Consider the following 71311-nt stretch of genomic DNA (forward strand, 5'->3'; position numbering starts at 1 on the left):
GTCAGGGACGACACCGCGTGCTCAATCATTAAAATTGAGCGTAAGCAATTACGTGGGAAGAGAGGGCGAGCCTCTCCTCCGATGGCTTGTCGAGCTCGACACAGCCATTGCGGCTCGACGTATCGTCGACCCGTTGTCAAAGGTTGCGTTCGCCATGTCATGTCTTGGCGGACGAGCGAGGAGTTGGGCGTACGGACGCCGACTCTCAGATCCTACGTGCTTTAGCACGTACGAGACATTCAAAGAGGAGCTCAAACAAGCGTTTGAGCCCCCGCAAAACGGGTTCCGGTCGAGGGCGGAGTTCCTCGACCTTCAGCAGGGTAAGCATGACGTCCATGCTTACGCACAGCGCGCACGATATTTGGTATCAAATATCGTGACTAACCCGATTGACGAGGCGACCAAGGTCATCACGTTCATGAAGGGACTGAGAGACGGGCCTGTGAAGACCTATCTCTTCCGAGAGTACCCGAGTACTCTCGAAGCTGCGATTACTCTCGCAATGCAAGAAGAGTTTAGCCTGCGGCGGGCTAAACTGCATGTAAACGTACCGAGGTCGCAACCGCGCCCGGTAGTGAGGACGGGAGGTCCGGAACCAATGGACCTCTCGAATGCAACGGCTGCTGGTCACCAGCAGCACGGAAGTAATGTGCGATGCTTCCGTTGCGGAAGGATCGGTCACTTTGCCAGAGAGTGCACGGCTCCCGTGCACTACAATAGTGGCCGTCGTGGCGATGCTGGGCATCGCCGCGAACAAACAAAAACGTGAACATCCAGTAGGCGCGGGGCGCCCTGCAAATGCAGTCGCGCGTGCCGATATCGGGCACGCGACACTGAGGACTGCAGCCCCCAGTGAGACCAGCTCTCACTGCAAGAAACAAGATGACAGGCCAAACCTAGTCATCTTGAAGGTTTACTCGAAGAGAGCGAGTGACTCTCTTCGAGCTTTGGTGGATTCAGGCGCGTCGAACAACTTTGTTCGACTACGGAGCCTGCCGAGTCTTGACTTCGAGGAGGTAAATGTACCTCGAAGTCTTCTGGAGGTACGACTGGCAACAGGTGCCATCGTAAAGACCGAGAAGCGCGTCGTGAACGTGCGCTTCTCGTACAAACAACGGCTGTTTGTCGAACACTTTATCGTCCTGGACCTGGACGATAAGTTCGACGTAGTAATGGGCATGCCGTGCAAGCCACGGCATGATCCGGTGATAGACTGGAAGAAGCGCACGCTCGTGCGCTTCGGTCGTGACTGCGGAACAGAGAGCGATGGCCCTGTTACCGCAGCGCACGCACCAGCAGGTGCGCGTGACTCGCCAGTCGAGACAGCGCTTAATGCCGCTGTGCCGGAATGCCCAAGGGGTGCGCGAGGATGCGCACAAGTGGGATCCGCGTCGGCGGTGCTGCCGACGTCGGAAGATGAGGATGTGTCGGTTCCGGTAACCAATACCCACGTTCAAGCGTGTAGGGACGGTCCCTGACCCGAAGAGGTCAGGTCGACGACGAAGCGTCGGTTCCGGGAGCCGACGCACCCTCGGTGATGAGGGGCTCCGCCAATGATTGGCGTCGAGGTGACAAAGGCGTGTCAACTCCGGGAGTTGACGCTGCAAACAGTACGGACGGTTGCAAACGTACCGCACTGACGCAATTTGTATGCTGTCGTGCAGCCGGGCTTGATATCGCGCGCCCGCAGACAGAGTCTGCCGGCGAAGGAACACATTACCGTGCAGCCGGGCTGCATGAAGAAACATGCGGTCAAGCCGGGCTTGATACCGCGCTCCCGCGGACAGGGTCCGCCGGCGAACAACTGTCCACGGCCGGGCCTGGACCAGAAGAACAACTGTGCGGAGCCGGGCTCCGCACAACAAGAAGACGGCGCAAGTCTCGGTCCGGGACCGAGACGCCACGAGAACAGTCTGCTGAGCAGACTGAGGCGGTGACGCCGGACGTCGAGACGCTAAGCGTCTTGACGCGCACCGATACTGGATTCCAGTATCGTGAAATGGAACTCGCTAATCCTCCGACGACGGCGTCGGAGTTGACTTCGCTTCCAGCCATGAGCTGGAAGCGCTTCACACGCGACTTGCACGATGGACGCATCGAGCAGGTCTGCGTTCTTTCGAACAGCGAAAGAACGGAGAGCGAGAGCGAAGAGCTGAGGCAGCTCTTCATGGGAAGTGCCACTGAGAGTGAAGACACTCTCAGTGCGAAGACGAAGCGAGAGCGCTTCGAGGAATAAGGTTGGGACTCGCTGAAGTCGAGTCCCTATTACGAATTACTGAGGGAGTACAAAGACGTACTCCCGGAAGACATTCTGCGGAGCTTCCGCAGGATAAGGGTATTCAGCACGAGATTGATCTCGGGCACGAAGTATTGTGTCACGCGGCAGTGGCCACTGCCGCGAGAGCAAGTAAAGCAATCGACGACTTCTTTGAAAGTCGTCGCAAAGCAGGACAAGTGCGGGAATCAAAGTCCCCGCACAGTGCTCCGACGTTCTGTGTCAAAACGCCACAGGGCGGATGGCGCATCGTTCATGCCTACAACAAGCTGAACGATGCGACGGTACCGGCACAGACGCCGATACCGCGACAAGATGTTATCATCGATTCGATGGCCGGGAGCACCGTTTACAGTGCTCTCGACTTGCGATATGGGTTTTATCAAATCCTAATGCGTGAGAGCGATATCCCTCTCACGGCAGTGAGCACGCCAAGCGGCATGCTCTGGGAATGGCTAGTAATGCCACAGGGGCTCAGGAATGCCCCTGCGACTTTCAACAGGTGCGTGACGCACTTGTTGCGCTCGGTGCGCGACTTCGCACCGAGCTACTTCGATGATGTATTCATCCACAGCCGGGCTGTGGACGGAAAGACCGACGCAGAGATGCACAGGGTGCATCTCCGGAAGCTACTTGAGCTTATGCGAAAGCATAAGCTCTACGCAAACCTGAAGAAGTGTATCTTCGGGGCGAGCGAGATACCCGTCCTCGGGTGTCTCGTAGGGAAAAATGGTGTTCGCCCTGACCCGGAAAAGGTCAGAGTGATTAATGAATGGCCAACGCCTTCAAGCGTCAAGGAACTGAGGCAGTTCCTTGGCTTGGCCACGTACCTGTGCAAGTACGTGGAGGATTACGCGGGCAAGATCCGCCTGCTGTCACAACTTCTTAAGAAGGAAGCTGTGTGGAATTGGACACCCGATTGCCAAAAGGCATTCGATGCAGTCAAGCGGGGCTTGACTGAGGCGCCGATCTTGGCAGTGGCTGACCAAGATCGCCCATTTCACGTAGTGTGTGACGCATCCGATTTCGCGATCGGATGCGCGTTGATGCAGCACGGTCACGAGGGTCGTGATCGTGTCGTCTACTACCAATCGCGTCAGCTGAAGCCAGCTGAGCGCAACTATCCGGTGCATGACAAGGAACGCCTTGCCATGAAGTATGCACTCGCAAAGTTGCGAGTGTATTTGCTTGGGAGTAGACCATTTGTGGTCTACACCGACCATGCATCACTGCGCACCGCAGTGAAGTCGCCACACATATCACAAAGAATGGCGAGATGGCTCTCATTCTTTGCGGAGTATAACTTCCGGGTCGAATACAAACCCGGAACATTGAATGTAGTGGCCGACGCGTTATCACGCCGACCGGACTACGCAGAAGCTGCTGACGTCAATACCATTGACGCCATGCGATCGAGCAAACCCACATCGTCTCTGCTGGACGATGTGAAGGCCGCGTACGCGCACGACGCGGACGCGAAACTCTTGCTGGCCTATGGCACAGTGCCTTCTGGCGAGTCCCGTCAGAAGTTGCCCAAGCACCTTCGTGCGCGTGCACACCGATATCGGGTGCACGACGGACTGCTTCTTTATAATGCGGTCGACGACAACGCGGACCGCGTTGTCGTGCCAAATGACCATGACCTGCGACTCAGGATCATGTACGAATATCATGATGCTGACTGCGGGACATCTCGGACGTGAGAAGACATACGTCCTTCTCACGCGCGACTTCTACTGGCACCACCAGTACAAGTGGGTGCGCAAGTACGTCTGTGCTTGCGAGGTGTGCCAACGCGTAAAGCCTGTGCCGTTCGCGCGGGCTCCATTGCAATCACTACCGACTCCGTCGGAGTGTTGGAAGTCCATGTCATTGGACTTCATCTTTGGTCTTCCCCCGGACAGCGGAGGGAATACCGGTGTTGTGGTCTTCATCGACCGCTTCAGCAAGATGGTGCATCTTGCTGCGGTGCCGGCAGAAGTGACTGCGACGCAGACGGCCCGTCTGTTCGTCGACATGGTGTTCAAACACCATGGCATGCCGACCGACATTGTGTCGGACCGAGACCCACGCTTCACAGCGAACCTGTGGCAAGAAGTGTTTACACTTCTTGGGAGCCAGCTTTCCATGTCGACTGCGGATCATCCGCAGACTGATGGTCAAACCGAGCGCGTGAATCGCGTGCTCGTCGACATCTTGAAGAGCTACGCTCACTCGTTCCAATACTGGAGCGAGTGCTTATCGATGGCAGAGTTTGTCATCAACAACTCGGTGCATGCCTCGACCGGGCATACACCGTTTTATGTGAATGCCATGCGGCATCCCCGTCTGCCGAGTTTACTCGGAGTGGTGGCTCCCACTTTAAGTGGGGGAGGATCTACGACTGCAACACAGCAGTCGCAAAAAGCCGCTGACACCTGCACAGTGTCAGCCGCGACAACAAGGAACAAGACAACCAGGTCTGCGCCCCGCGCAGACCTTGGCAGGAAGAACCAAGGGTCAGCGCAGGGCGCTGACCCCCAGAACAAGGAAAACGAGTCTGTGCAGAGCACAGACTCCACAAGGAACAAGGACCACGGGTCTGCGCAGGGCGCAGACACCGCGAAGAACCACGCAGAGGCCGGACCTCTAGCGGAGAGCGAGCTGAACGAGTTCAGCCCGGATGCGATTGACTTTATCTATAAAAGACAAGCCGTAATTCGGTTTGTCCAGGACACGATTGCAGCTTCTGTGGACAAACAGAAGCTAAACGCCGATAATATTGGCAGGGGCAACACAAATGAATTCAACGTGGATTCATTGGTTTTGTTATCTACTCAAAACCTGCCTAAACATGCAGTTTCGGATTTCGGAGCAAGCAAGCTTGCTCCGCGCTTCATCGGGCCATTCACGGTGATGGCACGCCACGGTAACGCATACACGCTAGACATACCGTCTAGCATGCGGCTCCACCCGACATTTTATGTCGGGCGGTTAAAGCCATACCTCCAGCACGAGCCAAGTGGCTCGTCTGACCTGAAGAGACAGACTCGGCAGGGGAAACACTCCTCTCCAGCGCGTAGTCGCGCTGGAGCAGTTAATACGGTCGGGCCTACAGCCCGACCGGCACGTTCAAGGCGGTCTGGGAGACCGCCAGAGCCGGGACACGAAGGAACAGAGCGGCAACCGCCGCGCTCTGAAAGTACTCCACGACCGTCACTTGGTCGTGGAGCAACACGAGATGAAGGTCAACACGGCGTTGACCATCGGAGCGTGTTTCCACCACCTCCGCCACCGCTGCGAGACGCACGCGGAGAAATTCGCTGGATCGTCCAGCGAATTGTTGATCATAGGAAAACAATCCGAGGTCCGGATTGTTTTCGCATTCGTTGGAGAGGTTTCCCTCCCCAACACGACACGTGGGAACCACGGAACGTCCTGATGGAAGACGTTCCGGACATGGTGAAGGAGTACGAAACCCAACACGCACTACCAGCAAGAAGGTAGTGCGAGCGCTGTAGTAATCTACAACGCCTGACGACTCGCGTGCTAGATAATTAGCACGGAGATCATTGAAGCTCTCAGGTATACTTATAGTATACCTGTTGTGGTCGCGGTTGCGAATATGCACCGCCGCCTGGACGGACACCAGCCTCCACCGCAACAGCGTGGAGTTGTTAATACTTGCCTCACTTCGAGAAGGACTCGAAGTGCTTTGGCGCTTGCTTACCCGATCACGGTAAGCAACAGAAATTCGCTTAGAGATGTCGACGCATAGACGCGGTCGACATCGAAGAATCGTACACAGACACTGTGTTGTCTGTCCCCGTGGTAGCGGCGCACCTCGCGCTACCGCGCATTGTACACAGCAGTAGAGAGTTTACACTCTGTTGCAATGGTGGTCTTCAGCTTGATCGTGCTCATTGCGGATGAGCACGGAAACCCCCAGCACAAACAATTGACAAGCAGTCAATATTAATTGACGTGTCGAGACCGACACGTCTAAGCTTAACGGGGGGATGGTGTAACGGGGTTACACACACAAGTGACAACAGTCACTTGTGCATGACAACGGTCACAAGTGACAACTGTCACTTGTGCATGACTTTGTCACTTATGGTTTAACAGATAAATATCTGTTAAAGGTTTTAGATACTTCCTCGCATTGGTGTAAAGCACACCAATGGATACATTGAAGTGGGCCACCACAATGAGTGGTCCACACCTACCCAAAAGATCCTATTGGTAGAAAGCAGCATCTTTCTACCAATTAGAGACGTGCATAGTAGCGGGGCTCTGACAGCCAGCCACTGTCAACCCCTTTCATAGATGATAAACAGTTTTTAGCAGATTTAGGAGGAAGATCAATTTAAAAACAATACAGTTCTCATTTTTCCTTAAACTACCTACTTGGTGTTTTATTTGATTTATATTATACTTGTGGACTCAAGTATAATTAATTCAAATTATTAATAAACTCCTACGCTTCATCATACACGTAGCGCGACGTGTAAGCTAAAGTAGTGAGCCAAAGTAGGCCCACTACATCGAGTCCCTATTACGAATTACTAAGGAAGTACAAAGACGTACTCCCGGAAGATATCCCTGCTGAGCTTTCGCAGGACAAGGGCATACAGCACGAGATTGATCTCGTGCCGGGCACGAAGTACTGTGTCACGCGGTAGTGGCCACTGCCGCGAGAGCAGGTAGAAGTAATCGACGACTTCTTTGAAAGTCGTCGCAAAGCAGGACAATGCGGGAATCAAAGTCCCCGCACAGTGCTCCGACGTTCTGTGTCAAAAAGCCACAGGGCGGATGGCGCATCGTTCATGCCTACAACAAGCTGAACGATGCGACGGTACCGGCACAGACGCAGATACCGCGAAAATATGTCATCATCGATTCGATGGCCGGGAGCACCGTTTACAGTGCTCTCGACTCGCGAGACGGATTCTATCAGATCCTAATGCGTGAGAGCGATATCCCTCTCACGGCAGTGAGCACGCCAAGCGGCATGCTCTGGGAATGGCTAGTGATGCGACAGGGGCTCAGGAATGCCCCTGCGACTTTCAACAGGTGCGTGACGCACTTGTTCCGCTCGGTGCGCGACTTCGCACCGAGGTACTCCGATGATGTATTCGTCCACAGCCGGGCTGTGGACGGAAAGACCGACGCAGAGATGCACAGGGTGCATCTCCGGAAGCTACTTGAGCTTATGCGAAAGCATAAGCTCTACGCAAACCTGAAGAAGTGTATCTTCGGGGCGAGCGAGATACCCGTCCTCGGGTGTCTCGTAGGGAAGAATGGTGTTCGCCCCGACCCGGAAAAGGTCAGAGTGATTAATGAATGGCCAACACCTTCAAGTGTCAAGGAACTGAGGCAGTTCCTTGGCCACGTACCCTGTGCAAGTACGTGGAGGATTACGCGGGCAAGATCCGCCTGCTGTCACAACTTCTTAAGAAAGGAAGCTGTGTGGAATTGGACACCCGATTGCCAAAAGGCATTCGATGCAGTCAAGCGGGGCTTGACTGAGGCACCGATCTTGGCAGTGGCTGACCAAGATCGCCCATTTCACGTAGTATGTGACGCATCCGATTTCGCGATCGGATGCGCGTTGATGCAGCACGATCACGAGGGTCGTGATCGTGTCGTCTACTACCAATCGCGTCAGCTGAAGCCAGCTGAGCGCAACTATCCGGTGCATGACAAGGAACTCCTTGCCATGAAGTATGCACTCGCAAAGGTCCGAGTGTATTTGCTTGGGAGTAGACCATTTGTGGTCTACACCGACCATGCATCACTGCGCACCGCAGTGAAGTCGCCACACATATCACAAAGAATGGCGAGATGGCTCTCATTCTTTGCGGAGTATAACTTCCGGGTCGAATACAAACCCGGAAGGTTGAATGTAGTGGCCGACGCGTTATCACGCCGACCGGACTACGCTGAAGCTGCTGACGTCAATACCATTGACGCCATGCGATCGAGCAAACCCACATCGTCTCTGCTGGACGATGTGAAGGCCGCGTACGCGCACGACGCGGACGCGAAACTCTTGCTGGCCTATGGCACAGTGCCTTCTGGCGAGTCCCGTCAGAAGCTGCCTAAGCACCTTCGTGCGCGTGCACACCGATATCGGGTGCACGACGGACTGCTACTCTACAACGCAGTCGACGACAACGCGGATCGCGTTGTCGTGCCAAATGACCATGACCTGCGACTCAGGATCATGTACGAGTATCATGATGCCCCGACTGCGGGACATCTCGGACGTGAGAAGACTTACGTCCTTCTCACGCGCGACTTATACTGGCACCACCAGTATAAGTGGGTGCGCAAGTACATCCGTGCTTGCGAGGTATGCCAACGCGTAAAGCCTGTGCCGTTCGCGCGGGCTCCATTGCAATCACTACCGACTCCGTCGGAGTGTTGGAAGTCCATGTCATTGGACTTCATCTTTGGTCTTCCCCCGGACAGCGGAGGGAATACCGGTGTTGTGGTCTTCATCGACCGCTTCAGCAAGATGGTGCATCTTGCTGCGGTGCCGGCAGAAGTGACTGCGACGCAGACGGCCCGTCTGTTCGTCGACATGGTGTTCAAACACCATGGCATGCCGACCGACATTGTGTCGGACCGAGACCCACGCTTCACAGCGAACCTGTGGCAAGAAGTGTTTACACTTCTTGGGAGCCAGCTTTCCATGTCGACTGCGGATCATCCGCAGACGGACGGTCAAACCGAGCGCGTGAATCGCGTGCTCGTCGATATGTTGAAGAGCTACGCTCACTCGTTCCAATACTGGAGCGAGTGCTTATCGATGGCAGAGTTTGCCATCAATAACTCGGTGCATGCCTCGACAGGGCATACACTGTTTTTTGTGAATGCCATGCGGCATCCACGTCTACCGAGTTTACTCGGAGTGATGGCTCCCACCTTAAGTGGGGGAGGATCTACGACTGCAATACAGCAGCCACAGAAAACCGCTGACACTTGCACAGTGTCAGCTGCAACAATGAACAAACCACATGAGTCTGCGCAGGGAGAAGACTCCCCCAACAACAAGGACAAAGACCACGGGTCTGCGCAGGGCGCAGACACAGCGAAGAACCACGCAGAGGCCGGGCCTCTATCGCAGAACGAGCTGAATGACTTCAGCTCGGATGCAATCAATTTCAGCACCAAAAGACAAGCCGTAATTCGGTTTGTCCAAGATACAATAGCAGCTTCTGTTGACCAACAGAAGCTGAACGCAGACAATGTGGGCAGAGGCAACACAAATGAATTGAAAGTTAGTTCATTGATTTTGTTAGCTACGCAAAACCTGCCTAAACATGCACGTTCGGACTTCGGAGCAAGCAAGCTTGCTCCGCGCTTCATCGGGCCGTTGACTGTTTTGGCACGGCACGGCAACGCTTACACGCTAGACATACCGTCTAGCATGCGCCTCCATCCGACCTTTTACGTCGGACGGCTGAAGCCATACCCGCAGCACGAGCCATCTAGCTCGGCTGACCCGAAGCCTCGGCAGGAGCCAAGGCAGAAGCGGGAGCCTTGGCCTCGGCGACGAGCAACCTCTCCTCCAGCGCGTGGACGCGGTAGAGCAACCCCTTCATCTGGGTCCCCAGCTCGACCTGGATATTCGAGGCGGTCTGCGAGACCGCCGCGACTTGGGCCTTCTGGTTCGTCAGCTCCTGCTTCAGGGCGGCGAACTCAGCGCCCTGCAGACGCTCCACGGCGGTCACCCGGTCGTGGAGAGGCACATACTGATCAGCCCGGGGCTGATCATACCCGGGGCGTGTTCCCACCCCCGCCACCGCCGATCCATGACGCCCGCGGCTCAACCCGCTGGATTGTTGAGCGGATTGTTGACCATAGTATCCCGAAAACGAACCCTCAAGGGGCTCGTTTTCGTATTCGTTGGAGAGGATTTCCTCCCCATCGAGATACATGGGAGCCGCGGAACGTCTTGCTGGAAGACGTTCCGGAAATGGTGAGGGCGTACGAAGAGCAGTACGCGCTGGCGCAGCGGAAGTAGAGCGAGCGCTGCGATCATCGCCAGCGCCCGAACCCTCACGTGCTAAGAACTTAGCACGGAGCTCTTTGAGACTTTCGGGCACACGGAACGACGTGTACCCGTTCAGGTCGCGGTCGCTCAAGCGGACCGCACCTGGGAAGCACTTCGTGCACTGAAAGCCCTCTGGCACAGCGCACGGTACATTAGCCTCCTCCGCAGCAACGTGGAGTTGCTCCAACTTTCCACGCTTCGAGTACATCTCGAATCGATCACGCGCTTGCTTAATCCGATCACGGTAAGCACTCGGCTTCTTGTTGAAGTTCTCAACAAAAGTATTCCAACTTTGGCAAAGTGCCTGCCACTCGGGCCCTTTGCTGCGAGAAGATGTCTTCTTGCTTTGGAACCATCGGAGCTCATGGAAGAGTCCGATGTAATAATCGCGCCTTTGATGCGTTTCCGCATCAAAGTGCAGCACGGCAGCCACGGCGTCATCTTTGATGGCGCTGCATACGTACAGCGGTACCTCATTCGGAGGTACCGAGTTCCCATACCCGTCCGTAATCTCGGACGCGGACGGCATCCACGGATCACGCGCTGAAGGCGCAGCGCGCGGAGAGCCTTGAGCTTTGGAATCACGCGCTGCAGCAGCAGCGCGCGGAGTACTGAGAGCCCCAGCGGAAGCGAGCGGGGTATCACTCTCAGTTCGCGAACGCTTCGAACTCGAAGCGTCCGATTCGTCCCCTTCACGTGGGCGAATGTTCTTAGCATGAGGGTCGAGCGATTCGCTCGACCGACACTGAGTCTCTGCGCTTTGAGGACGAGTCCTCCTCGTCCTCCATGTCTTCATCGTCGAAGTCGTCGTCGTCGAAGTCGACGACGTCGCCGTACTTCGCCGTCTGGCGCTCAAAGTAGTCATCGATGGAGAGATGACTCTCCACCGACCTCGGAGTCTTCTTTTCTTGAAGCGCGCTCATCGTTGAATGAGCGCGGGTTTCTTCTCCAAACGCGGAGAATTGACGAATGGTCAATTCAGAAGATTGACGTGCGGAGACCCCGCGCGCCTAACCTTAAGGGGGGGGATGGTGTAACGGGGTTACACGTACAAGTGGCTGCAAGCCACTTGTGATTTTAACAGATAAGATATCTGTTAAAGGTTTTAGATACTTCCTCACCTTGGTGTAAGTCACACCAATGGATACATTGAAGTGGGCCACCACAATGAGTGGTCCACACCTACCCAAAGATCATATTGGTAGAAAACAGCATCTTTCTACCAATTAGAGACGTGCATATTGGTGGGGCTCTGACAGCCACCCTGTCAACCCCTTACATAGATGATAAACAGTTTTAGCAAATTTAGGAGGAAGATCAATTTACAAACAATACAGTTCTCATTTTACCTAATCTAAGTCACTTGGAGTCTTATCTGATTTAAATTATATTTGTGTATTCAAATATAATTAACTCAAGTAATTACTAAGTACTTACGCTTCCTCATACACGTAGCGCAACGTGTAAGCAAAAGTAGTGAGTCAAGTTAGACCCACTACAAGTTTTCTGCTCGAACCACGAAGATGGCCAAGACCAGGTCGACGAATTCGACTAGAAGTGATGAAGAACAAGACCGTGTTGGCGCCCCGATTTTCACGCCTATCCTACCACCTCGGCTCACGAGCATCTCCCATGCGGCCTTGGTGAAGTCGCGTAGGGAGCGCCGACAGTACGAGGAGACGATCCGGAGCCGCGCCAAGGAAAGCACGGGCGATCTCATCGCGCCGGTCAAGAACACGTTCGACGAGGGGCTACTGCGCATGTGGTGCCTCCTTCGTTGGCACATTTCCATTGACGACGTCACTGATGCCCATATTATGGCTGAGGTTGACAGAATTATCGCCAGTGTGAAAAATGACGATGTCCCGGACATCGACGCGGAAATGCGTGAAAAATTGCGCATGGACATGTCTGAAACTGACGTGAGCGAAAGAGTGATACAATTTTCAAACGGTGTCATGATATCATCGATGAACACGGTTGGAATCAATTTTTCACCGGTTCTGATGGCAGGCAACAACTTTGCCGTATTTTGATCGCGTCGTTAGAGCCCAAGGCTCTACTCGATGAATTGCAGCGTGCGACTCGTTTTCAGGCGCGCAAAGCGAAGGAAGACGAAGTGCTGCTGCATGACCTGGTGCTAGAGAAGGCACTGGATCAGGAGCGTGCATACCAGAGCCAGAAGCGCACAAAGCGCGATAGGAGCGATTGTATCGCTGAGCGTCCAACCCAGCGGGGCCCTAGCAAGCAACCAGTTAAGAAACTAAGGTTCACCAGTGAACCACGTAGCGCGAGCCCACGGCCGCCTACGAAAACCACTGCAGATCGGCCGAAGGTGCCGCCCACTCCATGCCCCCACTGCAGCGATATGCATTGGTTATCGGAATGCCCGAAGGCATCCGATGATCAGAAAGCTGAGATACGTCGCAATCTTCGCGCTCAGCGAGCTAGCGACGGAAATACGCGGACCGTTGCCAGACTCAAGCGTCTGCGTGAATGTTTGCCCTCCGAAGAGAAGTCGATCCTACTAAATGGAGTATTTTTTGTGCCATTCTGTGCTGACACCGGCGCGGATCGGACTGCTGTCGGACGACAGCATGTCGAGCAACTACAACAATTGGACCCATCGGTGACTGTACGGTCTCTTGAGACCCCAATTGTGAACGTAACCGCGGGGGATCATGACGTCACCTGCATGACCTCTGCCCGCCTGTGTTTGCTTCTTAATACGGCAGCCGGGCCTGTCTCGCTCCATGAGCCAGTAGAGTGCCTTATTATCGACGACGACGAACCTGAATTTATTTTAGGGCAAGATGTACTAAAGTCGCTCGGGATCGATATTGATCGGCAACTGGAGCAGTTGGCGGCGCGTGGGGAGGACAAAGACGATGAAGGACTTGAGGTAGAGGATGATCTGCCAAGCCTGCCCTCTTTGGGCGCCGAAAACGACCTCCGCGGGGCTCTCGAGCAGCTCGTGACCATGGCCCTGGATCACGGCTTTCCACGCAGGTTGGAGCCGCAGCTCCGTGCCATAGTGCTGAAGCACGATATCTGGAGGCTCGAGTTGGGCAACGACCCACCTGCAAAGGTGGACCCACTGAAAATTCGACTCAAATATGGTGCGAGCGCCGTCAAAAGTAAACCGCGGCAGTACCCTCCCGCGGTACGCGCGTTTCTACGCGAGTTCAACGACAAACTCGTAGAGCTCGGCTGGGTATATGAAAACTCGAGCAGCCGCTGGGCCAGCCCAGTGCTGCTGGTGCGTAAGCCCGGTGAAAATAGCGATGAGTACCGCCAGACATGCGACTACAGAGTCGTGAATGACCTCATCGAGGCACTCATCAGCACGATGCCACATATGGCTACATTGCTCGAATATACTCGAGGCAAGAAACATTTTGGCTTGTTCGACCTACTAAAAGGGTTTTCGCAACTACCGCTAGACGAACTTAGCCAGGCGTTAATGTCCTACATTACGGGCACCAAAATTTACACTCCACGTCGAGTTCCTCAGGGATGCTGTGATGCCGCCGTGCATTTTCAGCAGACGATGGAGCGATGCTTCGATTCGCTGTTGTAGGACTACATAGTCATTTATGTTGATGATCTACTCCTATTTTCCGATGACATCGACACCTATGTAGCCAAATTGGAGGAATTTTTCGACTTGGTGGCTATGTATGGGCTCAACCTGAGCGCGAAGAAAAGCAGTATCTACCAGCATTCTGTCAAATGGCGCGGGCGCATCATCAACAGTGATGGTGTTTCGCACGACCCCTCTCGCATTGACGTGCTACGGTCAATGCCTTACCCGACCACAGCGGGTCAGTTGCAGCAGTTCCTGTGTGCTGCCAAAAGATGCGGGAATCTATTGTTGACTATGATCGTGCTGTAGAGCCATTGCAACAGCGACTTGATACCGTTTTCAAGAGTGGAAAGCGCTCAAAGCGGGTCGCTGCTGGCATCTCGGTCACACTGACCGATGCAGAGCGGGTTACTTTTGACAAGGTGAAGGATCTATTGGCTACGTCGGCTACTCTAGCACTCCCAGACGACTCGGCCACCACAGTTGTGTGCTCTGATGCGTCTAATAATGGCTGGTCAGTGATTGTGACTCAAGTGTCGGACTACGACGCTAAATACCTGTCACCGCACTGCAGTACAAGTTGCTCACGTGCCTCAGCAGCATTTTTAAAGGTTCTCAGTTGAACTGGACGGTGATTGAAAAGGAGGCATATCCTATTGTAGTGGCCTGTGAAAAACTAGACTACCTACTGATGCGACCTCACCAATTTCGCCTATTCTGCGATCACCGCAACATTATTCATGTGTTCGCTCCGCACGTGAGCATTAAGAAGCACATTAGAGGCAAATTACTGCGGTGGGCGTTGAAACTCATGTCATACCGTTATATTATAGAACATGTCGACGGTGTAGCGAATGTGTGGGCAGACATGTTGTCCAGGTGGGCTGGGCAGCCAACAATAAAGGTCAAGTTGAAGCGATTTACTAAGAAGCGAACCAAGAAGCAGCAAGCAGCCCCTCGAACACACTCATGGTAGGTCCTCCGGCCTCTAGACGACGAAGGATTCGTCTGGCCCTCACTGGACGAGATTCGAACTGCACAGCAGCAGAAGCAGGCTCCTGTAGGGTCCGTCAGAGACAGCGATGGCGTCCTGCGGGTTGACCAGCGGGTGTGGATACCGCGAGCGAGCTGAGACTTGACTCAACGCCTGTGTGTCATTGCACACTGTGAGGCCCAAGGCCACCGAGGAGAAACGGCAATGGTAAATCACCTACGCCGCATCTTCCACTTCCCCAACATCCGGAGTGTGGTGCACGCATTTGTGTCAAGCTGTCTACTCTGTCCACCTGTGAAAGGTCCGCGAACGATCCACCGGCCATGGGGCGAAACGATCGAGTGTAACGAGCGGATTTTCTCTCTATGGGTGAGTCGTTTGGTACCAGCAAGTACTTGCTGGTGCTCAAAGACCACGCCATGCACTTTTGCGAGCTTGTAGTGTGCGACACTGCGGAAGTGCAGTTGCTACCGCAACCATTCTTGACTGGCACAGCCGATTCGGTATCCCACCAGTATGGGTCAGCGATAACGGTAGCAACAAAAATGAAGTTGTGGCTGAGCTTTCCAAGAGACTCAAAAGCCAGCAAACTTTTACATTGGCATACAGCCCTTGGATCAACGGCTCTATAGAGCGCGTCAACCGCGACATCTTACAGGTGATCCGTGCTATGATTCTAGAGTACAAAATCTCTGCTAAGGACTGGGTTTACCTAGTACCTCTAGTGCAATCTAGCATGAACCATACTGCTGTTCCATCGCTCGACAACCGAGCTCCGGTTGAATTGTTCACTGGACTGCCATGTCCATCGCCATTGGCAGAATTCTGCTACGCTAGTGCCAACAAGCGAGTCAAATTGCCGAGCAATTCGGCAGCCATCTCCAAACATTTGGCCGCATTGCGCAACAGCCTGCACAAGCTGCACCAGCCCATAGCTGACCAGCGCCTGAAGCAGCGCCTGCTCAACAAAAAGCGCGAGCGCGGGGAGAATGTAGTTAACTTTGACGTGGGGGACTGTCCTGCGCTCACGCGTTGACGAGAAGAGAGGCAACAAGCTCCTCGTTACGTGGCAAGGACCATACACAGTGGTCCGTGCCGACGCACACTCCTTCCGAGTACGTCCCTTGGTCACTGGGGATGAGCTAGATGTCCACCCATCAAGACTTAAGTTCTATGCGTACAGTAGTCTTCACGTTACCGAGGAAATCCTCGAGTACGTGGCCTCCCAAGGCATCATTTTGGCCATTAGTGAGCTGAAAAAACATCGCTGGAGCACCACGATCAAAGACAATGAGATCCTAGTAAGCTGGAAAGGCTTGGCGTCTGTAGAAGACTCGTGGGAGCCGCTAACATCTCTAGCCAAAGAAGTCAAGGTTTTACTTGATCAATACATTCAAAAGCAAGACGCCAACGTGCGCAAGTACTGGAAGGAGTACCAGTCCAAATTTCAATAAATTTGAATGCATACTTTTGCCAAAATCAAACATTTTCTTCAATCCCTTCGTGGAGTATGCTACCATGTAGCTATGCAATTTGTAAGTATTTTGCACCACTTCCGACCCCAAACGGTCCAATATTAACCCCGAAACAATTCGGTAAGTTCAACTTCAACACGTTGCACCTGTAACACTTGTTACATAGCATCGGCATGGGTACAACGGCCCGTTACACCTGGTACATAACCCGGTGTAATTGTCTAGTCGAAACCACGTTATCGCCTCTAGCTAGACCATGCTTGGGGGGGGGCAGTGTAGTGGAGTAAATCTCCAGCCTGTCCAAGCTAGCAGCTTCAACACCAACTGGTCGCAGTCAATAACGGCAAACGTGATGACTGCGACAACAAATTGTGTGCATAACGAAAAACAAGCGGAACATAACGTAAAGCTGATGACCAGCCAGAAATCCAGTGCGCCATAACGACAAACTTGATGACTAGCTAACGACACCCTAGATTACAATAGTTGCGGCTTCATTGGTTAGCAGGAGCCGCAGCACTAGGAGTACCTCGTGTCCTATTCACGTTGCTATTTACCTTTGGCAATACACTACGGCTAAACTTCCGGGAGCTTCGCCGACTCCCCCAGCGTGTCTTCGATTTCCCTGCAGACACTACCAGTACATACTTTGTTAAAGATGCTTTTGAATAGCTTTGCAAGATGAGGGTGCTATAATACCCGTGACCAAATGAATTGTTTGACGAGACGACGTTTTGATCCCACGAAACAATTAGTTGTTATCACTGTTTAATGACCCGTTTCATCTCGCCTAATCCTAACAATTAAACCGTTTGGTGACGTGTTGGAAGGCACGCAGTGGCGGATTCCGTAAAACCCTGGTGACTGGGCAGTGCTTTTTCGGAGACAGCCGATATAAGGACCTTACGGTGGTATCTCCAGGTGGTCGTATTGGGGGACGAATCACAGGGAGCATTTACTTTCTGAGGACGACGGTATCACCGACAACGTTTTAACGATGAAGAGCATATATGGGCTAGTGTCCGTGAGAGTAGCTAGGCTCACTAGCCTTCTTTGGATGGTACCGTTCGGCATACACACCAGCCACTTTCTTGAACTGTTGGCGCTTGTCTCGAGCAAGTTTACTGTGTTTCATCTCTACATAAGCCTAGGCCTTCATAGTATGGGCTTGAAATAATTCTATGGGCGCGAATATTACGAGGTGTTCTCATGCAGTGGAGGTCGAAGGCATCGCTGCATGTTTGAAAGATATCCAACGTCAAACTCTCCGAGAGGATATCAACTGATTGGTAGAAAGTTGCTGCTTTCTACCAATAGAATCTTTGTGTATGTGTGGACCACTCATTGTGGTGGTCCACTTCAATGTACCAATTGGTGTAGCTTACACCAAGGGGAGGAAGTATCCAAACTTCTAACAGACACCTATCTGTTAGAGCCACAAGTGGCTTGTAGCCACTTGTGTGTGTAACCCCGGTATAACATCCCCCTTTAAGGATAGACGCACGGGGTCCCCGCACGTCAATCTTTGAATTGACCATTCGTCAATCCTCCGCATTGGGAGAAGAAAACTCGACGCTCATACAACAATGAGCGCGCCAGAGAAGAAGAGCTCGAAGAAGATGGAGAGTAAGCTCTCCATCGACCAGTACTACACACCAGGAGGCGAAGTACGGCGACGTCGTCGACTTCGGCGGCGAAGATAATGAAGACATGGAGGAAGAGAAGGAATCGTTCACTAAGCACAATGACTCAGTGTCGAGCGACTCGCTCGACCCCGACAATGGTAATGCCCGCCAGAGTGCTGGGATGTATCGGACACTTCGAGTTTGAAGCGTTCGCGAACTGAGAGCAACACCCCACTTGCTTCAGCTGGGGCTCTCAGTTCCCCCGCGCTGACACTGCCGCGCGATCCGGAAGCCTGAAGCTCGTAGCTCTCCAGTGAACGCCGTCCGCGTTTGAGATCACGGACATGTATGGTAACACAGTACCTCCGAACGAGGTATTGCTATATGTGTGCAGCGCCATCAAAGATGACGCCGTGGCGGCCAAGCTGCACTTTGACCCGGATTCGAGTCAACGGCGCGATTACTACATCAGACGCTTCCATGAGCTCCGATGGTTCCAATGCAAGATCTTCTCGCAGCAAAGTGCCCGAGTGGCAGGCACTTTGTCAAAGTTGGAATGCTTTTGTTGAGAATTTCAACAAGACGCCGGATGCTTACCGTGAACGGATTAAGCTAGCGCGTGATCGCTTCGAGACGTACACGAAGCGCGGTAAGTTGGAAGTCGTTCCTCGGGAGGACTAACGTGCTGGTTCCACGTGTGCGTTCTCGAAGCTCGCTCGTTACATCTCCCGGTGCAAGTCGCGCTACTAGTGGTCTCGACGTTTGTCCGACCCGACGATTATGTTGTGCGTCACGCTCACCGCCGCCGCTGTCAGTGTCACATATGTCGACCGTCGTATCGAGTCAACACTCGTGTGCCAACGGCGAGCTCCACGGCCTGATGGCCGTGCCACTCTTCGTTGACCGAACCACTCATGAGCGCCCGCTTGGCTCCTCTGACCGCTCCTAGAACACTCCGATGACGCCCGTCGTTGTAGGGGACCTACTTTGGCTCACTACTTTTGCTTACACGTTGCGCTACGTGTATGTGGAAGCAAGGAGTTAATAATAATTTGAATTAATTATACTTGAATCCACAAGCATAATATAAATCAAATAAAGACACCATGTAGCTAGATTAGGTAAAAATGATAACTGTATTGTTTCTAAATTGAACTTCCCCCCTGAACGTAATATCATATATAAAAATAATACAGAGGATTTATCGGCTTACTCAAAAACGCCTCCACCTCATGCAGCCGCAGGTTGTCGAACGGGATTGCCAGCGGCTGGCTGGCAGAGCCCCGTCACTATGCACTTCACTGATCAGCTAGTAGCCAGTAGCCAGGACATAGGGTGGGATAATACACAGTCCCGAAATTTCTCTAAACCACAAAGACCACCTGCGGATCTTCCACGCTCTAGGAAATCACAACCCATCGGCAAAAAAATCCACCAGGAACACGTGGCTCCCAACGCTCGCTGGTTGGGGTCGCACCATCTTCAACCTCGTACCTAACAGGAGGGCACGTAAAACTGTACCATCTACTTGCGCCCGATAACGTGATGCCCAAGGCGAAGAACCGCGCTGGCCTGATAATCGCCGTGTACAAGACAGCGTAGGCCCGATAACGCTATGCATGCCCAGGGTTCCAATAACGCCGCACGCCCAAGGGATACGACACGCCTGCGCCCGAGAAGGGTGTCACTCGGACCCCCCCCCCCCAACTCAGGTGTTTGTCGATACGAACTGTAAGTGCATTCTCCGACGATACGCGACTCAAAGGACCAGGAAATAACCCGACACGACCCCGGATTGGGCGTGACGTGTTTGTGCGTGGCAGAACTTGCGGTCTTCTATTAGGGTGCTACTCTAAAAAGACAACCGAGTCAGCGCAGGGCGCCGACCTAGATAGGAAGAAACAAGAGTCGGTACAGGGTGCCGACACCACGAACAAGAAGAAGGAGTCTATTCAGAGCACATACTTCACAAGGAAGAAGGTTCACAGGGCTGCGAATAGAAAGACACCGCGAAGAACAGCGCAGAGACCGCGCCTCTAGCGGAGTGCGAGCTGAACTTGTTCAGCTCAGATGCGATTGAATTTATGAGTCCCAGACAAGCCGTAATTCGGTTTGTCCAAGACGAAATAGCAGCGTCTGCTGATTAGCAGAAGCTGAACACAAACAATGTCGACAGGGGCAACACAAATGAATTCAAAGTTACACCCTTCACTCTAATGAGTCGTGCTTCGAATATAGTCGTGCTTTCGTATATAACCGCAATTCTGGCCGATACAAAGTTTTTGTTCAGGCTCAAATCGCAACAAAAGCACCAGGTTTGGATAACTCTCGGTCAGGGGAATCCGGAGATGGTCTTACTTTCCCCGAACTGTAGATCTATGAAGCAGAAAAGCGTTTTGAACATTTGTTTTTACCTGGCGAGATTCGTACACCATTATTAGTCATGGTCTAACCAATTAGAGTGATGGGTATAGTTCATTGGTTTCGCTAGCTACTCAAAACCTGCCTAAACATGCACGTTCGGATTTCGGAGCAAGAAAGCCGGCTCCGCGCTTCATCGACGGTTCGCAGTGTTAACACGGCACAGCAACGCTTACACACTAGACATACCGTCTAGCATGCGCCTCCATCAGACCTTTCACGTCTGACGGCTGAAGCCATACCCGCAGCACGAGCCACCTAGTTCGGCTGACCCGAATTCGAGGCAGAAGCGGAAGCATCTCCTCTAACGCGCGTACGCGGGGCGTGAGCAGATCCTTCACCCGGATCCCCAGCTCGACCCGGATATTTGAGGTTGTCTGCGAGACCGCCGCGACCTGGCCCTTCTTGTTCGCCAGCTCTAGTTTCAGGGAGGCGAACTCAGCGCCCTGTAGACGCCCCACGGCGGTCTCCCGGTCGTGGAGTGAGACCAGCGGATAAGCTCGGGGCTAGTATTGATTAGGACCCACAAACGGCCGCTAGTTCTTTTTCAACGAACATACTACCACCCACAGATAATATGAACAGCGTCAAAAAGTGGACAAGACCTCTCGACATCTCCGTTGGCCATCTTGTTCCAGCGCCGGATGAACGCACACCACGAGAACTGAAGAGCATCGTGTGAGAATCCCTCGATGCCCTTGCGGCGCGTCACGCGGAAGCAACAGATGTGGTTCAGCGTGTCGGGGCGCTCGGTTCCAAGTCGAACAAGTTCCACGGCGCCAGCTCGCCCTCCATCGGCGTCCACAGATTCTGCGCGGTCCCGACGCTTCTTCAGGCTCCGTGCTCTGCATCGGCGTGTGCGCCGACGATGTGGCTTGGTGTGCACCAGCTTGCTGCGTCTCTATCGACGTGTGTCGCTCGGTAGAGCTAGCGCCGTTCCTCCGCCGCCTTAGGCTTCTCCGGTGTTCTTCGGGTGTCTTATCGGAAATGGGTGATTGTGCTTACGTTGCGTAAGCTCAACTTTAAGAGGGGGTGATGTAATGGGCCCCAGTTACATAAGTAGGTAGGTTGAATTTACATAAGTAGGGGAGTCAGCACAACCTAGCCGTGTGCTGATACGGCATCGCCTGATTGGTTGAAATAGGGGGAGCCAGACCCCATTCACCCAATTAGGTACTGACCTGTATTTGAGTGGTTCACGAGAGACCAGGGGCAGTCGCCCTGGCTCTAAAATAAAACAGAGTTGATTTCCACCAAGACTAACTACTTGGTAGTCTTAATTCCGAGTCTGAAACTAAGCTTCCTCACGCTACGTGTAAGCTAGTGACGGGCACACACCTGGCTCGTTACAGCTTACCCTCTGTTGCAATGGCGTCTTCAACGTGGTTGTGCTCATTGCGAATGAACACGGTCCTCCTCAACACAAACAATTGACAAGCGGTCAATATTAATTGACGTGCCGAGACCAGCACGCCTAAGCTTAATGGGGTGGGGAGGTGGGGTGGGTGTAACGGGTTACACACATAGATGACAACAGTCACTTGTGCATGACAACAGTCACCTGTGGTTCTAACAGATAAAATGTCTATTAGAAGTTTGGGATACTTCCTCACCTTCGTGTAATTTACACCAATGGCTACATTGAAGTGGACCACAAAAACGAGTGGTCCACATATACCCAAAGATCCTATTGGTAGAAAGTAGCATATTTATACCAATCGGAAACAAGCATAATGACGGGCCAGCCGCTGGCAATCCCTTTTAGATACGATATTACATTGAAGATGAAGTTCATTTAGAACCAATACAGTTATCATTTTACCTTAGTAGAAGTCTTTATAAGAACTGCTACAGTTCACTTGGTGGTTTTCAACAGATGGCAAACGGTGTAGGTTGCGCATCTATTTTCAATGAACTGAAAAAATCTATCACCAGCTGGCTGCCTTTAGCCTAGCTCACTTCAGAATTTGCACAGTAAGCGGACATGGGTGCTTTTCGCTTCCATGATACCTACGATAAGGAGCTGTTGTCGCCGAAAAACCTTCCCGTACGAAGTACGGTACCGTAGGACACAAGTTGCGTCAAGTGTATCGCTTGCTATCAAGAATACCGTGACGGCGATGCAGGTGTCAGATCGATTGCGCTTACTACAAAAGAAGTTGAGAAGTGGTGAGATGGTGGCTGCAACAGGGAGTGGCATTGAGGAGTATCTGGACGCAATAAACAAGTTCGAGCGGAGAGACCTCAATGTTTCGCTGCACGGAATACACCACGTCACCGCGATGAGGACGATACGCCAGCCTGGAGGCATGTAATTCATGATAGCGCCTATTTGTTTGTTTTTTCACACCTACGTATTAGTACCGGCTTGGTTGATCGCCATTACTTTACTTCATATACCCGCATAGGAGATAAGTCGCTAGCCCCATCACCAAGACAGATAAGCTTAGAAGTTGGACTCACAGTCCGTGGCAGGGGCCGAAGGAGCGAGCGTCTCTGGAGTTTCCTGCTGCTGAGGAGTCTTGCGCCACCTGCAGCCCATCACCGGTCGTCGGGGCCGGCGTCACAGGCGTCTTATGCGCCGGCGTGACGCTGTCGCACTCCTCCTCTGCCGTTACGAATTAATCCAAGTACATGTTGCTTTAGCAAACCCACTAACCTGATAAATGTAGTCCACTAACTGTAAAAACATGCGAGATTAGTGGGCTTTTGCCAACCTACCTGGTGGGGTTGAGCAGGTGTTTTCGGTGGTTAGGGTTTTTCAAACCCACAAATCTGCTTTTGTGGGTTCATGTAAAGACCTCTAATCTAGCTACTACTCCGTCTCAAAATTGATGTCCCATTCCGCTCTTGTTTTAGTCTCGAAAATGATGTCCTCAAACTGTATTTGATTTAACTATGGTGAGTAGTCTGCTCCCTGTAATGCTGCGACACAATTACGGCTGTTTTGGGGAAGCACTGAAGGCTCAGAGGCAATCTTCCCTCCCGCTGAAGCTTCGCTTTGGCCATGTGAGGAGACTTGAACGTGTTGCCTCCTGTATCCTAAATGCATAAGTCCATCGACCCCTGAGGAACGCCGTTCACCGATCGCTGCAGCAGTGACACATTGACCTGCTCGCGCTCGATGTCAGTGAGCTCCCGCCTTCGCGGCGTGCTTGAAACCTCCATTGGACTGGGAAAGTAGGAGAATGGGCGGAGCTGGACGCTTGGTTTGAGGAGGAAGGGCGACATCTGCGATCTGCCGCCGTGTCCCAGCTCTTAAATGACCTTCGTGGCCTTTCATTTCGTCACTCTGCTGTCAAAACTAACCGTGGTGAGTAAATAAGCGCACGGTTCAAACCGTGAGAACGCGCCGCGTCGTATTTGCCAAACCGCACTGCAAAAGACGAAATATTGCCAAACCCGCATGTGTTCTACAACAATGGGACATCAATTTTGAGACGGAGTGGTACGTGGTATCTTTATTTGATTTATATTATACTTGCAATAGGCCTACTTTGCTCACTACTTTAGCTTACACGTGCGCCACGTGTATGAGGAAGCGTTAGGTTTATTAATAATTTGAATGAATTATAATTGAGTCCTCAAGTATAATATAAATCAAATAAAGACACCAAGTAGCTAGTTTAACCCTTCTAATACGGCCGCTATTCTGGAAAATCCGGAACTCTAAACATATTAATTAATTTATGCCGGAAAATCGGTACAATATATAATGTATTAAGCCCCTTCGCGTGACACGTGGTCGGATATACAAATACGATTGGCTAATACGTGGAGATATGCAGAGGAGAAAACGGCCAAATATCTACTTATTGCAATCTCCTTGCAAAACCGTTCGGATGTGCAGTCGTCAAAGGTGTGTATGGTGCGGCGAAAAGATCATCATTCATTATTTTAGTTCTCACTACCGCTATCACAAACTTCCGGTCTTCGCTTCTCGATGAATCGGATCTTGTCCTGGTACTCAGCGGGAATAGCAGTCCCATTTCGCCACGTCTAATGCCAGATCTGATCGCAGGTGAGACTGCTACCATGATCAAGTCGTCGCGCATTGGTGCAGAGAGACACTCTCCGTCTCTTGGCTCGTGTGCATGCTGCACAAAAGTAACTCGTCTCAAAACTGCGTACTCCAGGGCCTGCAACGCCGAACACACCTTGCATACCCACTGGCAATTCTTTGTTTTGGTCTTGTTCTTCTCTTCAAGCTTCTGGAGGGTGTGGGGCTGGTGCGGAAGCGGACGAGTAACCAGCTCCTCCATGTCATTGCTGTAGTGGGTCTAACTTGACTCACTACTTTTGCTTACACGTTGCGCTACGTGTATGAGGAAGCATAAGTACTTAGTAATTACTTAGAACAATTATATTTGAATACACAAATATAATTTAAATCAGATAAGACTCCAAGTGACTTAGATTAGGTAAAATGAGAACTGTATTGTTTGTAAATTGATCTTCCTCCTAAATTTGCTAAAACTGTTTATCATCTATGAAAGGGGTTGACAGCGGCTGGCTGTCAGAGCCCCGCCAATATGCACGTCTCTAATTGGTAGAAAGATGCTGCTTTCTACCAATAGGATCTTTGGGTAGGTGTGGACTACTTATTGTGGTGGCCCACTTCAATGTATCCATTGGTATGACTTACACCAAAGTGAGGAAGTATCTAAAACCTTTAGCAGATATCTTATCTGTTAAAATCACAAGTGGCTTGTAGCCACTTGTGCGTGTAACCCCGTTACACCATCCCCCCCTTAAGGTTAGGCGCGCGGGGTCTCCGCACGTCAACCTTCTGAATTGACCATTCGTCAATTCTCCGCGTTTGGAGAAGAAACCCGTGCTCATTCAACGATGAGCGCGCTTCAAGAAAAGAAGACTCCGAGGTCGGTGGAGAGTCATCTCTCCATCGATGACTACTTTGAGCGCCAGACGGCGAAGTATGGCGACGTCGTCGACTTCGACGACGACGATGAAGACATGGAGGACGAGGAGGACTCGTCCTCAAAGCGCAGAGACTCAGTGTCAGTCGAGCGAATCGCTCGACCCTCATGCTAAGAACATTCGCCCACGTGAAGGGGACGAATCGGACGCTTCGAGTTCGAAGCGTTCGCGAACTGAGAGTGATACCCCGCTCGCTTCCGCTGGGGCTCTCAGTACTCCGCGCGCTGCTGCTGCAGCGCGTGATTCCAAAGCTCAAGGCTCTCCGCGCGCTGCGCCTTCAGCGCGTGATCCGTGGATGCCGTCCGCGTCCGAGATTACGGACGGGTATGGGAACTCGGTACCTCCGAATGAGGTACCGCTGTACGTATGCAGCGCCATCAAAGATGACGCCGTGGCTGCCGTGCTGCACTTTGATGCGGAAACGCATCAAAGGCGCGATTATTACATCGGACTCTTCCATGAGCTCCGATGGTTCCAAAGCAAGAAGACATCTTCTCGCAGCAAAGGGCCCGAGTGGCAGGCACTTTGCCAAAGTTGGAATACTTTTGTTGAGAACTTCAACAAGAAGCCGAGTGCTTACCGTGATCGGATTAAGCAAGCGCGTGATCGATTCGAAATGTACTCGAAGCGTGGAAAGTTGGAGCAACTCCACGTTGCTGCGGAGGAGGCTAATGTACCGTGCGCTGTGCCTGAGGGCTTTCAGTGCGCGAAGTGCTTCCCAGGCGCGGTCCGCTTGAGCGACCGCGACCTGAACGGGTACACGTCGTTCCGTGTGCCCGAGTCTCAAAGAGCTCCGTGCTAAATTCTTAGCACGTGAGGGTTCGGGCGCTGGCGATGACCGCAGCGTTCGCACTACTTCCGCTGCGCCAGCTCGTACTGCTCCTCGTACGCCCTCACCATTTCCGGAACATCCTCCAGCAAGACGTTCCGCGGCTCCCATGTATCTTGATGGGGAGGAAATCCTCTGCAACGAATACGAAAACGAGCCCCTTGAGGGTTCGTTTTCGGGATACTATGGTCAACAATCCGCTCAACAATCCAGCGGGTTGAGCCGCAGGCGTCACGGATCGGCGGTGGCGGGGGTGGGAACACGCCCCGGGTATGATCAGCCCCGGGCTGATCAGTATGTGCCTCTCCACGACCGGGTGACCGCCGTGGAGCGTCTGCAGGGCGCTGAGTTCGCCGCCCTGAAGCAGGAGCTGACGAACCAGAAGGCCCAAGTCGCGGCGGTCTCGCAGACCGCCTCGAATATCCAGGTCGAGCTGGGGACCCAGATGAAGGGGTTGCTCCAGCGCGTCCGCGCGCTGGAGGAGAGGTTGCTCGTCGCCGAGGCCAAGGCTCCCACTTCTGCCTTGGCTCCTGCCGAGGCTTCGGGTCAGCCGAGCTAGATGGCTCGTGCTGCGGGTATGGCTTCAGCCGTCCGACGTAAAAGGTCGGATGGAGGCGCATGCTAGACGGTATGTCTAGCGTGTAAGCGTTGCCGTGCCGTGCCAACACAGTGAACGGCCCGATGAAGCGCGGAGCAAGCTTGCTTGCTCGGAAATCCGAAACTGCATGTTTAGGCAGGTTTTGCGTAGCTAACAAAACCAATGAACCAACTTTGAATTCACTTGTGTTGCCTCTGCCCACATTGTCTGCGTTCAGCTTCTGTTGATCAACCGAAGCTGCTATTGCATCTTGGACAAACCGAATTACGGCTTGTCTTTTGGTAAGGAAGTTGATTGCATCCGAGCTGAAGTCATTCAGCTCGCTCTCCGCTAGAGGCCCGGCCTCTGCGTGGTTCGTCGCGGTGCCTGCGCCCTGCGTAGACCCGTGGTCTTTGTCCTTGTTGGTGGAGGAGTCTGCGCCCTGCGCAGACTCATGCGTTTTGTTCGTTGTTGCAGCTGACACTGTGCAGGTGGCAGCGGTTTTCTGCGGCTGCTGTATTGCAGTCGTAGATCCTCTCCCACTTCAAGTGGGAGCCACCACTCCGAGTAAACTCGGCAGACGGGGATGCCGCATGGCATTCACAAAAAAACAATGTATGCCCTGTCGAGGCATGCACCGAGTTATTGATGGCAAACTCTGCCATCGATAAGCACTCGCTCCAGTATTGGAACGAGTGAGCGTAGCTCTTCAACATATCGACGAGCACGCGATTCACGCGCTCGGATTGACCGTCCGTCTGCGGATGATCCGCAGTCGACATGGAAAGCTGGCTCCCAAGAAGTGTAAACACTTCTTGCCACAGGTGCGCTGTGAAGCGCGGGTCTCTGTCCGACACGATGTCGGTCGGCATGCCATGGTGTTTGAACACCATGTCGACGAACAAACGGGCCGTCTGTTTCGCGGTCACTTCTGCCGGCACCGCAGCAAGATGTACCATCTTGCTGAAGCGGTCGACGAAGACCACAACACTGGTATTCCCTCCGCTGTACGGGGAAGACCAAAGATGAAGTCCAAAGACATGGACTTCCAACACTCCGACGGAGTCGGTAGTGATTTCAAAGGAGCCCGCGCGAATGGCGTAGGCTTTACGCGTTGGCATACCTCGCAAGCACGGATGTGCTTGCGCACCCACTTATTCTGGTGGTGCCAGTAGAAGTCGCGCGTGAGAAGGACGTATGTCTTCTCACGTCCGAGATGTCCCGCAGTCAGCATCATGATATTCGTACATGATCCTGAGTCGCATGTCATGGTCATTCGGCACGACAACGCGATCCGCGTTGTCATCGACTGAATTGTAAAGCAGTAATCCGTCGTGCACTCGAACGCGGGTGCACGCGCTCGAAGGTGCTTGGGCAGCTTCTGACGGGACTTGTCAGAAGGCGCTGTGCCATAGGCCAGCAAGATCTTCGTGTCCGCGTCATGCACGTACGCGGCCTTCATGTCGTCCAACAGAGACGATGTTGGTTTTCTCGATCGCGTGACGTCAATGGCATTGACGTCAACAGCTTCTGCGTAGTCTGGCCGATGTGATAACGCGTCGGCCACCACATTCAATCTTCCGGGTTTGTATTCGACCCGGAAGTTATACTCCGCAAAGAGTGAGAGCCATCTCGCCATTCTTTGTGATATGTGTGGTGACTTCACTGCAGTGCGCAGTGATGCATGGTCGGTGTAGACCACAAACGGTCTACTTCCAAGCAAATACACTCGGAACTTTGCGAGTGCGTACTTCATGGCAAGGAGTTCCTTGTCATGCACCGGATAGTTGCGCTCAGCTGACGCGATTGGTAGTAGACGACACGATCACGGTCCTCGTGATCGTGCTGCATCAACGCACATCCGATCGCGAAATCGGATGCGTCACGCACTACGTGAAATGGACGATCTTGGTCAGCCACTGCCTCAGTCAAGCCCCGCTTGACTGCATCGAATGCCTTTTGGTAATCGGTTGTCCAATTCCACACAGCTTCCTTCTTAAGAAGCTGTGACAGCGGGCGGATCTTGCCCGCGTAATCCTCCACGTACTTGCACAAGTACGTGGCCAAGCCAAGGAACTGCCTCAGTTCCTTGACACTTGAAGGCGTTGGCCATTCATTAATCACTCTGACCTTTTCCGGGTCAGGGCGAACGCCATTTTTCCCTACGAGACACCCGAGGACGGGTATCTCGCTCGCCCCGAAGATACACTTCTTCAGGTTCGCGTAGAGATTATGCTTTCGCATAAGCTCAAGTAGCTTCCGGAGATGCACCCTGTGCATCTCTACGTCGGTCTTTCCGTCCACACCCCGGCTGTGGATGAGTACATCATCGAAGTAGCTCGGTGCGAAGTCGCGCACCGAGCGCAACAAGTGCGTCACGCACCTGTTGAAAGTCGCAGGGGCGTTCCTGAGCCCCTGCGGCATTACCGGCCACTCCCAGAGCATGCCACTTGGCGTGCTCACTGCCGTGAGAGGGATATCGCTCTCACGCATTAGGATCTGATCGAATCCGTCTCGCAAGTCGAGAGCACTGTAAACGGTGCTCCCGGCCATCGAATCGATGATGACATCTTTTCGTGTTATCGGCGTCTGTGCCGGTACCGTCGCATCGTTCAGCTTGTTATACGCATGAACGATGCGCCATCCGCCCTGTGGCTTTTTGACACAGAACGTCGGAGCACTGTGCGGGGACTTTGATTCCCGCACTTGTCCTGCTTTGCGACGACTTTCAAAGAAGTCGTCGATCGCTTTTACTTGTTCTCGCGGCAGTGGCCACTGCCGCGTGACACAGTATTTCGTGCCCGGCACGATATCAATCTCGTGCTGAATGCCCTTGTCCTGCGAAAGCTCCGCAGGAATCGCTTCCGGGAGTACGTCTTTGTACTCCCTCAGTAATTCGTAATAGGGACTCGACTTCAGCGAGTCCCAGCCTTGTTCCTCGAAGCGCTCACGCTTCGTCTTCGCACTGAGAGTGTCTTCACTCTCAGTGGTACTTCCCATGAAGAGCTGTCTCAACTCTTCGGTCTCGCTCTCGTTCTTTCGGTCAGCGAAAGAATGCAGACCTGCTCGATGCGTCCATCGTGCAAGTCGCGCGTGAAGTGCTTCCAGCTCATGACTGGAAGCGAAGTCAACTCCGACGCCATCGTCGGAGGATTAGCGAGTTCCATTTCACGATACTGGAATCCAGTATCGGTGCGCGTCAAGACGCTTAGCGTCTCGACGTCTGGTGTCACCGCCTCAGTTTGTCCGGCAGGCAGTTTTTGTAGCGTCTTGGCCCCGGACCGAGACTTGCGCAGCGTTCTTCGAATGCGCCGTCTTCTTGTTGTGCGGAGCCCGGCCCCGCCCGGTGGTTCTTCTGGTCCAGGCCCGGCCGTGGACAGTTGTTCTCCGGCAGACCCTTTCTGCGGGCGCACGGTACCAAGCCCGGCTTTATCGCATCGCGCTTCGTCGCGCAGCCCGGCTGAACGACAGCATGCAAATTGCGTCAGTATGGGACGTTTGCAACCGTCTATACTGTTTGCAGCGTCAACTCCCGGAGTTGACACGCCTTTGTCACCTCGACGCCATTCATTGGCGGAGCCCCTCATGATCAAGGGTGCGTCGGCTCCCGGAGCCGACGCGTCGTTGTCGACCTGTCCTCTTCGGGTCAGGGACTGTCGCTTACACGCTTGAACGTAGGTATTGGTTCCTGGAACCAGTACATCTTTTTCTTCTGACGTCGGCAGCATTGCCGACGTGGGTCTCACTTGTGCGCGCCCTCGCGCACTTCTTGGACACTCCGGGACAGCAGCATTCAGCGCTGTCTCGACTGGTGAGCCGCGCGCACCTGCTGGTGTGCGCGCTGTGGTAACAGGGCCATCGCTCTCTGTTCCGCTGTCGCGGCCGAAGCGCACGAGCGTGCGCTTCTTCCAGTCTATCACCGGATCATGCCGTGCAAGCCACGGCATTCCCATAACATTATCGAATTTATCGTCCAGGTCCAGGACGATAAAGTGTTCGACAAACACTCGTTGTTTGTACGAGAAGCGCACGTTCACGACGCGCTTCTCGGTCTTCACGATGGCACCTGTTGCCAGTCGTACCTCCAGAAGACTTCGAGGTACATTTACTTCCTCGAAGTCAAGTCTCGGTAAACTCCGCAGTCGAACAAAGTTGTTCGACGCGCCTGAATCTACCAATGCTCGAAGAGAGTCACTCGCTCTCTTCGACGTTACCTTCAAGATGACCAGGTTCGGCCTGTCATCTTGCTTCTTGCAGCGAGAGCTGGTCTCACTGGGGGCTGCAGTCCTCAGTGTCGCGTGCCCGATGTCGGCACGCGTGACTGCATTACCAGTAGGGCGCCCCGCGCCTACTGGATGTTCACGTTTTTTGTTTGTTTGCGGCGATGCCTAGCATCGCCACGACGGCCACCTCCAGGGGGCATGGGAGCTGTGCACTCTCTGGCAAAGTGACCGATCCTTCCGCACGGAAGCATCGCACATTACTTCCGTGCTGTTGGTGACCAGCAGCCGTTGCATTCGAGAGGTCCATTGGTTCCGGACCTCCCGTCCTCACTACCGGGCGCGGTTGCGACCTCGGCACGTTCGCATGCAGTTTTGCCCGCCGCAGGCTAAACTCTTCTTGCATTGTGAGAGTAATCGCAGCTTCAAGAGTACTCGGGTACTCTCGGAAGAGATAGGTCTTCACAGGCCCATCTCTCAGTCCCTTCATGAACGTGAAGACTTTAGTCGCCTCGCCTATCGGGTTGGTCACGATGTTCGAGACCAAGTATCGTGCGCGCTGCACGTAAGCATGAACGTCATGCTTACCCTGCTGAAGGTCGAGGAACTCCGCCCTCGACCGGAACTCGTTTTGCGGGGGCTCAAACGCGTGTCTGAGGTCCTCTTTGAATACTTCGTACCTGCTGAAGCACGTAGGATCTGAGAGTCGGCGTCCATACGCCCAACTCCTTGCGCGTCCACCAAGGCAGGACATGGCGAACGCGACCTTTGACAGCGGGTCGACGATGCGTCGAGCCGCTATGGCTGTGTCGAGCTCGACAAGCCATCGGAGGAGAGGCTCGCCCTCTCTTCCCACGTAATTGCTTACGCTCAATTTCAATGGTTGAGCTCGCGGTGTCGTCCCTGACGACGCCGTCACTGAGGAAGCAGTATCGCGCTGCTCCTTCATGATGAACCCCAGAGCAACACCATGTTGCTCCGTCGGCGATAGCGTACGCAACATTGTAGCTATCGCCGCCTCCCCAATGATTGTTGACAGTCATTGGGCACCTCCGTGCTCATGTGGTTCTCGGCTCCGCGTTCCTACACCTCGTACGAACGTCAAGCAGTCGGTCGTTGGACGGACTACAAAGTGCTACCAGGTGTAGTGGGTCTAACTTGACTCACTACTTTAGCTTGCACGTTGTGCAACGTGTATGAGGAAGCGTAGGTACTTAGTAATTACTTGAGTTAATTATACTTGAGTCCACAAGTATAATATAAATCAAATAAAACACCAAGTAGCTAGTTTAAGGTAAAATGAGAACTGTATTGTTTGTAAATTGATCTTCCTCCTAAATCTGCTAAAACTGTTTATTATCTATGAAAGGGGTGGACAGCGGCTGGCTGTCAGAGCCCCGCCAATATGCACGTCTCTAATTGGTAGAAAGATGCTACTTTCTACCAATAGGATCTTTGGGTAGGTGTGGACCACTCATTGTGGTGGCCCACTTCAATGTATCCATTGGTGTGACTTACACCAAGGTGACGAAGTATCTAAAACTTTTAACAGATATCTTATCTGTTAAAATCACAAGTGGCTTGCAGCCACTTGTGTGTGTAACCCCGTTACAATTGTCGCCGGCAAAATCTTCGCTTGTTTGTCCGAGAAGATCAGCGTGCAAGCGACGCATAAAGACTGCGTGCGTAGGTACCGGTTTCTGGAGCTTCTGCATTGCTAACTTGTGAACGGTGAATGCGTTCACCATAGCAATGTCGACGAGACCAACAAACAGCGTTTTGTAGTACTGGCGCATGCGAATAGAGCGCTGAATTGAGTAGCGCTGTAGGCGGAGTTGGTCGTGAACGTCCACTCCGCGCATCGCCTCATGATAGTCCTTCACTAGTCGCGGACATGGTACTCGTGTCACTGTCCCACCCAGTTCACGTCTGCTTACGTGTGTTAGCTGCGTGGAGCACCCAGCAGCCAAGAAATGAACCGGCTTATTGTCCATCCAATTCAGTGCAATGTACTCAGGATGGTTGTGCCACTGAGCAATGCGAAACGTGGCTCGAGGCATACGCTGAGGACGCCGCTTCTGCTTGAATTCAAGCTCCTTGCACCACCCCTTGCGATCACTCCGAATAGTTCCCACGTGCATGTGCCCCATGACCAAGAGCTTGTGTGACAGCGGGATAGATGTATAATAGTTGTCTGTGCATATCAACCGCTGAGCAGGTTGCCCTTGAAGAACGTGGCGGAGATTCGTCACAACAGCTTTCTGCGCTACTGCCGTTTCGTCCTTGTCAGCCTTGCCACAGTATATGTCGATTCTACACAGCAATACACAACTTATTCAGTACAGTCTCGATCACAAAGCGGAACATCCCGAACATATTCCGGATCTTCCTGATCAAAACCATTCCTTACCTTCCGCAGTATGCTGTCTCCGCACAACAAGTCATATAAAATTTGGTGCCCCACTTGATGGGCTTATTAGCCAGATTCTGCCGCGTGGGATTACGTATGTGACGCATTGGCGCCATTCCTTCATCGAAGGAGATACGAGCACCTAGCCGATAGCTGCGAAAAAACGTCTTTTGTATTGCTTGGATTACAAGGCGGATCTTGAACGCTCTGTCTCCACTGGTGAGGTGCAGATCGTTGTCGTTGAAGTGAAGGTACCGGGCAATGTCTTGGAAGCGGTCTCAACTTAGATCCTCACCGAAGGTGCCTCGAGAAAGCGCACCCTCTGTCCTCGTGATCCAGTGGCGAGTGCGACTTTCACGTCGCGGCTCCAACGCCCTCGCAAGCAAAAGACCGATGAACCGGACTATCTCATGGGGCTGTTCTTGCGTCTCAACTTCACTCGGTACTCTTCGGCACAGAGCACAGTTGTCGACGGGTTCATCAACCGCTTCGCGCGAGCACGGGTGCTCATGCCTTGAGCAATTTCATCGATGCTGTCGAGGCGATACTTATTTGTTTCCTGTGCAAGGCGCTACGAGTAGCAGGTCTCTTCGCAGCAGATCTCTTGGCAGCAGGCTTCTTGGTAGTAGACTTCTTGGCAGCGGACGTCTTGGTGTCCGAGGACGCAGGCCCAGTGGCTTCGGCAGCTGTGGACCTTGGGACGGCTATAGTAGCAGGCTTACTTGGTTTTGGTGTCGCTCTTGAGGCAGCCCTTGGCTTTGGCGATACCTTAGCAGCGGCCGGCTCTGGAGAGGGTGTCGTCTGGGCAGCTTGTGCAGCTGGGGGAGGTTGCGCAGTTGGAAGAGGGTCAAACGCCAGCCATCCCTGGCGGCGACAATGGCTCATCAAGCTGGTGTCACCTGTACAAACGAACTGAGTTAGCTAGGATATGTCTGTAACAGCTCACAACTCACTTACCCAGAAAGAAATCCACGCCTTCTTTTCCCTGGAGGCTACCACCAGGTGGCAGGTACCTACGGTCGTCGCTAACGCCTACGGCCTTCCGAAATATCAGCCCTTCTTGGTCAGCTCATTTGACATTCGTCCGAGGGGTTTCTCGGTGGCGTAGGCGTAGCCTTTCACAACGCGGGAGTGTTGGTCTCTCTTGCGGCGCAGATCTCGAAATTAAAGGCCGGCAGCTCCCCTCGATTCTTATATCAGCAACCCTAACCGCTTCCCGAAAGTCGCATGTCTCAAAGCCCGTTGCTGCTTCTATTGACTCGGTGAAATTGATCTCCTACAAATTTCTATATGCAGACTTTCGTTTATACTAGATCTGTTGCGGAGAATGCTGAATATTTTCAATCCTATAATCGCATTCAGGAAAATCCGTAACAGTCGTATTAGAAGGGTTAAGGTAAAATGAGAACTGTATTGTTTCTAAATTGATTTTCCTCTTACATATGTTAAAACGGTTTATCATCTATGAAAGGGGTTGACAGCGGCTGGCTGTCAGAGCCTCGCTGCTATGCACGTCTCTGATCAGTAGAAAGTTGCCGCTTTCTACCAATAGGATCTTTGGGTATGTGTGGATCACTCATTGTGGTGGCCCACTTCAATGTATCCATTGGTGTGACTTACACCAAGGTGACGAAGTATCTAAAAGTGAATGTTGTCTTTTGTGACCGTTGTCATGCCCAAGTGATTATTGTCACTTGTGTGTAACCCCGTTACAATACTTGTGGATTCAAGTATAATTAATTCAAATTATTAATAAACCTAACGCTTCCTCAAAGACGTGGCGCATGTGTAAGCTGTGGTAGTGAGTCAAGTAGGCCCACTACACCTTGAGCTCGCGTCGCGAACGCTCGTCGAGGAACAGGTCCATCCGGACCACCGGGTCTCTGTTCAGGGTCGAGGTCTTCATCGGCGTCGTCGGGGCCTGCGCAAGCGGCCTTGGACGTCATGCACCAGCGTCAGGAGCAACAGACTGAGTTCCAAGAACAGCAAACCGCATTTGAGGCTCGCCTCAACCAAGTTCAGTTGGACATGCGACTGAAGATGAAACGCGAGCTCCAGAGTGCAAACCTGGAAGTATCTGCGATGTAGGAGCAGATGATCTCCGTTCAACAACAGAGGGATCTCGTTGAGCGCACTATGGTAGCAGTATATCTGAAGCTTGACAACGCTGAGCAGCGCATTCGCGAGGCTCGATCGGAACCTGCGACCAAATACCACGACGGCCCGGTGGATCCTGAAGACTTGGAGACGGGGTTCGATGGAGCCGTGCAGCGCGAGCGTGACGCCGCAACCAAACAAGCTGCTGCGTTTCTGACCCAGCCGTACGAGATGAACCAGGCGGAGCTTGACCGACGCTGGCAGAAAGGCTTGGCCGCAGATGAAGCCGAGCACCGCAGTGCAGACGCCGACCGCGCTGCGCGCCAAGGAAGCGATCCGTGAGATGATTGCGCTCTTGGAAGCCGTTCCGCAGACCATCCAAAGCATGATCTTGAAACAGGAGCGCGAGTACACAGAGCGGAACGTGGAGACAGAGACCACGCTGAACCGGCAGAAGTTTCTGGCCAACCAGAATATGGCGAGGTGCGGGAAAATTCCCGGCTTTCCAGATCGAACCTTGAATGAACGTAGACCGCCGAATGTCAGCCTAGAGCACAGAATGCTCAGAGACTTGAAGTTTCAGCTGAAATACCTCAGCTGAGCCCAACGACGTCTCGGATGAAACTTTCCAGCTCCGGTCCTTGGTCAAGCGCGGCGTGTGCACCTCCCTTGCGATCCCCTTGTCGGTTCTTCCTAGGGCTACGCTTTGGGCCCAGACGTCAGCCAGCCGCAGCAACTTTGTCTCCACTTTAGATGTCTCCAGTATGCTCCAAACGAAACCTGCTCCCCACTCAACAGGTCTCAGCTTACACGTGTCTTGATCCAATCTGCCCCAGGTTTTCTTCAATACAAACACGACATCCCACACGTAACTTGTCCACCTCTTCCGAGACCTTGGACCTGGTCTACACAGCTTCTTTACTTCCTCCGGCGGTTCCAGCTGAGAGTCGCTTCCACAGGTCTTCACTCGCCCCTTAGACGTAGAGTGGCCCTGAACAAATTGGCTCGCTTTGAGCCCGTCCGTAGTCTGGGTTATCGCTCTGCACCCAGGGACGCCCGCGCACCACGCTCAAATATGAGCGAAATCACACCCACCGAAGACTTGAGTCAATATCAACCCCGCGCACTCGCTACGACGAAACCTCAGGAGAGTCACTTACTCCCCGAAAATATGAAATACGTGTCGGTAATGTCGTCCAGAACACGTAATAACATAAAATAGCTAGTTAAGCTCCTCATCACACCGAGGCACACCCAAAAAGACTATATGGGGCTTGTGTTTTGATGGAACCGGACCTCGGCACCCTTTTACACAAAGAAACACTCCCACTTGCGTCCTTCGGGGCAAATTCGATTCTGATTCAATTATTACACATGCAAACAAAGACCTATCAAGTGGGGGCGCACAGCGCCGTTCGAAGAGCACCCACAAAGGGTGCTAAGATAACCCTGAGAGCTGCCAGTGTGCTTAAGGCATTCGGCGCTTCAGCCTGAGTTTTAGCCTATACAGGGACGAGCTCTGCAAAATTCAGCGTGGTCAGGCATGGGTTCAGCAAGCTTCAGCAAAGCTTCAGAGCCGTTCTTAACAGAGGTAGTTTGGTAGATTTTGGTATCATCCGTGATACCTGCGAGCATAATCGTCTCTGACAGAGCCAGGCGCACAAGAGCATAGTCAGCCATGAGGTATCACGAGGTATCACAAAAGGTATCATATGAACCTCATGAACCTTTGCGGGGTTCACGTTATCACAAGGTATCACAGGGGCAAAACCGGAATTGTCGTTGAATTCCTTCGATGCAGATCCCAGTACCACCATAATTTCACGCGCGCTATCTATCATGAACTCTTCTTCCGAAGCGTGTCGCTCCAGGCAAAGTGTTCGCCTTCCGAAGCGCTGTCGCCAAAGCGCTCGTCGACGAGGTCACTATCACCACCAAAGAGCGTCTGCTCATCTAACTCAACCACGCTATCCAGGCCCATGCTTGAGCGAGCGCGAGCCCAAAGAGGGGGCGAAATGAGAGGAGGGAGGGCCTCGAATGAGAGGCGGGATGTAACTGGAAGATGACAATTGAAAAATCACGTGAACCGTCGAATTTCATTCTCATCAGAACCGTAGATCGGTTGCACCGTGATACTCGCTTGTTTCGTGGACAATTGGACCTTGGTATCACGGTGATACCGATCTACCTCTGTTAAGAACGGCCCTCCGTGATGAGTAGCTGATCCCCGGTGACTCATTGGCCGAAAGTGTGTCGTAATCTGGGTACAGCTGGTCCCATCACGGCTGATATATGAGTCCATCATCAATGATGATGGACGATGTTGTAAGCGTCTTACGGCCTCCGAAGGCCAAGTCAAAGAAGTGTTTGCAGGCGTTCAGGGTTCAGCACGAGCTTCAGTACGGCTTAAAGGTCTCACATCGAGATCCTGAGACGAGTGCTGTACTCTCCTGTGTGTGTCGGTTTTGGGCAGTCTTTGGACGAGAAGGACGAGTTGATAAAGACAAGGAACCGGGAAAGAACGGTAGCGATTAGCAACGAGAACCGTTTCTGTGTCTTGATCACCACCTCGTACCCCGACTATCCACCGGTTGAAATAGTGACAAAGTCCGCTTGTGTGTGATACTATCGGCATCGTCGGGATGGAACAGCAACTCACCAATCACGTCTTCAACAATCGACGCACTGAGTCAAATCGTCAAACTTGACAGGCTGGTGTCAAAATGCGCAAATAGCTTTTCTTGGTATTGAACATCACAACAAGCAAAAAATGCTGTCCGCTCCTCGTCGGAAGTTAGAAGCTGGTATGCAGACCACTTCTGCGGATGTGTCAATTTCAGGTGCTGTTGGTACAAGTTAGTACGGAAGGTGCTGTAGTAGTGAATCTTAGACGTCTTCCGCCTCTTATGGCTTTGGGCGCATCATTCCGGATGGCTTCCCGGATTGTAGAGACTGTTCGTGATGAGACCGAGATGTCGGTCTACTCGGGTTGTTCGGAACAATCCCTGCAAACTATACACGCGTGGTTTGTGCATCATCGCTGGATATTTTACGTCGGCTTCTATGTCAATCTACTGATTTCTCTATAGCTCTAGATTCATCAACGCTGCAGAGTCACTCTTACCTAGACGTTCGTGTCCGGTTGTACGCTGTTGGAGCGATACACAACTTTCATATTTTGGCGCTTCCACTGTTTGGAGCTCACACCAGCGCACTGATGCGAAACGCGGTTGTTAAACTGATGGATGTTGTGTGTCCAGCTTGGCGTGATCTACTTGTTGGAGTTGCTACTGACGGAGAGCCAAAGATGACGGGGAGAGTTCGTGGACTAGGTACTTTGATTAAGGCGGAAACCACATCCGAAAAAGTAATTCGGGTGTGATGTGGCTCCATCAACTCGACCTTGTCATGCAGCGCGTGTAGAAAGCGTTTCTTGATCAGCGTTTTTTTGTCAACTTTGACCGCCACAATTGGTCACCTGAGACGCCAGCAAACTATTAATAGTACCGATGCGATCCACCTGCCCAAAAGTAGCCGACACTCGATGGCTATCCATGCATCAATGCACCGCTTGGTTCACTCGGCATCTCATTGTCATACAAGAGCACTTTGCCAAACAGACACCGCAACATCGATCTGCACCTGTTACTGCGTGGTGGATCTTTCTTTTTGCTATCAACGCTCTTACACAAGAAACCCACACAGTTTTCGTCAAGTTGCAAAGTATCAGAACGCTTTTGTCTCAAAAAAGCGCCTGCGTCGTTGAACTATTGTCTACTTTGGCACAACTGACTGGCATGATGAGTGATGTAACTAGCGAACAAGTGGAGACGTTCAACGAAAACGAGCGTCAATCCGTGGAAATATGTGATGGCTACATGCTACGCCATTCATTGGCTGAAGCCTACCTTGTTGAGCTCGATCCGTGGATTTAATCTGCACTAGCAAGGTTGGAACCTGAGTCCAAACTAGAGTTGATCAGCGCTGTGTCAAAAATGTTTGTGACAACAGCAAGCGCAATAGACTCAATCGTGGCCGAAAGAAACTCGGACAACACTAAAGGGGAGGCTACGCCACCGGTGCTGCCGCACCGTCTTGTCCACATGAACATGTCAGAATTTAACAGCCAATTGGAACGACATCGTCCTCGCCTCCAGCTTCGACTCGACGCTGCTGGTGTCCATAAAATTGGGCAAGAGTTTGTAAGACTTCGGAGGATGTACCGAACCGACGAACTGGTGCGATCAACGCTCGACAGCATTACAGACACAAAGACTACGTTCGAAGAGAGTTGGACCACAGTCGGCCCGCAACTACCGCGGTTGCAGCAATATTGTGGCGACCTCGCTTCAGCGTTTCCAAACACGGCAACAGTCAAGAGCGACTTCTCCGTGCTTGGGTGGGAGAAGAACGAGTATCGCCACTCGTTGACCGACTTCAGTTTGGAGGGAATACTTCACCGAAGTCGTACCATTGCAATCTACAGCGTATCGATCGACTGGCCCAACCCAGCACGACACCAAGCTCTGTAGTATGAGGCCATGACTTGATATTTGTAACGATCCGTATATCCCAAATTCAGATCTGTATCTCACCCGTAAGATCTATATGAGATATACGGGAATTCCCATATTTAAAGAGGCCTGATCATCATTGACGACGTGATCCTCCAGTAGCGAGCATTCACCGTGTACCCATCGGCCGCTCTGAGACCCCATATACTCAGGCGAGATTCCAACTGAGACCACCGGCATAAGTGTCCACCACTGTCCGCATCATTTAAAACCTGGGTCGCCAAACTGAGACTCCGGAGCGTCCGCTGAGCCCGAGCACATCCCGCTGAGACACCTGAGCCGAGACATACAGATTCCAGCTGTTCCGGCTGAGACCACCCAAGCTCAGAGTAGTGAGATCCGAAACCAACTGGCCTCGGCTGAGACCAGGTAGTCTCAGTGATCCAATCTGAGACTTGAGGACTTCAGCGCCTTCATCACCAAAGCTGACCGATTCTCCGCCAAGCCGCAGCAAGTTCAGCTGAGCCCAGGTCAGCTCAGTTTAGCGCCCATCCAGCCATCAACAGGCGTCTATCAGGGACGTCTGAGCTCAGCGGGGTGACCGCAATCGAAACTTCACAGGAACCAAACCAATCCGTAGTCAACTTCAGTCATCGTAGCTTCAGAGTCGCAGCGGTCTCAGCGAAATAGCTGAGACTTCCAGCTGAGACCTGGGACTTCGGTCGAGCGTGTGTCCATGTTCTCCGAGCCAGTTCTTGTTGAGGCGGCGGTTCCTTGAAGCCAGCCGCCCTCTCCCATCCACTAAGGATCGTGCGTGGGACATGGCGTGCGTCGGCGATAGGCCGATGACGGGTTTGCCGGAAAGATCCGAGCGAGCCTCGTCACAAGAACCGCGAGCTTCGTGCGACATTGACCCAGATTCAAGCTGTTTGCGCAACCGCCACCCCTCAACCCGCGACCCATGTGGCCGAGTGGCCCCTGATTCTGCAACCAAGAACTCAGTGAAATGTGGCGCAACCAGTGATGTCGTGGTCACCGGTACCGACTATGTACACTTGAAGAACACGACTGAAGTCGGTGCTGCCCAGCTAAGTGCGGCCGTGGCTACAAGTGTGCTGAAGCAGGAAACTACACAGCTCACGAGGCACAAAGGCTGTGACTTCCCCAAAAGGCTCTTCAGCCAAGCCTGAATCTGCGGCCAAGAGAAATGCGGCCAAGAAACCTGTGCCCAAAAGATCTCCCTCTCGAAAGGGTAGTAAGGAGGGCGCAGCCCCGCCGTCATCTGATCCAGATGACTCCGATTCAAGTTCGCCGGATTCCAGTGATGGTGATTCAAACCCAAGTCTGGCTCAAGTGACTATTTCGACTTGGACCTTGTAGTGGGCCTACTTTGGCTTACTACTTAAGCTTACACGTTGCGCTACGTGTATGAGGAAGCGCTACGTTAATTAATAATTTGAATTAATTATACTTGAGTCCTCAAGTATAATATAAATCAAATAAAGACACCAAGTAGCTAGTTTAAGGTAAAATGAGAACTGTATTGTTTCTAAATTGATTGTCCTCTTACATATGCTCAAAAGAAATATTATCTATGAAAGGGGTTGACAGCGGCTGGCTGTCAGAGCCCCGCTAATATGCACGTCTCTGATCTGTAGAAAGTTGCTGCTTTCTACCAATAGGATCTTTGAGTATGTGTGGACCACTCATTGTGGTAGTCACTTCAATGTATCCATTGGTGTGATTTACACCAAGGTGACGAAGTAATCCAAGTCACTTGGACTCTTATCTAATTTAAATTTTATTTGTGTATTTAAACATAACTAACTCAAGTAATTACTAAGTACTTACGCTTCCTCATACACGTAGCGCAACGAGTAAGCTAAAGTAGTGAGTCAAGTTAGACTCACTACAACTTTTGTCGTTCACAAGTGAAAATTGTCACTTGTGTGTGTAACCCCGTTACACCATCCCCTCGTTAAGCTTAGACGTGTCGGTCTCGACACGTCAATTAATATTGACGGCTTGTCAATTGTTTGTGTTGGGGAGGTCCGTGTTCATCAGCAATGAGCACGATCAAGCTGAAGACCACCATTGCAACAGAGTGTAAACTCTCTGCTGCTGTGTACAATGCGCGGTAGCGCGAGGTGCGCCGCTACCACGGGGACAGACAACACAGTGTCTGTGTACGATTCTTCGATGTCGACCGCGTCTATGCGTCGACATCTCTAAGCGAATTTCTGTTGCTTACCGTGATCGGGTAAGCAAGCGCCAAAGCACTTCGAGTCCTTCTCGAAGTGAGGCAAGTATTAACAACTCCACGCTGTTGCGGTGGAGGCTGGTGTCCGTCCAGGCGGCGGTGCATATTCGCAACCGCGACCACAACAGGTATACTATAAGTATACCTGAGAGCTTCAATGATCTCCGTGCTAATTATCTAGCACGCGAGTCGTCAGGCGTTGTAGATTACTACAGCGCTCGCACTACCTTCTCGCTGGTAGTGCGTGTTGGGCTTCGTACACCTTCACCACGTCCGGAACGTCTTCCATCAGGACGTTCCGTGGTTCCCACGTGTCGTGTTGGGGTGGGAAACCTCTCCAGCGAATGCGAAAACAATCCGGACCTCGGATTGTTTTCCTATGATCAACAATTCGCTGGACGATCCAGCGAATTTCTCCGCGTGCGTCTCGCAGCGGTGGCGGAGGTGGTGGAAACACGCTCCGATGGTCAACGCCGTGTTGACCTTCATCTCGTATTGCTCCACGACCAGGTGACGGTCGTGGAGCACCTTCAGAGCGCAGCGGTTGCCGCTCTGCACCATCGTGTCCCGGCTGTGGCGGTCTCCCAGACCGCCTTGAACGTGTCGGTCGGGCTGTAGGCCCGACTGTATTAACTGCTCCAGCGCGACCACGCGTTGGAGGGGAGGATTTCCCCTGCCGAGTCTGTCTCTTCGGGTCAGACGAGCCACTTGGCTCGTGCTGGAGGTATGGCGTTAACCACCCGACATAAAATGTCGGGTGGAGCCGCATGCTAGACGGTATGTCTAGAGTGTATGCGTTGCCGTGGCGTGACATCACCGTGAATGGCCCGATGAAGCGCGGAGAAAGCTTACCTGCTCCGAAATTGGAAACTGCATGTTTAGGCAGGTTTTGAGTAGATGACAAAACAATAAACCCACTTTGAATTTATTTGGGTTGCCCCTGCCAACATTTTCGGCGTTCAGCTTCTGTCTATCCACAGAAGCTGCAATCGTGTCCTGGACAAACCGGATTACGGCTTGTCTTGGACTGATGAAGTCAATCGCATTCGAGCTGAAGTGGTTTAGCTCGCTCTCCGCAATAGGCTAGGCCTCTGCGTGGTTCTTCGCGGTGTCTGCGCCCTGCGCAGACCCGTGGACCTTGTGCCTTGTGGAGTCTGTGCCCTGCGAGTCAGCGCCTTGCACCGACTCGTTCTCCTTGTTCTGGGTGTCGGCGCTCTGCGCTGACCCTTGGTTCTTCAACAACCAGGTCTGCTCCCGGCACAGACCTGGTTGTCTTGTTGCTTGTTACTGCAGCTGACACTGTGCAAATGTCATCGGCTTTCTGCGGCTGCTGTCTTGCAGTCGTAGATTCCCCCCACTTAAAGTGGGAGCCACCACTCCGAGTAAACTCGGCTGTCGTGGATGCCGCATGGCATTCACGTAGAACGGTGTATGCCCGGTCGAGGCATGCACCGAGTTGTTGATGACGAACTCCGCCATCGACAACACGCGATTCACGCGCTCGGTTTGGCCGTCCGTCTGCGGATGATCCGCAGTCGACATGGAAAGCTGGCTCCCAAGAAGTGTAAACACTTCTTGCCACAGGTGCGCTGTGAAGCGCGGGTCTCTGTCCGACACGATGTCGGTCGGCATGCCATGGTGTTTGAACACCATGTCGACGAACACACGGGCCGTCTGTTTCGCGGTCACTTCTGCCGGCACCGCAGCAAGATGTACCATCTTGCTGAAGCGGTCGACGAAGACCACAACACTGGTATTCCCTCCGCTGTACGGGGAAGACCAAAGATGAAGTCCAAAGACATGGACTTCCAACACTCCGACGGAGTCGGTAGTGAATTCAAAGGAGCCCGCGCGAATGGCGTAGGCTTTACGCGTTGGCATACCTCGCAAGCACAGACGTACTTGCGCACCCACTTGTACTGGTGGTGCCAGTAGAAGTCGCGCGTGAGAAGGACGTATGTCTTCTCACGTCCGAGATGTCCCGCAGTCAGCATCATGATATTCGTACATGATCCTGAGTCGCAGGTCACGATCATTCGGCACGACAACGCGATCCGCGTTGTCGTCGACTGCATTATAAAGAAGCAGTCCGTCGTGCACCCGATAGCGGTGTGCACGCGCACGAAGGTGCTTGGGCAGCTTCTGACGGGACTTGTCAGAAGGCGCTGTGCCATAGGCCAGCAAGATCTTCGTGTCCGCGTCATGCACGTACGCGGCCTTCATGTCGTCCAACAGAGACGATGTGGGTTTTCTCGATCGCGTGACGTCAATGGCATTGACGTCAACAGCTTCTGCGTAGTCTGGCCGATGTGATAACGCGTCGGCCACTACATTCAACCTTCCGGGTTTGTATTCGACGCTGAAGCTATATTCCGCAAATACTGAGAGCTATCCCGTCATTCTTTGTGATACATGTGGCGATCTCACTGCGGTGCGCAGTGATGCATGGTCGGTGTAGACCACGAACGGTCTACTTCCAAGTAAATGCACTCAGAATTTCGCGAGTGCATATTTCAGGGCAAGGGGTTCCTCGTCATGCACCGGATAGTTGCGCTCAGCTGACGCGATTGGTAGTAGACGACACGATCACGGTCCTCGTGATCGTGCTGCATCAACGCACATCCGATCGCGAAATCGGATGCGTCACGCACTACGTGAAATGGACGATCTTGGTCAGCCACTGCCTCAGTCAAGCCCCGCTTGACTGCATCGAATGCCTTTTGGTAATCGGTTGTCCAATTCCACACAGCTTCCTTCTTAAGAAGCTGTGACAGCGGGCGGATCTTGCCCGCGTAATCCTCCACGTACTTGCACAAGTACGTGGCCAAGCCAAGGAACTGCCTCAGTTCCTTGACACTTGAAGGCGTTGGCCATTCATTGATCACTCTGACCTTTTCCGGGTCAGGGCGAACACCATTCTTCCCTACGAGACACCCGAGGACGGGTATCTCGCTCGCCCCGAAGAAACACTTCTTCAGGTTCGCGTAGAGATTATGCTTTCGCATAAGCTCAAGTAGCTTCCGGAGATGCACCCTGTGCATCTCTACGTCGGTCTTTCCGTCCACACCCCGGCTGTGGATGAGTACATCATCGAAGTAGCTCGGTGTGAAGTCGCGCACCGAGCGCAACAAGTGCGTCACGCACCTGTTGAAGGTCGCAGGGGCGTTCCTGAGCCCCTGCGGCATTACTGGCCACTCCCAGAGCATGCCACTTGGCGTGCTCACTGCCGTGAGAGGGATATCGCTCTCACGCATTAGGATTTGATAAAATCCATCTCGTAAGTCGAGAGCACTGTAAACGGTGCTCCCGGCCATCGAATCGATGATAACATCTTTTCGTGGTATCGGCGTCTGCGCCGGTACCGTCGCATCGTTCAGCTTGTTATACGCATGAACGATGCGCCATCCGCCCTGTGGCTTTTTGACACAGAACGTCGGAGCACTGTGCGGGGACTTTGATTCCCGCACTTGTCCTGCTTTGCGACGACTTTCAAAGAAGTCGTCGATCGCCTTGACTTGCTCTCGCGGCAGTGGCCACTGCCACGCGTGACACAGTACTTCGTGCCCGGCACGAGATCAATCTCGTGCTGAATGCCCTTGTCCTGCGAAAGCCCCGCAGGAATCGCTTCCGGGAGTACGTCTTTGTACTCCCTCAGTAATTCGTAATAGGGACTCGACTTCAGCGAGTCCCAGCCTTGTTCCTCGAAGCGCTCTCGCTTCAACTTCGCACTGAGAGTGTCTTCACTCTCAGTGGCACTTCCCATGAAGAGCTGCCTCAGCTCTTCGGTCTCGCTCTTCGTTCTTTCGGTCAGCGAAAGTACGCGGACCTGCTCGATGCGTCCATCGTGCAAGTCGCGCGTGAAGCGCTTCCAGCTCATGACTGGAAGCGAAGTCAACTCCGACGCCATCGTCGGAGGATTAGCGAGTTCCATTTCACGATACTGGAATCCAGTATCGGTGCGCGTCAAGACGCTTAGCGTCTCGACGTCCGGCGTTACCGCCTCGGTCTGCCCAGCAGGCGGTGCTCGTGGCGTCTTGGCCCCGGACCGAGACTTGCGCAGCGTTCTTCGAATGCGCCGTCTTCTCGTAGTTCGGAGCCCGGCTCCGCACGGTGGTTCTTCTGGTCCAGGCCCGGCCATGGACAGTTGTTCGTCGGCCCCTGTCCGCGGGCGCGCGATATCAAGCGGTTTGGCATGCAGCCCGGCCGCACGACAGCATGCAAATTGCGTCAGTACGGGACATTTGCAACCTTTGCAGCGTCAACTCCCGGAATTGACACGCCGTTGTCACCTAGACGGCAGTTATTGGCGGAGTCCCGCATTACCGAGGGTGCGTCGACCTGACCCCTTCGGGTCAGGGACTATCCTATGTGTACTTGAACGCGAGAGTTGGTTCCCGGAACCTACACATCGGCATCTACCGACGTTGGCAGCACCACCGACGTGGGTCCCACTTGTGCGCATCCTCGCACACCTCTTGGATACTCCGGGACAGCGACATTAAGCGCTGTCTCGACGGGCGAGTCGCGCGCACCTGCTGGTGCGTGCGCTGTGGTAACAGGGCCATCTCTCTCTGTTCCGCAGTCGCGACCGAAGCACTCGAGCGTGCGCTTCTTCCAGTTTAATGACCGGATCATGCCGTGCAAGCCACGGCATTCCCATAACATTATCGAACTTATCGTCCAGGTCCAGGACGACGAAGTGTTTAACAAACACCCGTTGTTTGTACGAGAAGCGCACGTTCACGACGCGCTTCTCGGTCTTCACGATGGCACCTGTTGCCAGTCGTACCTCCAGAAGACTTCGAGGTACATTTACTTCCTCGAAGTCAAGTCTCGGTAAACTCCGCAGTCGAACAAAGTTGTTCGACGCGCCTGAATCTACCAATGCTCGAAGAGAGTCACTCGCTCTCTTCGACGTTACCTTCAAGATGACCAGGTTCGGCCTGTCATCTTGCTTCATGCAGCGAGAGCTGGTCTCACTGGGGGCTGCAGTCCTCAGTGTCGCGTGCCCGATGTCGGCACGCGTGACTGCATTACCAGTAGGGCGCCCCACGCCTACTGGATGTTCACGATTTTTGTTTGTTCGCGGCGATGCCCGACATCGCCACGACGGCCACCATTGTAGTGCACAGGAGCCGTGCACTCTCTGGCAAAGTGACCGATCCTTCCGCAACGGAAGCATCGCACATTACTTCCGTGATGCTGTGGAGTAGGCCCTCACGGAAACCGTAATTCACTGTAAGCTCGTCCTCGCACAAACCCTGCACGCCCAATCTGAGGCGTGTCGGGCTATTTCCCGGTCCTTTGAGTAGCGTATCTTCGGGGGGCACGTGTAGATTTTGTCGGCAACCACCTGAGTGGGGGGTTCCGGGTGACACCCTGCTCGGACGCAGGCGTGTCGAATCCTTTGGGTGTGCGGCGTTATCGGGCCGGTGTTTCCTTGGGCTTGCGTGGCGTTATCTGGCCTGCGCGGTCTTGTGCACGGCGGTTATCAGGCCAGTGCGGTCCTTCGTCTTGGGCAGCGCGGTATCGGGTGCGCCGTAGACGGTATAGTTAGCGTACCCTCCTTTTAGGCACGGGGTAGAAGAGGGTGAGACCCGAGCTAGCGAGTGTCGGGGGGGCACGTGTTCCTGGTAGTTCAACTTGCCGGCGCTTGGTGGTTCCCCTGAACGTAGAAGATGGGAGGTCTTTGTGGTTCAGAGAATTTTCGGGACTGATCCTTACCCTATCCTATGTCCTGGCCACTAGCTACTAGCTGTCTAACCACTCATTCTGCACCTAACCCCACTTCCGGTGTGCTTCTCGCAGCTGATCTTCAACCTGATTCGTGGCCCGTAATCACGGGTCCCGTGTAACGGGTCCCGTGTGACGAGGTCCGAGTGACGGGGTCCGAGTGACGGGGTCTTGAGTGACGAGCTTTGATTGACGGGTTGTACATAGCCGGGCGCTGCGTCTAGCGCCAGCTCAGCCCTGCTACCGCCGCAGGGACCAGACTCTGGCGTCATGTCGCATCCCCGCTCCGTGTACCTTCCCGTCGGAGTTACCCGCGTCACACTCCATCCATCGTGTCGCCTTGCCTCATCGGCGGCAACTTCTGCGTTTCCCCAGGGCACGCTTCCACAACCGTCCCGCTGCCACGCGCGCGCACTCCAGAGGTGGGTGCGCTGTTGCAGAACTCGTCCCGGGCTGGCGGTTGGTACTAACCTCACCGTGTCGCATGTTTCCGTAGCACGCATTTTGCTATCCTGGCCCCATGTTATCCGACGACGGTACGCGCACTTGGGCGACCATGATTGCCACCGACGACCTCGACTCCGGCCGCTGTGTCGTCTGCGCGATGGGAGCGCGTTGTCCGAGCACTCCCGGCCACGCGAACGTCGACATCCCGGCGCCCAGCGCTCCTGTCTCATCGGTGTGCGCCCTTGTCGCTGACGCGACGGCCCTGGAACACGAGAACCAAGTTCTCCGCGCGGGGTTTGACCTCATGACGGCGCAGAATGAAGGGTTGGCCACGCATGCGTCGGTCCTTCACGATCGCAATCTCGGTCTTCTTCGCCGCACTCGCGAGGGTTACGAGGTCAGTATGGTGACGTTCGAGCGGAGCTTCCAAGAGCGGGACAGGCTGGCGCGCGAGAACACTGCTCTCCGGGAGCAGATCATTGATCTCCGTGCGCAGGGGGATCGCTACACCGCCCTGGAGACGCGCTACCGCGTCCTGGAGCAGGTCTCTGCGGAAGAGTATCAGTCGCTCCACGACCAGCTCGCCGCGGAGCAGTCCCAGATCGCTGACCTGACGGCACGGCTCTCTCTCGCGTCGTCCCCGCCGATCGTGCCCTCCGTGTCTCCCTCGCTGCTGTTTGGCGCGTGTGCGGAGCGTGACGGCGCCCGATCCCAGTTCGATGACGCCTAGGCGTCTCTCACCATCGTCCAAGCCCGGTTGGCCGCGGTCACCGGCGAGCGCGACCGAGCACGTCAAGCGCCGGCGACCTCCGAGCGGCAGAATAATGCGCTCATCGAGGAGCTCCGCTCCGTTCGCCAGTCACTTTCCCAGAGCCAGGGTGACGCCGCGTCTGCGCGCCACCTGAATCAGCCGCTGCAGGACGACCTCCGACGCGTAAACGCGCTGCTGATCGCTCACACCGAGGAACTCCGACGCAGTGCCACGCGCATCCAGAATCTGGAGGGATCTCTGAGCGACGCCGGGACCGCCCGCGTCGCCGCCGAGGCGGAGACCACACGCGCTCAAGCTGATGAGCTTCAGGCCGTGCCGCGGGCCGAGCAGTATCAAGCCGGCTGGCTCGACATGCGCCGCACATCGTCGCAGCTGCAAGGTACTGCGGACGCGCGTTCGCGCCGTCTGAGTACCCGCGTCGTGGAGCTGGAGAGCGAGGTCGACCAAGCTGTCGTCGAGCGTGATGAGCGCGCCGTTGCCTGGCGCCGCTTGTTCCGCGAGGCGCGTCGAGGGCGGGAGTCCGCGCAGCGCGTCCGTAACCTTCTGGTCAGCCGTCTGGCCATTGTCGTCACTTCCTTCGGCGGCAGCATCAACACCTCCGACTTTATTAGGCAGTTGGAGGCTGCCGTCGCCGCCGACGTGAGAGCCGCCATGTCCGCCCCGGACTACGATTCCGGCCAAGCGTCCGGGTCCCCGATATCCGGGGTTGGAGATCCCCCCTTGTCGAGCTTGGCGCCCGCCCTGCCTCCGGTCGCCCCGTCCGCTCAAGCGGCCCCCACCCCGCCGGCTCCGTCTTCGACCTCGGCGGGCCCGGGCACCAGGCCGCCTTCCGGTCCAAGTCCGTCCACTCCGCGTCACCAGACACCGGCGTCTGATCCAAGCGCGTCAGGTTATCGTCGCCAGTCGCAGGCGTCCCGCGCGGGTACCCCGTCAGTCTCGGCCGAGTAGGACCAGCTGTACTGCGACCGCCTCCGGCTCCCCCAGCCCAGCTATGGCGACCAGCTCCTCGTCGGCCCCGGCATCTTCTCGACCAAGTTCTTCTCCGCGCCGGCGGAGTCGGAGGCCGTCCACGGTGGCGGACACTGCTGCCTCGGACAGTGCGGCCGCACTGGCCTCACCCGCTGCTTCCACAACCTCCGCCACCTCTCCAGTCTCGTCGGCCAGCGCAGCCGTCTCGACTTCCCCGTCGACGTTTCAGACGGCCCGCGCACGGGCTCGTCCGGTGTCTACGCTTTTCGCGTCGGAGACTTCGGACAGCGAGACTCGCGTGGTGAGCTCTCGCGTCAAACGCCGCCGCTTGCGTCGCCACGCGTCGCGCTTCCTCAGCGTCCTTCGCGCTCCCTGCAAGTACGGCACATTCGTCGGACGCGTCCAGCTCTTCACACGCCACCACATCACCGCCCTCGGCGTGCACGGCTCGCTCGTCCAGTTCCCCGCGTAGGCGCTCGGCGCGCCCGGGGACCGCGTCTGGGTCCGAGTCCAGCGGCTCCAGCGACGAGGGGTCCCTGCCTCTCGGTTCCAGATCCAACTCTGTCGCCAGCGTCAGGCCGAGGACTGCCCCGGGCTACCGACGAGCTGGTCATGGACGGAGCCGAGTGGAAGGCATGGCGCACGGCTTGCAACTCGCGTCGCTCGCACACCGGCGACCACATGAACAGCGTCCTGCAGCTCGTCGAGCTGTTTCGTTCCCGACTCGCTGATATGGACCTGCTCCTGGACCCGATGGTGCTGCACCTCACGCCCAGCCGCTCCCGCCTCGGCCGTTGGTACCCCGGCTTCGAGCACGCGACGCTTCAAGAGGCCTTGGACGACCTCGACGCCAGGGAGCCGCGGTAGCGCTTCTTCCGGACGCTGCTCACCGCGGCGGAGATGGACGCGGGCGTGCAGTGCACGGTATCGCGTGCTCGCCCCGCTTACTCCCTGCCTCGGCTCGACGGTACCTTCATCCAGCAGGTTTGAGCCGAATTAGCGGTGTCTAGCTCCCGTAGCCCATAACCTTAACATGTCTCTCCTTCCTTGCTCATCTTCCGTTTCTCTTCCACTTTTCACATCTTGTATGAGACGGCCCTCCACCGTCACATCTTCGGCCAACTGGCTGGTCCACCAGACTGCCCTCAATCGTCCCCTCGTCCCCGGCCATTCCCAGAAACGAGGATCGCCGCCTATCCTCCCGTCGGCAGCTCCCTGCCGACTTTGTCGCACCCCCCCAGGGTGCTCACCCACCTGGATCCGTCGTCGCCTCCGCGTTCTCGTGCGACTGCATCGCTTCGAATCGGTTGCGCTCCGTGCGCTCGCGCAGGAAGTCGTATAGCAGCCCTCCGCAGTTAAGGTCGAGCTCGTCGACCCACGTCGTCTCCGGATATCCTCGCCACTTCACCTCGAACTCGCTTCGCACACGCCCATACCGAGTGGCTCTCCCCTCGCGCTCGCCCAAGATCTTTTCGACCTCAATGACGTCGTCGTCCAGCTCGCGCCTGTTCTCCCAGCTATCCTCCGGCAAGAATTCCTCGTCGAAGTCCAAGCGCTCACCCGACTGGACCTTCAGGCGAATGTCCGGGCGTAACGGGAACTCTTGGACTGGCTTCAGCTTGGAGACGTGGACTATGGGGTACTGCTGGTACGTCGTGTCGCTCGTCTCGAGGCGTACGGCGTACGCATTGACCAGCTCCGCGACGCGGAACGACCCGTGTCACATGTGCGCGAGCTTGCATGCGTAACCAGGTTTTGCTCTCGCTACCTTATAGTGCCGCTGGATCCGCAGCCTCCAACGCTTGGCCTCGACGTCCCACCACGACGTATTCCCTACTGCGAGCGTGGCTTCCAACGTGGACCGCGGATCCCAGCCGTGCACCAGGAAGAACGGGGTCTCGTTTCTCGTGCGATCGTGCGCTGTGTTCAGCGCGAAGGTAAGGCGCTCGGCGTATTCGTCCCAGTCGCGCTGGTCGACGTCCGCGATGTACATCTTAATGGCTCTTGTGACTGTCTGTACCATACGCTCTGCAGCGCCGTTGGCCTGAGGACGATAGGCGAGCGTCGCCCGCTGCCTCTGGCCCATGAGCTTGTTGAACGCTTGAAGACGTCCGACATGAAGCCCGGCTCGCGGTTGTGACGGATTGCTTCGCTTGCACAAAAACGACTGAAGACAGCCTCCTCGTACGCCTCGGCCACCGTCTGCGCGGTTCGTGACGCGTTCGCTTTCACGATGACGAAACCCGTGAACAGGTCTACCCACACTAACAACTCCGTGTTGCGCTTGTAGGACGCAGGCAATGACGGAATATGGTCCATGGCGATAACTTGGAAGGGGTATGTCGCGACGATGTTACCTGGGGACTCGCCTTGGATGGTGGGTCGGCCCTTCCCCGTTTCGCAGTCGGTGCATTCCCCGATGTAGCGTTGGACGCTCCGGAAAATCCCGGGCCAATGGAAGTGGCGTTGCACTCGTTGATAAGTGCGGCCTATGCCCTGGTGCCCGCTCTCCAAGCTCGCGTGATAGTGATGGAGGACGTCGTCGCGGAGCGTCTCTGGGATGACCAGTTTCACCAGCGTGTCGCGGTCTTTAGCGAACTCGTCGCCCCTCGCGCAGTAATAGAGGAGGCCACCTTCGCTTTCCTCGTACTGACGAACAATCTTCTGGCAGTCCTTCGCTTCGCGTCTGGAGAGGCCCCCAATGTCGCCGTTCAAATATTTCTTCAAGTTCGCGATCCAGGCTTCTTCGTCCTGCGTGACACGAATGCGTTCTAGACGAAGCCGTTGTACCACAAGCTCTCGTAAGACTTCTGGGGTCCGATTCTCGTCGGCCGTCGCTTGCGCCGCCGCTGAGCGCGTCATTACTGCGAGGACGGGTGCCGTCCCGCGTTCCGCGTCCATGTCGTCCGGCTGTATCTCGTCACACTCGGGTTGATCCGGGACATGGTTGTCCGTGCCGGGGTCGCCCACGACAGGGTCAGCGTGGGCTTCCGCCTCGGGGCTTAGTACCGGGGGGCGTATGACTTCTCCCAGGCGGTTTAACGTCTTCAAGTCCTGAATCTCATCCGGACCGTGAGAGCTTCGGCCGCCTTGTCGCTGCAGATCCTGCCGGCCAACATGTCGGCACTCGCGTTCCAATCTCGACGCACATGGAAGAGTTCGTGACGCGGCCACGCTTGCAACGCGTGTCGGGCTCGTTGGCGTAGAAGCTTCAACCCCGGTGACTTGCACTTCATCTCGTCTCGCATCTGTCGGATGATCAAGTTGGAGTCCCCGCAGACCACCAGTCGTGCGATGCCGTCCACTCCCTCTAGGAGTGAGCATTCAAGGAGCAACCCCCGGTACTCGGCCTCGTTGACGATTACGCCTCTCGCGTAACCGGATGCCGCTCGTACGACCTCCCAGCCAGGCAACTTCCAGATCACTGCGCTGAAAGCACCGCCTTCTCGCTTGGCCTTGGCTAAGCCGTCGAAGTTCATAACGTGAAGCTCTTCGTCGTGCGTCACGACTGGAACCGGGATGACGGCCACCTTCGACGCGCGTTGTCGCGGGGCGATTTCCTCGAGAACGGTATCGACGAACGTTCGGAGCGTGATGCTTGCGGCCAGCGTGCCCAGGATCTCCTCTTATCCCTTCGTGGAACGAATGATCTCGAGCCTCCATGGCGAAAGGACCGTGGCCCACTGTGAAAGTCGACCTTGGAGTCCCTTGGATTGGAATAGCCAAGCGAGCGTCGTATGGCGGGTCAAGACACGGATCGGCCGGCCGGCCAGCACTGTATAGCATTCACGCAGTTCGCGCAGCAGGGCCAAGATTTCTTTCTCGACGACGCTGTAATTCAACTCACTGGGCTTCAGTGACAAATTTCACCGGTATGCACACTTCGTCGTGGACTTGAGCGAGGACGCCTGAGATTGCCCAGTCGCAGGCATATACGATTACGACGGGGCCTCGACTCGCGTCAAAGCGCTTCAACATCGGGGTCTCGGCGAACTTTGTTTTGAGCGCGTTAAAGGCATGCGTCGCGTGGATCCATCCGTCTTGTTCGCGCACTTCCGGTCTTGCCACGTAGTCGTCGAAGTCCGTCTCCGTGAGCGAGTACAGCGCTGTCGCGTATATCGCGAAGTCGGCGATGAACCGGTGATAGTAGTTGAGACTACCCAGGAACGACTGCAGCCCCTGGTTCATCGCCGACTTCGCCCGGGTCGCGGCACCATTGTGGAGTAGAGCCCTCACGGAAACCGTAATTCACTGTAAGCTCGTCCTCGTACAAACCCTGCACGCCCAATCTGAGGCGTGTCGGGCTATTTCCCGGTCCTTTGAGTAGCGTATCTTCGGGGGGCACGTGTAGATTTTGTCGGCAACCACCTGAGTTGGGGGTTCCGGGTGACACCCTGCTCGGACGCAGGCGTGTCGAATCCCTTGGGTGTGCGGCGTTATCGGGCCGGTGTTTCCTTGGGCTTGCGTGGCGTTATCTGGCCTACGCGGTCTTGTGCACGGCGGTTATCAGGCCAGTGCGGTCCTTCGTCTTGGGCAGCGCGGTATCGGGCGCGCCGTAGACGGTATAGTTTAGCGTACCCTCCTTTTAGGCACTGGGTTGAAGAGGTTGAGACCCGAGCCAGCGAGCGTCGGGGGACCACGTGTTCCTGGTAGCTCAACTTGCCGGCGCTTGGTGGTTCCCCTGAACGTAGAAGATGGGAGGTCTTTGTGGTTCAGAGAATTTTCGGGACTGCTCCTTACCCTATCCTATGTCCTGGCCACTGGCTACTAGCTGTCTAACCACTCATTCTGCACCTAACCCCACTTCCGGTGTGCTTCCCGCAACTGATCTTTAACCTGATTCGTGGCCCGTAATCACGGGTCCCGTGTGACGGGGTCCGAGTGACGGGGTCTTGAGTGACGAGCTTTGATTGACGGGCTTTGAGTGACGGGTTGTACATAGCCGGGCGCTGAGTCTAGCGCCAGGTCAGCCCTGATACCGCGGAGGGATCAGACTCTGGCGTCATGTCGCATCCCCGCTCCGTGTACCTTCCCGTCGGAGTTACCCGCGTCACACTCCATCCATCGTGTCGCCTTGCCTCATCGGCGGCAACTTCTGCGTTTCCCCAGGGCACGCTTCCACACTGCTGGTGACCAGAAGCCGTTGCATTCGAGAGGTCCATTGGTGCCGGACCTCCCGTCCTCGCTACCGGGCGCGGTTGCGACCTCGGCACGTTCGCATATAGTTTAGCCTGCCGCAGGCTAAACTCTTCTTGCATTGCGAGAGTAATCGCAGCTTCAAGAGTACTCGGGTACTCTCGGAAGAGACAGGTCTTCACGGGGCCATCTCTCAGTCCCTTCATGGACGTGACGACTTTAGTCGCCTCGTCTATCGGGTTGGTCACGATGTTCGAGACCAAGTACCGTGCACGCTGCGCGTAAGATTGGACGTCATGCTTACCCTGCTGCAGGTCGAGGAACTCCGCCCTCGACCGGAACTCGTTTTGCGGGGGCTCAAACGCTTGTCTGAGCTCCTCTTTGAACACTTCATACGTTTGAACACTTCATACGTGCTGAAGCACGTAGGATCAGAGAGTTGGCGCCCATACGCCCAACTCCTTGCGCGTCCGCCAAGACAGGACATGGCGAACGCGACCTTTGACAGCGGGTCGACGATGCGTCGAGCCGCTATGGCTGTGTCGAGCTCGACAAGTCACCGGAGGAGAGGCTCGCCCTCTCTTCCCACGAAATTGCTTACGCTCAATTTCAATGATTGAGCACGCGGTGTCGTCCCTGACGACGCCGTCACTGAGGAAGCAGCATCGCGCTGCTCCTTCATGATGAACCCCAGAGCAACACCATGTTGCTCCGTCGGTGATAGCGTACGCAGCATCGTAGCTATCGCCACTTCTCCTATGACTGCTGACAGTCGTTGGAGGGCTTCCCACTCTGGATCTGACAGGTGGGGGCAGTCGGCGCGTGCAACATGCATTGCAGGCGTGTTGGAGCTCTCCACGGGCACCTCCGTGCTCATGTGGTTCTCGGCTCCGCGTTCGTACTCCTCGTACGAACGTCAAGCAGTCGGTCGTTGGACGGAATACAAAGTGCTATCAGGTGTAGTGTGCCTACGTTGGCTCACTACTTAAGCTTACACGTTGCGCTACGTGTGTGAGAAAGCGGTAGGTTAGTTTTAATTAGAATAAAATATAAGGTAAAATGCCAATCATGGCACGGTTTCGATACACCCCAGAAATCACTCGAAAACGCACAGTAGACCGCAAAAGATAACGCCCGGCTTCATACTACAGCGAACTATAATGCAAAAGCTTTATGATGCGTATTTTCGCTGTTCATTATCACCGCTGACAACGAAATTATGCCGTACTCAACTCAAGCATCTATTTGTTACCAATTTTGGCCGGACCAATAAGTGGCATGATTTAGACTACTCAGTCGTAGGCACCTGCTAGCAACCGCTCTTTCCTAACAAGCCTCCCAGCAACGTCCACAGTCGAGCGCTTCCTCTTATTTCCTGTAACAGGGACAGGTGGAAGCAAAAGAATCTCAGTACGGACTTCATCGATGACAGCCTCTCTGTGCTTCAACCAGTCCGCGGTGCCAATCTCGCCCTTGACCCCGCTGCCCTTATATAAGGCCAATCATGCCTTGAGATGCACCATAGACAGCGGTCATATGCCGCACTCTCTAAAGCCATTAACGGCGCTTAAAGGTTGTCCATGAGGGCACGCCGGTAAGCGGTGCACGCAATCCCAATTGCTGTCGTCTTCCTGATCACAGGATTGCTGATGGCGCAAAGCCGCTCTAGCATAAGGTCATGGCCACAGTCCTTGTATGGCTTGAACAATGCGACGTCCAGGGGCTGGAAGAAGTGCGTCGCATTTGCTGGCAACGCAACGAGCATGATGCCGTACTCGACACAGATCTCAGCCGCCTCTGTATCACAATATCCCATTAAAACCGATATGGTTAGAAGCTGGTGATTACAAAGGTATACACCACCGCCGCTTACCTGGAGCAATATGCGTCGCACTGTTGTCCACGATCAACACCACTGGCTTCGGGAGGTGGGCGATGCTGTCTCCGAAAAAGGCTAGCCATTGCACAAAGATCTTCGTGTTACTAAAGCCTTTTGGGGCCCCCGTAACCCCCCCCCCCCCCCCCTTATATTCAGTGCCGCTATGTATTCCTTGAAAACCCGCACGCCTGACACGACAACGAGAGGGGGTACCTTAGCGCCATTAGCACTTACCGCATCCACCACAGTCATGTGGAAGCTTGGCTTCGTCTCCTTGCGCCAACGCAACCTTCTTCTCCCCGGCGGCGACACGTACCAGCGCCAGATCCACGTCTTCTTGGTTGTAGCTCTCCTTCTCCTCCCCCATCTTGGCGCTCGTGAAGTGTGTGGCGTGTGGGCACTGAATCCAAATGTCCTCTATGTTTTAATTAGACCCCTTGAAAATTATCACAGCCCTCAAAAGCGTGCCAGCAACTGATCCAAAAAGAGAGTAGCCAATAGGCAACGAGATTGACGAAACAGGGATATGTCATTGGCAAAAAGTATAAGTCGTGCCACGAATTGGCACCGTGCCAGGTTTGGCATTTTACCTTACTTGAGTCCTCAAGTATAATTTAAGTTAAATAAAGACACCGAAATAATTAGATTAGGGTTAAATGAGAACTGTATTGTTTCTAAATTGATCTTCCTCTTACATCTGCTAAAACTGTTTTATCATCTATGAAAGGGGTTGGCAGCGACTGGTCCGTTAATATGCACGTCTCTGATTGGTAGAAAGATGCTGCTTTCTATCAATAGGATCTTGGGGTATGTGTGGACCACTCATTGTGGTGGCCCACTTCAATGCATCCATTGGTGTGACTTACACCAAGGTGACGAAATATCTAAAACTTCTAACAGAAACCTATCTGTTAGAACGACAAGTGACTATTGTCACGCACAAATGACAGTTGTCACTTATGACTTTAGTCGAGCACAAGTGACTGTTGGCACTTGTGTGTAACCCCGTTACAGACCTGACTACCTCGACGACGACCAAGGAAACCGCGACGGTGTGGACTTATCGGCCATGCATTAGTTACAATGCGGTTGAGAAGTTCAACGAAGATGCGTCTGTGGAAGATCGAGTCGGCTAGCGGGAGAGATTTATCGACATGGTCGCTCAAGGTTCTTGGCCGGACAAGACGGAGTTTCCTCAGATTTGTGGACGCATGTCCTCGTCGCGGAGGGACTGGTGGGCCCAGCTCCCGAAGCATGCCCACCACAACTGGAACGTGTGCTCAGACGACATGAAGACATTTGGCATGGATAGGGTTAGGACACGCCTCTGCCAAAACGCCGTGACTTCCGAGCTGAAAACGATCCCCAAGGTCGGTTCAAGTCCCATAGGCCTGGTCTCGCTTTCGTCCTTAATGACTCCGAGCCCGATTCCGAGCCTAGTCACAGTCCGGTTTGGAGAACTGGATGATGAAAGGAAACCGGTGGTCCCCGCTGCTCAAGTGGCGTTGGGCCAGGGACGTAAGAATTGTGCGACCAAGGCCCAACGTGCTGAACAGCAACCTGCCTTCATGATTGAGGATATCGACAAGGAAGTCTGCCGTGTCCTGAAAGCTGATGGATGACGCCAAACCCCTCACAAGGTGGATATGTGTTCGGGTTCGGATTTGCGTTTAAATCCCGACCTGCGATCAAGGCCGATGTCACCGCGTTCAAACAGCTCGTCGTGACAAAGGACATGTGAGAGCTGTGGAAAGTTTTGACAGTCGAAGGAGAACTGTTGGGCGGACTTGGCTTACGATCGATGGTATTAGCGATGTCATCCGATTAAAGCTTACCGAGCGGACCCGTGTCTCGGCTGCAGCCAGTTCCATCGTGGAATTTGGTGTGAAGATAGGAGAGCGCATCAAGCAATGAAGAAGATGGCTCGCCAAGGCGCACGCAGGAACCAGAGCCTGGACGCAATCCAGACTGGTGAATCTGACAAGCCGTTAAACCACTAAGCCCGCTGGAAGGGGTTCCAGAACGCGTCGGGCAGACTAAGATCCTAGAGTTATGTGCCTTACTGTACGTCGGCCCAATGCTGAGACGAAGAAGGAGAGAAGATCTAGATAACCAACAATGCATGGTATCTGTAGTGGGTCTAACTTGACTCACTACTTTAGCTTACACGTTGCGTAACGTGTATGAGGAAGCGTAAGTACTTAGTAATTACTTAGGTTAATTATATTTGAATACACAAATATAAGTTAACTTAGACAAGACTCCAAGTAGCTAGTTTAAGGTAAAATGAGAACTGTATTGCTTGTAAATTGGTCTTCCTCTAAAATCTGCTAAAAACTGTTTATCATCTATGAAAGGGTTGACAGCGGCTGGCTGTCAGAGCCCCGCTAATATGCATGACTCTGATTGGTAGAAAGATGCTGCTTTCTACCAATAGGATCTTTGGGTATGTGTGGACCACTCACTGTGGTGGTCCACTTCAATGTATCCATCGGTGTGTCTTACTCCAATGTGAGGAAGTATCCAAAACGTTTAACAGATAACCTATCTGTTAAATTCACAAGTGGCTTGCAGCCACTTGTACGTGTAACCCCGTTACAGTATCCATCACCTGATTCAACCAACCTGCGTTCAAGCCCCGCTCGTTCAGACAACTCTCGGCCGGAGACGTTGGACAAAGATTCCCGAATTGAGTTTCGGCTGCAGCCGGGTGAACGTTATGGATGGCGGGAATTTTGAACCAGATGAAGCGTATGAGCTTGCTGTGGTGCATAGTGCTGTGAATTATTGTCGGACCTAGAACCTCCTAGACTCTAACGCGTCCATTAGAATGCTAAGTTTTGACTTTGCACCTGAGTTGACAGCTCCAGACGCACAAAACGACGCAGCTGTATTACAATATCGCGCGCAAGTAGCCATGAGTAGTAGTGCACTATTGGTGATAGTATTACTACTACTATTAATACCCTTTCTATAATAACTACTAACAATAGATGAGTATTTCAGCCCTAAGTAGTTCCGGTAATACTACTATTAATTTCATTTTTTGCAGTAAATGTACTGCTAACGAGGCCTACTTCAAACCTGCACTAGCGCATATTTATGCGACTCAGCAGGTCGTCCATCCGTTCCGGCCGTCCAATGCGGCATTGACACGCGATGACGCTGACGCGGTGGACGGCGGCGTCGCTGGTGGCGTCAGGCGCCGTGTGCGCCTCGCTGGGCGCGTGGCTGGGGCGCTACCTGCTGGCGCGCGGCTGGCAGGGGCGTCTGCGCGGCGAGGACCCACTGGTGCGCGAGCTGGAGCAGGAGATCGAGCGCCAGAAGCAGCTGCGCGCGCAGGAGCGCGCCGGCCGCACCAGCGCGGAGCGCGAGGCCCGCGAGGCGCTGCAGCGGCAGCAGGAGGCGCTGGGCTACAGCCTGGAGGCCGTGGCGCACGTGCAGTCGTGCTTCGCCGACCGGCGCGGCACGCCGAGGCAAGGCGGCCTCGTGCAGCGCTCGCGCGCGCGCATCAGCTTCAAGACGAGCATCCCGCCGGCGTCGCTCGAGTGCCTGGAGCAGTTCAGCCACCTGTGGGTGCTCTTCGTCTTCCACGAGAACACTAACCTGGCCAAGGGCGCGCCCAAGACCACGTTCCCGGCCAAGATCGCGCCGCCGCGGCTCGGCGGCAAGAAGGTCGGGCTCTTCTCGACGCGCACGCCGCACCGCCCCAACTCCGTCGGCCTCTCGGTCGTCAAGATCGAGGCGGTGCACGACCGCTGCATCGAGATCAGCGGCCACGACCTCGTGAACGGCACGCCCGTGCTGGACGTTAAGCCCTACGTGCCCGCGGACTACGTGCCCGGGTACGTCGTCCCGGACTGGGTGGCTGCCGAGACGGACGTGGTGGCTCGGCCGGTCGAGTTTACGGCGGAGGCGACCGCGTCGCTGGCGGAGCTAGTGGACGCCAAGCTGTCGTCCTTTTACTCGAGCGTGGACGACCTGAAGACCGCCATTGAGCAGATGCTGGTGCTGGACATCCGCAGTGTCCACCAGGGACGCGGCCAAGCGGCCGAGACCCAGCAGTTCCAGTGCCGCTTTGACAACGTGCAGATCGAGTTCACAACGCTGGAGGAATGCATCCGCGTGCTGAGCTGCACGCGCTACACGACCCCGCACGAGCGATCACGTCTTTTGCTGCGTCAGGCCCTGCTGAATCAACGGCAGGAGGAATAGTAGAAGGTAGTCAAAACACACATTAGCAAACCAACTCAAATCCACCGATTGCTGGATATGAATTCCCCTTTTCTATTGAAGCGGAGGATTTCTTCTTGCTACGATCGGGGGACGCACTTGACAGCACAGCTAGGCTGCAGCCTCCACGGTGTAGTGAGCCTCGGCGTCCTTGATCTCTTGGTCGAGCTCAATCCAAGACTCGTTGAACAGTTCGCCAGCGATGACGCGCTTGGCCATGTCCAGCTTGGGCTCCTTGTGCTTCGGGTTGTTGCACAAGTCAATTGTCTTGGCCGCCGCCTTCGTTTCATCACTGCACCACGACTCGCACCAGAGCCATTCCTGCGGCAAAGAGAAGATCGGGATCTGGTGCTGCGCATAGTTCGGCAGGTCCTGGTCCAGGTTCGCCAGCGAGTTGGGATCAGCACTGAGCTGGCTGTACACCGCACGCAGCATGTCACCCGCAGCCATCTGACGGAAGAGCGCCAGGTCAACCACGTACAGAGCACTGATATGGTATGGCTTTCCGCGCAGGTGGTCCTTCCAGTACCCTTGGCGCCAGAACTGGAAACCAACGTTGCGAGAATCGCAGAATGGCGTGTAGCCGTAGGGTTTCCCTTCCATGTCGAGCTCCCAGAGCTCCTTCAGGTCAGCACGCACAACTTGATCCGCATCGACGTAAATGATCTTTTGCACGCCAAGCGGGAACAACACGTCTAGGAACAAAATTTTGTATCCCCAGATAATGCGCTGCTTCTCGGTCTGCTGGCGCAGCCAGTTAGGCCACTTGTACGTGACAAGACGGATGTCCATTCCAAACTCCTCGCGCAGCGCTGGAATCGATTCCTTGAAGTCGGGCGACAAAAAGTTCTCAAGCAGCCAGAACGTTACCGGGTTATTGGTACGCTTCAGCACGCTAGACATCATAATCTTGACGAAGCGCTCGTACAAGTAGCCGGATGCCACCGAAAACACGTGAATAGTTTCACCAGTGCGCACCTTCTGATGGCCAACCGCACTAGTCTCTTCAGCAGAATCGGCGTGGGCAACTTCGGCATCCGCGTCTTGAATCTTCTTGTCCGACTTGCCCTCCTGCTTGCCCATCATGTTAAGCATCGAGTTCCAGTAACTGCGGAGAGCCCCGTCATCTTTTTCGGTCTTCGCGTCCGTTGTAGGTTTAGGCTTGTCCGTCGATGTTGCGTCCTCAGCTGACTGAAGTAGCTCTTCATACTCCATTCCATCTTTCTTACGGACAAATAGCTGCGAAATGTGCGAACCGAAGTCGTATACCGCCACGGGGTGTGTCTCCAACGGGAGATCCGTGTCCGGGTCAATGATATCGAAAAGCTCGGCGGCTCGGCCCCGTGCTAGATGCAAAGACCAAACACCAGGCGTGGCCTGGAGTTGGAAATAGCCCAGGTTCTTCATCACGAGAGTGTCACGGTGCAGCAATTGAGCGCCAACCTCACGCTCAAGTACCAACTGAAGGCCATTGGGAGGCGAATACATGTTGAAGGTCATATCGCGACACTGACCGTAAACCAGCAAACTTTCCAGCCGGAACACAGCGCTAGTCGTGGACTTAATATCGGTGGGGCTGTCAGGGTCCACTCTCAAATTGTCCAGGTCATCACCTGCGTGAAGCGTCTGCACGTTCCATGCTTCAGGAGTCTCGATCTTCATTGTCAAGATCGGGTGTACGGGCAATTTACGGAATTCCACATGTGTAGCAGCAAGTGACGGCTTCTTGTCAAACAAGTATCGGTAAAATCGCTGTAGCGGGAATTCTGTGTATTCGTCTGCCGGGATCAACACCAACTCAATGGTTGCATTCAGCTGCGAGTGCAACATACGAAGCATCGAGCTGATCACTTGTGCAGCTTCCGACAAAGGATCCAGATATGCAGCAACCTTGAGTGAAGGATCACCCTCCAGGCGTACAGTGTTCAGCGAGTTTTCGCCCACGTTAATACGCGGCGCTCGATCAGTTCGAACGTACTTGTCAACAATGCCAGTCGTTTTCATGATTTCAAAGCTCAAACTGTCCGCTTGTTTGGCACTCAGCGTGGCACTGCGCTTGATGAGCGCTTTAGCCACAGGCTGAGTGCGGTATTTAAGGTCGAAGCTGACGATGGTATCCACGTCTTCATCGGACAGCGACTGGGGAGGAAGTGTTACTCGTCGTCCATTGATAAACAGATGCGGCAGAGCCATCTTAGAGGACTCTTGTTCGTCACTTTCCTCAGCAAACACGGGCGGGAAACGCGAACGCAAGAGTGCGTTGCATTGCGTAAGTGCATTACGTTGCTTGGCGGTAAGCCACTTTCCTGGCTTGTTACGCAGAAGTGCTGAAACCTTCTTCAATGCTGCGTCGTCGCTCTTTTCCTTGGTCAGCTTGTCCCAGATCCCGAGGAGTTTATCCTTTGCCGCATCAACAGATTTCTGCTTCACTACGCAATTCAGCGCCTCCAACACAAACTTCAGGTGGTTTTCATTGTCGGAGTCGCCCACTGCCGCAAAAATGGCAGCAACAAGCTCACCCACGTTGTTGTTGCCTTCTCCTGCGCTGCCACTATTCAACTGGGGCACAATTCCAGCGCGCAAGGACTGCTCAGAGTCCTCAAGTACAGCTTTCACAATCCGGTAAGCGTGACCAGCATCCCGCGGGTCGTTAAGGTCAGCTGGAAAAATTACGGTCTGCTTTTTGGGAACAGCCCTGGAACCAGGGGCATGAAGATATGAAATCGCAGGTCGAACCGCTGCTTCAAGGCGACCGTCTACATCGTCAGCAAAGAGGTGCTTCGGCAAATCCACTTCCACGTCTCCTGGGTGGCCTTCCGACTTTTCAAAAATTGACAAATAGGCTGGGTACGCATCCTGCGCGTCCAGGAGCTCTTCCACAAGGTCCATTTCGTCGTTCAGCAATCCTCGATGGGCCATATTAACGTAGATCGGCTGGTCACGTCCGAAGTTAGGCATCATCGACCGTTGAATATCCAAATTCTTTTGAAGCACACCATTGAAAACAAAGGAACCCAACGGCACATGCTTCAAATGGATGAACTCGGTCATGGCGAGAATTTCGTCATCGAACCGATCGCTTCTCATACATGACCATGCCTCTTCCCCATTCTCTTCAAGCGTACCAATACCACCCGCAGAATCAGTGTAAGCTTCGATCAAGCTTCCAACAGAAACATCCGCGTCTCCGTTTTCTCCGACACGTTGCAGGAATCCAGACGCAATCCTGGTTGGGATAATTCGCTCCATCGGTTCTTCTGCTTCGCTAGTTTCCTCGTCACCACTTTGTGAGCCCTTGCTTTCTTTCTCATTAGCTTCAGCCTCGGCAGCATCCTTTGATTGCGCCAGCATCAAGAGTTTCGCAAAGTGCCATGGGGTCGCCTTATCTGCTTCTTTGAAAGACTTATACGTTTCCAGTAGCGTCTGACGGTCGTCTGGTGTTTTGCTGGCCAAGAGTTCCTTTGAGGAGATGAGAAGCGCCCACTGAACAGGAGCACCACGCATGCGCAGGAATCCAATGTGCGATAATGCTGAGCGTCCGGTACCCGTCAATGGATCAAGTACAAGCACGCACTCATACATATTCTTGCGAACGAAGACGAGGTTCCAGGAAGGGCGTCGCAGGGTATCCACATCAGGAGACCAGTTAGCAGAGTTCGGGTCTGTTTCAATGTTGTTCAAATAGAGAGGCGTAGAACCACCCATCGACCCACGCATGTGAATACGCACAACAGGCTGCTCCTGGTTAGTTTCGCGCACGTGAGCTAGCATTTCCTCCAATTCCGACTGGTTCATGGGCAGACCACCTAGCTGCTTAGCCACAGACCATTCTTCTTTAAGGGTTTTCATGAAATCGAAAACGTTGAAAGAGCGCTCGAGTGGATCCACCGCGATGCCATTCAAAATGAACTTGTTCTTGAGTCTCCTGCTGGCAGCTTGCATTCGCGTGGCCGAAATTTCGTCACAGAGCTCCGAGGAAATCGATTTTCGCGAAAATGCCAGCTTCTTCGCCTGCGCAGGGAAGTCCTGAGACAGTGTCTCCAGCCGCTTGAGTGGGTTCTTAGCGTCCACGACAGCACGAACGGCGCTCGCCCCAAGATCCTTCAGGTGCCAGGCCTTAAGCTCCTGCTCCTGCTCGCTGTCCGCCTTGTTGACCAGAACGTCGTAGAACTGCTTCAGCTCATCAGAAATGGCACCGTGGCGAGCCATGAGAGGGTTAAACAGGAATCCTTCGACCTCTTCGTCGTCAATTTCTTCTTCGTCCTCCTCTTCATCGTCTTCGCCAGCCTCCTCCTCAGCCGCCGCCGCGTCCTCCTCACCAGTCTTTTTCGAGTCGTCGATGGTCTTATACTCCATGTTCTTGATGTCCAGAGCCACACCGTAGCCTTGCAGCAACGTATCCAACGGCGAGTCGCGCGGGTAGTGGCGCACCATGTACTGGATTTTGTCCTTCTGCGCCTGCTTCACCAGCTTCGAGTGGAAGGCGTGGAACTTGTCCGTGCCTACCAGTCCGTACAGAATAGCAGACAGTGGCTTCTCCTCTGTATCCGACACCGAGTTCGGGTACTTGTGGTCCACCTGCAGCTCCACGTCGTTCACTCCTGCAGCCACGCAGCTCTGTTCCGCTGCCTGCTGCTTCTTGCCCTTGAGCACAGCCTCCAGCTCGTCCACCGAGCAGGCCACGGACTCCACACAGTGCTGCTCTCGGTAGAATACGGCCCAAGTATCAGCCTCGGCTCCGCACGGACGCACGCCCGAGTCCAGCGCCAACTGGCGGAACATCTCCACCTTCACCGAGTACGTGCGCGCCGCCAGCATCAGCTCCAGAATCTACAGAAACACAATATAAACATTTAAGTAAAAATATCATAATTTTAAAGAAAATAAAAAATCTCTTGTGCTCACGCTCTTGGACTCAGGGGCGATACTCTCGGCCACCGTGACGGCGAGGGTGCCCAGGGCGTCCACGTCGCTGCCCATAAGGTCCACATACGACGTGCGCGCCTCCAGTTCCTCCAGGAACTGCCAGAAGTACAGCGGGTTCTCCTCGGCCAGGAACTCACTGCCACAAATGATAATAAAAATAGCATTATTATTATGCAATTTCCCAAGAACGTCCTTCGATCTCGGCCCGTACCTGGTCTCCATGAGCGGGAAGAACGGAGAGCTGGGCCAGCTGGCCGTCAGGTTCACGTGCACGCTGCGCGCCGCCGTGAGCGCGGGCTGCGCGGCCACTAGCAGCGCCGCCAGACCGGCGCCCAGCTGCGTCGAGAGCCGCATCGGTCGAGTCTTGTTTTGGCGTCGGATACGGTACCACGTGGCGCTTCAAACCTGTGAAATCGAATACTGCTCCCTCTCAATTCGCATCAGTCTCCGCTCCACTCGCCGTCGGTTGAGAGAGAGGATCGGCGCTTCCCTGCTGCTCGTACGCGCGCCGTATCTCCCGCTGTAGGCGCCCCCCAGAGCCCGCAGCCCCCGCTGCGTGTTCTTCTGTGTCTCCTCTATCCATTGACCCCCTTCTCCGCGTCTGAATCATCGCGTGGCCGCCATGAGCAACCCGAACGCGCACCGCAAGATGACGCCCAAGGGGCAGATGAGCTCCAGCGGCATGGGGCCCGCCATCATGCACCTGCCCACGCACCTCAAGGTGCTGTTCGAGCCCAACCCGCCGCTGGACCACCTGCCACGCCTGGTGAAGCGCAAGATGCCGCCCTACACGGGGCTGGCCGCCTTCCTGGGCGCCTTCGAGACGGAGACGCCGCCCCCGCGCGCCGTGCAGGAGACGCCCAAGGAGCGGCGCGAGCGCCGCCGCAAGGAGAAGATGGCGGCCAACGACGCCCGCGTGCAGGAGGACCGCGCCAAGTGGGACCCGAGCGCCGAGGACCCGCGCAAGACGCAGGACGCGTACAAGACGCTCTTCGTGGGGCGCATCAGCTACGAGACGACGGAGCAGCAGCTGCGCCACGAGTTCGAGCAGTACGGTGCCGTCAAGAGCGTGCGCCTCGTGGAGGACCCCGAGGGCAAGTCGCGCGGCTACGGCTTCGTCGAGTACGAGAAGGAGGAGGACATGAAGGCGGCCTACAAGTACGCGGACGGCAAGAAGATCGACGGCCGCCGCGTCGTCGTGGACGTCGAGAGAGGCCGCACGGTGCGGGACTGGCTGCCGCGCAAGTTCGGCGGCGGCATCGGCGAGACCCGAAAGGGCGGAGCCGACGTCAACGTCAAGTACTCGGGCAGAGAAGCCATCGGACACTTCCAGGTGGGCGCGCCCCGCGATGAAGCAGCGGCGAGAGCGTACCGTGAACCGCCACGCGAGCGCAGTCGGAGCAGAGGACGCGGCGGAGCGGGAGGTGGAGCCGCAGACCGCCGCGAACGCCGTCGGTCTAGATCCAGATCGAGGGACCGCAGACGTGAGCGGGGTGGACGCGACCGCAGCCGCGATCGGGACCGTGGCCGTGAACGAGACCGCAGTCGTGACAGAGACCGCCGTAGCCGGAGGGACTCGCGCGATTACTCGCGCAGGTACTAGTTCGCATCGGTGAACGCAGGGCGTTGAGTTAGCATAATTGAATGGGGATATGAAGGAGAGAGAGAGCGCGCATGGTAGAAAATCACAAACGTTTGAGAGCTGATGTCCCTGTCGTCTACGTACTACTACACAACACGGTGCCACGGACGATGATGTGCCGCTACGCAAGACAAGACTGACCGTTTGAAGCAGTTAACTCATGTTTTCTCCATCGTTAGGAATTGGCGCTTCCTACGACACAGGAGATCTTCCGTCGATCCCGTGCCCACGTCGAGCTAGTGCTCTAGCAAGCAATGAAGACGTCGTCACAATCAGGATTCTTTCTTTTACCGAAGCTCGACGTCGAGGGCGGCGTTGTGGCGAAGAGCCAATCAAATATACCCAGGTGGCGCTCTGCCTCGTGCGCTGGTTGCTTTTGCGGTGGAGACACAACGCTCGTGTCGGTACGCAACTTGGTTAACGGAACCGAGTCGTTGTATCATGCTGGATCTCCGACGAGGCCGAGATGAAGCTGAGGGTGGAAAGTGTGCCGAGTGCGAGAACGAAAGCGAAGCGCATGTTTCGAACTTGGACGAAGACTGGAATTATCGGGTCTGTGCGGTACCGGGATAATCGGATAATGAGCTCAAGTGGTAGAGTTGGGATTGGTATTCTGAATAGAGTCTTAGTGCATACTGTACATACAGTATCGTCAGACTGATCATAGAACAGTGTCGTGACTAATACGAGATTGTACCTATTTTACTGCTAAAGGCTGGAGCGTGAGGCTCAAAGCTACTACTACGTAGTAGTGCATGTGTACCGTGAAACCAGGCGTTTCAAAAACACTCTAGGTATACTAAGTCCAAAAGAACATAAACTTCAACATCCCAGCATAAGATCGTGAAAACTAGATACATCGCGGCGACGACGCTACGCTGTTTCACACCAGGAATTATTTGTTCAACATTTCTCTCCTAGCTCCGTCAAGTATATTATCGCTTTTACCAGTGAGCCAAATAACCTCAATTACGGAGTATGAAACGCATTTTTCCATTTCAGACCCACGTGCATCTGCAATTGACTTACAGATGCAGATGCACGTACACGCTGTCCCTCGCAAATATTGCCCTCAAATGCATGAACATGTCAACATCGCAATGCTGCATTCGCTAGTCGCCATGTGTCCAACTAGGTGTTGAGTCCGTGATTAATGCCTGTTGTTGCGAATAGCTTGTTTGTCTTACTTCAAAATACAAAATTATGCTGCTGTGTTGACCCATCCAGTTGAAATAAAATACATTCCTGTGACGAATGATTTATATGTCTACTCAAACGGATCGAGCAACATGCAGTTGGAGAATGAAGTTAGACTTGTCATAGTCACTCTTCTGCTTGTATAAAGCTTCCGACACAGATCTTCTTTTCTACCGTTTTCTCTACGCTCAAGCTCCTACACTCGAATATGTCGATGACATACTGTCCTCCTCTGTCCTAATTCATCTGTGAGGTCCACTGGTTCGCGGCCCGCTTGATTCACAGTTCGATCATTTTTGTATTTTGGAAGTTGATTGGGCATGAATGTAGAAATAACAGCATCTCTACCGGTCGTGAGTAAAACTAAAATTCGCTCTTTTTACCAACTAATAAACTAAACTCATCACTATATTATAAGTTTAGGTTGTGCGCCCCACCGCTTGAAGTAAATTGCGCTAGATTTGCTGAGAATTTACGCGACCGCGGATTTGAGCAAGTTCGCTCATGGAGAGGGCCTTGAGTAAACCGTGAGGAAAGCTCAACCACCGATTTTGCGGACAAGACTGTGGTGGCTGCCACTGACACACAGCGCCCTCAACGCTCTCCTGATCTAGGTACGAGATCAGGAAGCCTCAAGCCTGGTGTGTGGGTTCCGGTGGCTTAAATCTCTCTCTAGGCACGAGATCAGGCTGTCTGCACGCCATCGACACGCTGACTAGCGGCGCTAACTCTCCTGATTGTACTTGCTCCCTTCTTGCCAAACCTTGTTTGACTTCGCAACTTGCTTCTTTGTTAAGCCCTCTTTGCCTTGCAACTTGCTTTGCGTCGTCTACATGTACATTGTTTTTTTTTGCTGCTAACCAGTAAGTTGTGCAATGATACAATGACAAGCATGACCAGGGGGTGCAATTTGTGTGCCATCACGCTAATGTTGCCTAATGTAGTGTGAATGTAGCTGAATGTCGTTCGATGACAAACTTGCCTGGAGCGGCAAGCACAGTTCTTACGAACTGCGAATTCGGGGACCCGGGTGGTGGACCCGGGCGGAAGGCGCAGTTCGAAGGTTGAAACAAATGACATATAGACTGAAAAGGAAAAGACTTATTGGTAATAAAAGATTGCAAAACGGCAGCGGATAGAGCGCATAACCGTTTTTCTTCTTGCAATGCCGATGTTGGAGCTGAACAAGTATAGGAGTAAAGGGAGATAAAGTCGAGATTGCCGAACGAGAAACGACGCGAGAAATCAACAGGTATGTTTGCTGGGGCTTCCGACCAACGACTTCCATTCGACGATAACCACAGATTCCAGTGTCTCCCCTTACACTTTATAAATGGTAGAAGCGACCGTAGAAATGATAGGGAGCTGTTGCAAATGAAGAGATAGCGATCTTTTCTCACCAGTGACAGACCTAGAGAGAGCGATAGAAGTCTAAGAGTACGCCTGTGCGTCGTTGAAAAGTGGGAAAATGGCGGAATCTGCATGAATAGCGACCGCATTGGGGCCGCTCACTCCTGCCACCCGGCCGTAGTGAGCGAGCGGCGCAGCCGGTGCGGCGGTGGCATCATGAAGGCGCACTCTCCCTGCAGCGACGAGAACAGCATGTCCCTCATGGCCAACGAGTTGTCGAATGCCGAAGTAGTCGTAGATCTCTGGACGACTGCAGGCGCTGTTGATGTTTAACCGCCCTGTATTCCAGAGATGGCTGGTGTTGCACATATGTTACTCGATGACATCCCTGGAGTAGGAGAATGTTGCACCTATGTTACTCGATGACATCCGAAAAACAGCCCCAAGCGACAGTTCTTCGAACTGCGAACTGCGAATTACTCCAACAGAAAACACGTGGTATGAAGCTCACATTCGGCGACCACTGGAAGCGACAATTATCATTGAGGATGTGGATGTTTTATTTGGTAAACTAGAAAGCTAACGTAGGTAAGCTACGGTACGCAACATGAGTTTCAATCTCGGAGTAACTATAGCTGTAGCTCTGTTAATTAATGGATATAATATTCCACTAAAACGGAAAAATGTAATACAGCCGTAGCCGCAGATAAGGAGGATAGAGAAACTCGATAAATGTGACCTAGAGCGCACCTTGAGCGCGAA

The 71311-nt window shown here is 54.1% G+C and overlaps 5 protein-coding genes across 5 annotated transcripts; 3 read left to right on the plus strand and 2 right to left on the minus strand.

Annotated features, from left to right (window-relative positions):
* Positions 1-11842: 11842 nt before the first annotated feature.
* On the plus strand, positions 11843-35833 carry IUM83_03388 (uncharacterized protein; the record flags this gene model as incomplete). Its single annotated transcript, XM_067927387.1, has 2 exons — positions 11843-12241; positions 35483-35833. 2 exons carry the CDS (start codon positions 11843-11845, stop codon positions 35831-35833), a joined length of 750 nt encoding a protein of 249 aa, XP_067791733.1.
* A 21056-nt stretch (positions 35834-56889) lies between these two features.
* On the minus strand, positions 56890-57568 carry IUM83_03389 (uncharacterized protein; the record flags this gene model as incomplete). Its single annotated transcript, XM_067927388.1, has 2 exons — positions 56890-57119; positions 57436-57568. 2 exons carry the CDS (start codon positions 57566-57568, stop codon positions 56890-56892), a joined length of 363 nt encoding a protein of 120 aa, XP_067791734.1.
* A 2792-nt stretch (positions 57569-60360) lies between these two features.
* Positions 60361-61416, plus strand: IUM83_03390 (RxLR-like protein; the record flags this gene model as incomplete). Its single annotated transcript, XM_067927389.1, has 1 exon — positions 60361-61416. One exon carries the CDS (start codon positions 60361-60363, stop codon positions 61414-61416), a length of 1056 nt encoding a protein of 351 aa, XP_067791738.1.
* Positions 61417-61545: 129 nt separating this feature from the next.
* IUM83_03391 (UDP-glucose:glycoprotein glucosyltransferase) lies at positions 61546-66714 on the minus strand (the record flags this gene model as incomplete). Its single annotated transcript, XM_067927390.1, has 3 exons — positions 61546-66264; positions 66340-66496; positions 66572-66714. 3 exons carry the CDS (start codon positions 66712-66714, stop codon positions 61546-61548), a joined length of 5019 nt encoding a protein of 1672 aa, XP_067791829.1.
* Positions 66715-66982: 268 nt separating this feature from the next.
* Positions 66983-68250, plus strand: IUM83_03392 (u1 snrnp 70k protein; the record flags this gene model as incomplete). The annotated part of the gene is made up of 2 exons (XM_067927391.1): positions 66983-67693; positions 68182-68250. 2 exons carry the CDS (start codon positions 66983-66985, stop codon positions 68248-68250), a joined length of 780 nt encoding a protein of 259 aa, XP_067791924.1.
* Positions 68251-71311: the final 3061 nt, after the last annotated feature.

This window comes from Phytophthora cinnamomi, assembly GCF_018691715.1.
Source record: "Phytophthora cinnamomi strain GKB4 chromosome Unknown Contig38, whole genome shotgun sequence".
NCBI classification, from domain to species: domain Eukaryota; phylum Oomycota; class Peronosporomycetes; order Peronosporales; family Peronosporaceae; genus Phytophthora; species Phytophthora cinnamomi.